Raw genomic sequence first — 72,089 nt, forward strand, 5'->3', positions numbered from 1 at the left:
GGCAGCGTGGGAAATATCTCCTTGCGTGTCGACACCACCCTTGACAGGATTCCGCAGAGATATCCCGACAGCCAGCATTCATTGCGTCCAAAAGGGGCATTCTGTCATGAGGATGATGGTCATAAACCTTCCATCTCCAGGCAGAGAAGAATTCCTCAATGGGGTTTAGAAATGGGGAGTATGGAGGGAGGAACTCCATGGCCATGTGTGGATGAGCCTCAAACCATGCCCTCACGTCACGAGAGTGGTGGAATGCCACATTGTCCCATATGACCACGTGAACCGACCTCACTTGATCCCTCTCTTCTGGTGGCACAAGTCGGTCATACAGGACATCCAGGGAGGCAAGGACACGTTGCGTGTTATATGCTCCCATTACAGGGATGTGAGCATCATTACTGTAAGGTATAGAGTAGATTCCATGCAGTTACCTTTTTCAATGGGGTGATTGATTGATAACAAGTGTTAATATTTTGCACATCAAGTGTCAATTAGTGTAGCTATGGTCTAAGTTTATGAGGAGTAAGTGTTATCCACTGTGAGAAGATTATTTTGTTTTGTAGACATGAGTTACACAAAAGATTTTTGATGTTTGTGTAGAGAATTGTAACTTCAGTTAGAGAATTGTGTGATCTGTTTTGCAAAACACTGCTTAGCATCTGCATTTTGTGTGATATCAATGATAAATGGTATACTGTTGTAGAGAATTGGTTTTCTGTTTCGATGGCTGTGCTGTTGGTTTGATGAAAGGAATTTTGATTCTAAATAGTGGGTTTAGCGATTGAGAAAAACTGTAATATTCTGTGATTCCACAGGCGTTGATAGCAGAGCTGAGGATGGTCGACTCGAAGATGAATGAGTACAAAAGTGAGAATCAAAGATTAGCTAATGAGATGGCAAACATCAAGAAGAAGTACCTCAGTCAGAAAATGCTCCACAGGTGAGGTTTCTTTTTTTCTTTTACATTTTAGCAATCCAAGCCAGGCATACTATAGTTTCCTGATTTTTTTTAATTCACGATTTATTTTATGCAACAAACATGTATGGTTTGTGACTCTGATGTACTAGAGCTGTGTGTATCCTCAGTGAGCAGAGGGGCCGCTCTAAGGTGGAGCAGCCGGAGCCCCTCCCCCAGCTCAGCACCAAGGCTCACTTCACAGGAGGAGGCTTCAGGATCGACGTACCTGTGAGAAGATAAGAACCTTAAAGAGCCATCTGACATATTTTACTTCATTTAAAGAAAGACATCTATACAGTGGTGCAGTGATACACGTTAGTTAGCATCACAACAGGTCTCTTAACAAAAGCCAATTGCATTTCACTGGATTTGGAGAAATACAGAAAATAAGATCTGTGGCTAACACACATTGTGATAAATGTTTTGAAAAAGACAAGTTTGATTTGACATGATTTGAGACAAGATAACTCAAAGGGCTAAAATTAGACCCTCCAGAAAAACGCGATTCTGCGATCTCAGAATTTACCGCATAATCAGCAAAATGGCGCAGATTTTTAAAAGGCCGCATATTTATCAAAAGGCCGCGTAATCCCGCATTTTTCCACACAAAGTTGAGAAGGAAAAAAAAGTTAACTCGTCTTGACGTTACGTCATAAGCTCGCGCATCACAGAATGTAAACAACACTGTATAGAGTGAACGTGTGGAGCTCACACGATAGAGAAAACACCAAGATGAAAAAATCTAATCCATCTCATTTACCGACGAACATTTCTACTAAAGACCGGGCAAAAAGTGGGGGGAAAATATTCTGCACCCTGTGCAACTGTGTGTTGGAGCATAAGAGAAAATCGACGGTGACGACCCACTTTGATTCATTCAAACATTCGAAAATGCTTTCTGCTGCTGCGGACAAGAAAGCCAAACAACCCACGTTCACCGAGGCATCAACCTCCAAAACCATTTCGAGGGCTACAAGAAACGAAGCTTTTACAATAAATAAACATTGAATGTGTTTAATTGAATAGTAAAGGGGTTTAACGTTAGTGGCAGGTTGTGTGTGAGAGAGAATAAATAAGACAGCCCAATATTTAAAAAATGTGTTATTATTTTTTCCCGCATATTTAGCATATTTCGCAACTTCCCGCAATTTCACCGCATAAAAATACCTAAAAACCCTGCATGTTTAATCGCATAATCAAGGAATTTAGCCCGCGTTTTTCTGGAGGGTCTATAAAATGCTAACTCTTTTCCGGGTTTAGGACTCATTCCTGTACCACTGTATTAACTCATAATCAAGCATTGTCAAGTCAAAACCAACCCGTATTTTCCCATTATTTGTCCGCTTTGAATATTTATTTCAACAATGTAGATAGACAGTATTTAATCATGCTGTTATACTGATCATTTATAAGAAACAATTCAATTAAGCCTTGGTTTTTATCAGGGTTCGAGTTATAATCTGAGCTTTATGGGGGTCTTTAAAACGCGTGTGCGCGCATGCAAGCACGTGCACACACAGCAGCAGCCCTCTACTAGCTACAAACTTAAATATGAAAAGGTTCAACTACGCACACACCACATAACACATCATCTTGGCTTGCGCAGCAAGCTCACAGGCATAGATTGCGCAATAATGTATTGCGCTCCTTGGAAGTGCAGTGCAGGCATATTGTCATTCAAGAGAGAATACGATGCGTAGTTCTTTTGGAAAATATGTTTTTCTTTTAGCCGATTTCCCTCGTTAACGTAAATAATACTCATTACATTGACACATGCATTATTTGTGATTAAGATAATGGTTGTTGGTAATGTATTATCGACCCCCACAGATGTATGATTTCACTGCTCAGCTCCCATTGGCTCCCACATAAATCAAACCCTGATTTTTTTTTCATACAAAATCATGTTCTAGGAGATATTTGTGGTCATATATTGTATATAACTAAGCTCATCAATTCTCTGTTATGTTCTTGTTATTTCCTGCATAAAAATAATCTAAATTGGAGTTTTTTGACTAATGTTTTTCTGTGATTATTATGCATGTCTTTCTCTCATCCTCAGTATTTATTAGGAACACTTCATGAGAGTGACACAAATAAGGACGCTGTAAACCATGTTTTCTTTCTGAGGAGTTGTCCCGGCCAAGGACGGCACTACACCGGGGCTAAAGCCCCGTCACAAATATGGGTACATAGTGTAGGCTAATGCAACAGCTATCAATGTGTCTTTTAAACTCTCTGAACAAATAAAAGAAAAAAGGGCGGAAAAAGTACCATCTATGTTGTTTCCACATTGGCCTACCTCTCAAAAGTGAATGAAAATTATAGTCGGAACAACTCCTCAATGCGTAATAAACAAATAACGTGTCGTTAGTCACATTATGTCGTACCACCGTTGTCAGATATGGATCTATGCCCATTGCCAGCATACAGCGCAAAGTTTGCACTGAACCACAACAACAGACGCATCGTCGTTTTTTAAAACAACACTGATGAGTCATTTATGTATTATAAATATTTCATGTAAAATTAAGTGGTTGGGCCATTTTCAATAGTGCGCCCGTCGAAGCCTCGTTACGAGTGTTCTACTGTGAATCAGGACACTGTCCCTCACTGTTACGTCCCCACTAAGGTCTAGGGCAGGGGTCACCAAACTTTTTTCTCTGGGGGCCACATTATTGTTCTTGACTGTGATGGGGGGCCGGGGCCGAGTCAGCTCATTGTGTAGAAGAGATTACTAGCCCGGCACAGCCATCCCCACTACTACTTCCACACTACTATATCAACACTTGATTCCTGTCACATATTTGTTTACCATCTTTATTAGTGCTTTACAAAAGTAGCAATTGAGTCTTCACACTTTGCTTTAATTTGAAATACCACAGATATTCCATTTATTTGTTTTCTAATAAAAATAACATCAAAGCTGTCAAGGTAAGAAACATCTGCCTAGTTGAGGTGATTGACACTGGCAAAGGTGAGTTCAAAATTATAAATTATAGGTAGGCCTGATGATGATGATAATAATAATAATAATAATAATAATAATAATTGTGTGCAGCACTTAATAAAGGTCAAATAAATAGGCCTATAAATAAATAAATAAAAAACATCAAAATTATAATAACATGAGTAGGCTAATAGAACTAGCCAACTCTTATGCCTATCCAGGTGAGCATGTTCAGTTAACATTTTTTTTAGGTCAAGGTGAAAAGGACATGAGCAGTGTAGGCTCAAAACTAAAGCACAACAATAATACAGAATAATGGCAATCAAAATCAGTAGCCTATATGTAGGTGAGCTGGATTTGTACTTGTTGATGAATTTTGCTGTCTTTGGGATGGGGTCAGCAACAGCAATCTCCTCTCCTCACTTCAGAGTGCCTTCTGGAGCCCTGGCATGGAGGGATGACGGATTGAACACAGGAAGCACCATATTCAGTAAATGGCAAGACATGCTGCTGTCTGCTTTTCTCTGTGACATAATTTTACAACATATGTAGCAAATTAAAAAGAGCCTTCACATTTCATATTTATAGCAATTAAAATCAGTAATTGTTAAAATCAGTGTGCTTACCGTATCAGTGTGAACTGTGTGTTTGCTTCTGGCTGATGAGAAGTTCAATGTCTGGTTGCAGTCTAGTGGTAGCCAGTCTCAAGGTCTGATGCAAGTGTTTATCTGTGAATCTGTTCCTTGTTGTATTCTTGGTTGGCTTCATGCGGGAAAAGGTTTGCTCACAGATGTAGGTGCTGCCAAAAACTGTGGACATCTTCAATGCATGCTGTTTGATGTTTGGGTAGGTTTCCTCTGGGAGCGAAGCATAGAACTCAATGAGACTGTCAGGCTTGAACGCGTCTTTAAGGATATCACAATTCTGCAACTCGGCTAGTTCAAACTGAAGAGAGGGATGGGCATCATTTATGCCGGCAGCAAAGGGGTTCTGGAACAAACGTATTGCTTTACCGTTGACATGAAGCTCACGGAACCGCACACTGAACTGCCCCTGCAGCATTTCCAGTGCATCCTTGCACTTTTCGACTGGGAACGGGACAGGTGGTTTCTCAGCGCAGTAGCTCTGGGTGGCAGGGAGATGCGTAAAGTCCAGCTTTTCGACCTGTCTCACAAGCAGCACTAGTTTGACCTTGAACGCTTTGATGTGGGAATACAGGTCACTGATTAGCTTCCCTTTGCCTTGGAGCTGCACGTTAAGGTGGTTCAACATTTCAGTCACATCTGTTAAAAATGCGAGGTCCCATTTCCATTCTGGCTCGGTCAGCTCTCGTACCGTTTCACCTTTAGACTGCAGGAAGGTGTTGATTTCGGGTAGCAGGTCGTAGAAAGGGCGCAACACTTTGCCTCGGCTTAACCACCGGATTTCTGTGTAGTACAGCACATCCTCGTAGGCAGACTCAAGCTCGGAGAGGAAGGCCTGGAACTGTCTGTGTTTCAGACCATTTTTTCGGATGTAGTTGACACAGTGCACAACCACCTTCATGACAGACGCCCACTTCAAAACTTTGCAGCATAGGGCTTGCTGGTGAATCAGACAGTGGACTTGTAGTGGGGGGGTGAGACCTTGTTCCTCTAATTCGCTGTTCAAGCGCCCTACTAGCCCCCTTGTCGTGCCAACCATACGAGGTGCGCGATCCGTAGTGATGCTGGCAAATTTACACCAGTCTAGACCCAACTCTTTCATTGTTTTGCACACTTGGACAAAAATATCCTCTCCTGTTGTAGTTCCTTTGAGGCTTTTTAGTGCTGCAAGCTCCTCAGACACTTCAAAGCTTTCACTAATCCCACGAATAAAAATGAGCAGTTGTGCTGTGTCCTGCACATCATTGCTCTCATCCATGGCCAAAGCAAAAAACTTGAATTGTGACGCTTTCTCGTTCAGCTCCTCATAAACGTTGTCCCCCAATTCTTCTACTCGCCTGGTCATAGTAGTCGCGGAGAGACTCACACCGTTGACTGCCTCTCTCTTGTCGGGACACACCTCCTCGGCCACAGCAAGGATGCATTGTTTAACAAAGTCCCCATCAGTGAAAGGCTTCCCATGGGTAGCTAGTATGTGAGCTACCTTGAAGCTAGCTCGAACAGCAGCCTGGTTTACCTGGGTTTGGCGAATGAATGTTTGTTGTTGTGCTGCCAGTCCGCCTTTCATTCTGCGAATTCTGTCTGCTCTTGCTTGCCCTCGCAAGCTAGCAAAGTCACTGTGGCGGGTTTCGTGGTGACGACGAAGATTATATTCCTTGAAAACCGCCACACTCTCTTTACAGATAATGCAAACGGCACGGTCCTTATACTGAACAAAAAAATAGTCGTTGGTCCACTGTTCTTTGAAAATTCTGCACTCTCTATCAACTTTTCGTTTAACGTTAACGTTAGCCATTTTTGCTGTCCTGAACACTGACAGTTCTCTACGCGTGCGTTGTCTGTCACTCACTTGATCTCCATCATGTCGGGTGACGACAATTCGGCAAATATAGTGCATTTTATTTTAACTAAATATAATTTTTTTAACTGAAACAAAATCAACAAAATACCAAACGCAGCCATGTTATTATTTTCCAAAAATCAATTTGAAAAAAATAAGCCATGACGACTTTTGGGGATTTGCCTCATAGGGCCGGTTTAAGTAGTGAGGGGCAGAGGGGGTGGGGGCCGGTCAAAGGGGGGTGGCGGGCCGGATCCGGCCCCCGGGCCGTAGTTTGGTGACCCCTGGTCTAGGGGAACTGGAGACAATAACACACAACACCCAATACAAATGAGGGAGTCAGCGTAAAGGTTGACAAAAGGTTTATTCCTTGTAAACCTAACTGAACAGAAATTAAACAGAAATACTCTTTGTGTAAGGAGGAGGAGGAGGAGGAGGAGGAGACAAAGGAGATTGTGCCAAACAAAAGAAATAAGCATAACAAAACCAGGCCTATCTCTACATCTATCCTCTGAAACCAAAACTCAAAGAAAAACCCTCACTAAACTACTCAGAATTTGACAAAACAGAATACAGGGGTGGCAACAATCCGCTAACCTAGTGTGTCTAAACATTAGTTACCTACGTGATGAGAAATGTACAGGTTACCCCAGACTTACCTAACTCCTCCACCTCTCAACACACACACATTCACAGAGGTCAGAACAAAGTAGAATGAGCTTCTAAACAAGGCAGTCAATTCAAGCTCCTCAGTCAGCAACAGGCCCAGGGTGAGAGGGTTAGTGCTAGATCGTATACCTCCTAGATTTTAGGCGGAACTGACATAACCTGCCGCCCAGGACAAGAGACGAGCATGAATACATAATTTCCCCACAGAGAAATCATAAATATAATATTTTGAGAATTCATAAAAAATGAATGGAGGACAGCAGGCTATTACTAATATTTAAAAAAAATGACATCTCAGAAGAAGAAAAGCACAGATGGGATTTAACACTCTGAAAGCCACTGAGTGCGTTTGATATCGGATTACAGTGACACACACAGTACGAGGTTTATTTTTTTTTAAAAAGGGGGGAGATTTTTTAGGAGTGTGCTCCTTCTCACTCCTGTTCACTGTCCTCCGGATTCCTGCAGGACTCCAGAGTCGCGAAGAGCCCATGCTAAGTGAAATTAAATGTGTCTACTTTTACTACCAGATGTGCAAAAGTTGCCGACTTCTCATCCACGATTACGTCACTTCCGCCGCCTAAAACCCAGGAGGTATACGATCTAGCACTAACCAGGGTGAGAGAGAGCAATAAGACTTCCTGGGTGCCTCCTTTATGGTCGGCCCTGGCTGCTGATAGGCCAGCTGAGGGTGAGAGGATCCAACCGGCCATCAGACTCAGGTGCAGAGGCAGATACCGATCAGCTGCTTATTAGCTGTGCAGAAGACAGGGGGCGTTTCTCAATCGCGAGGATACTGGCTTGGTAGTCGCATACTTCCAAGTCACTTCCTTCAGAAACGAAGCAAGTATACTTCCAAGCCACAGCTTCGGAAAACAAAGAAGAATGGAACAGGCTAACAAGTGTGCCACTCTCTCTAACGGTTTCAACATAAACTGTACCGAAAATAAATACCTCACGATGTCTATCTAATTATGAACTTGCTTTACTTTCACGGAACACATTTTTGGTGATAACAAATGCAACAAAGTAACATATTTACCAACACATGTTCTATGCCACTACATACTTACATTTAAATGTGTGCTGTGCTGCGTCGGTTCAGCCATTCTCCGCAAGGGTTTTTGAAATTGGTCCGTGCGCAAAGCATTGTGGAGATTTGAAGGACGCAAAGTCTACCCATGTGCAGCCTCGAAATTACCCCGACAATCTTTTAAATCAATGTTCAGTTGTGAGTGACCATTATAGACCTATAGTCTGCTCAACTCCATTTTACTAGACCATCAATAGTTGATGAGTTGTTATTTGGGGATGTCATTGTGTATTATGATGTTGAAAAAACTGTTAGTGTTTGTAAACTTTATTTCAGTCAGACAACTCACGTATTTCTCTTTGATTTGTTTATTAGAGGCAGCATAGAGTTCAGTTTGACGTCTATGCTCGGGCCTCATCACTCCACTGGCTTTGACACTGGAGCTGAAAGAAACATGGAGTAACGTATACATTTATTTACAGCACAAGTTGCACAAGTAAAGTCCAATTAAAACTATTTTAACTGTGAAGTCATTAGCTGTACCAATTCCTATTTGTATTGTTTAATATTTTTTTTAAAGAATACATGTTCTTTTCAATCTCAAAATGCTGTATGTAAAATGTAAACATAATTGCCTAAAACCCGATGGTGACAACACAATTGTATCTTTTGCAACTCTTGTTCACAATCCCTTTTTGCATAAGCAAATGTAGGCTAAAATTCAGTCATTACATTTCTTAAGTTAATTGTATTTGTATGTCAGTGTAGATGTGTTGTTGCCTGTAAAACGTTCAATGTCTAATAAAAAGCAAAATGGCACAACAATTACATGTTGAAGAAATATCTCTAACTTATATCTAACTAAAGTTGAGGATTTTTATAAGCAGGTACCTAGACCACACATATTAGTAAATCACAAGATAATTGAATAAGGTGTATCAAATGCAAATGTTAACGCATGTTAGCCAAGATCAAAAATATATTCCATAACTGGTGTAGATTTACCAAGTTATTTAACAATTGTCTCTTTCTAAAAAACATTCTAAACTTATTTTACCTACCTTGTATTTCTAGATGCACTTTCAACATTTTCAGTGAAGAACCATTAGATCCAAATTCTTCCAGCAGGTAATTTCCTAGTGTCTCTTTGTCGCGTTACCCAGTTTGACGGTTCCATTTGTGAAGAGTTCATACTGATTCACAAACTCTTCATGTTTATATAATTACTTATTTTTTTATATTTTTAAAACGATATATTAATTATCCTTTTTCAACCTAAGGCTTGTATTTGCTGTGTTTGGCAGATGGAAAATCAACACTTCTCCGACTGCTCCAACACACACCTGAGCTTCAGGATGCTCGGATAAATTGCACTCGATGGATCCTAAAAAGAAAGAGAAAAAATACTGTCGAAATGTCTTGTTTTTGTCAGGCATTTCATCTCAGTTTGGAAAGGGAATTATGCAAGACCATTTCAACGTTTTATATATTTTTGTATCATTACATTTTGCTCCAAAAGTCATACTTTTACTCTTTTTCTCTGCTAACCTTTACTTAAAGAAATACAGATACACCGGACCGTACCTTTTACCAGAACTGTGGTTGCCAGAGTGATGAGCATGATGCAGATGTAAATTATTGTTGCCCTGTTTTAGGACATACATAAAAAAAATTAATTGAGTGCCACATTGTATTTATATTTTAATTAATTTCTAAATGATCTTTTAGGTTATAACTAAATATGTTTTTAATAAAATATGGTCAGAACAATATGAATAGCGCATAAAAAATGCAACAAAAAAAACGCAAAAGAATGTATACCCTCTCAAATATTATACCTTCTATAAAAAACAGCAATACAATGATTCTACTCACTTTAGATTATTTCAGAACAAGATATGACAGTATATTCTAAATTGTCACTCACCGCCTTGACAATGCTATGTTTGCTTCCTTGCTGTTTGACCTTTGAATATGCTGCTGACAGAGGACTGGCGTATGCTCCTCATCTTTTTGTCGTCTTGTGTTTCATGAAGTATTAAGGCGGAGGTTTTGATCTTGCCAGTAAACAGTGATCGCCTATAACTGACAGTACCCAGATATAGACTGCTGACAAAACCTGTTGTTTCTTACACTTGAAAACATCCCCAAAGAGTACTCTTAATCTAAACATCTCTAAATGATCATATGCTGTGTGAGATGTCACAGTTTGAATTGTTAAAATGTCCAAAAACACTAAATGCTTTTCCTTCTTTTTGTAGAAATAACAATTTTGGAAATAACCTTTTGTTTTGGTGCATTTCTTCAGCGTCTTATCCAGGGGAAAGATTAAAAGGAAATCCCACATTATGGCCAATAACCTTTGCTTGTGGTACATTTGTACTGTATCCAAATACAGAGGACACGCTATAAAAAACATATTAGGGCCAATACATAAATATACATGTGTGTTTATGTATACATATAACAGTTTTTAACATGACTGTTTGTTAGTAGGAAAAGATACAAGCAACCATACAGTGTATGTCATTTAAGCGATTGCATGTGGTTTTGGTGACTGGCTTTATTTGAGCAGCTCTGTAACTATGCTTTAGTTTGTGCTGTAGGGCTCAGCAATGTATTTGCACAAGCAAATGCTGTATGTTCTGACAAGGGCAGAGGAGGACACACTTAACACAATTATGAAATGCATAGCAAATAAATTACTAGTTCATCCATCCTCAATATTCAAAATAACTTCACAGTAGTTTTCATAAAACTGTTTGCATTAAAACAACTGTATTTCTCTCCGAAATGTATACTGCAGTTTGAAGTGGTATGAAATGAAATGTTAGTTCAGTAAAGTGAAAGTACCTCTGAAGCAGTAAAGTACTTCACTTAATGCAGTACTCCACCTAGTGTTCATATGGCTCTGTGGTATTTACAACATGCTCTCTGCACTGTTGCTCAGGAGTTGAATTGTTGACACGCATCTTTTTGTTTGTTTCTTTATCTCTCTTGTTCATTCCATGTTGTGTCATGTCTTATTTGTTTCTACAGACTTTATTTCAAATGTGTTTAAAGTCACAACAATATGGTAGTCTAAGAGGGGATTATAATGCATTGACCAGAACTGTTAGATGACTTGACCGGATAAAAATTCAATTTGACTTTAAAGATATCTCCTCATTTTCTCCGCTTTCTTTCACCAGTTCTGTGGAAACTAGTCATCTTAAGTTTATCTGCATTTTTGATCTGATGGTTCGTGGTGAAGCGCAGACAGGAAACAAAACAACTAGAGTGAACAAATATATTTGTTGATTGGGTTCATAATAAAAACAACGTATTTGAAAAGTTACAAAGCATATATTTTATATATACTATATGTATGATTACGTTTTTTTTATAGAGTCTCTATAAAATAATAAAAACGGTCTCAGACTGTAGTATTATTGCTATAAACAAGTTTAGAATGACTTAAACATTTATTATTACAGCACTGAGCATTGTGTAATTTCAAATATTTTCAGTGAAGATATTTATCAAAATAACTGTATTTATCGATCGCTTTTTGACTTTGACAACTATTGCTTCTAAAGGTTGAAACAGTTGTTTACTTTATTGACAACTCTGGTAATGCAATATGTATCATAATACAGGGGTTTTAATTCATTATCTCGTGATATATTGCAAAACACTGGACATATTATTGCTTGAATGTCATTTTACAAAGGTGATCGTAGTCACTTGAAATGTTGATAGAAAAAGTATTTTCTGTATGCATCTGTACAGTGTGACGTGCATTTGTGGTTATCACTGTCTTTCTTAAGGGGAAAGAACGAACAAAATAATCAGGGCGTTCCTAGAAGGAGGAGCATATCACTCAGTGAACCTGCAATGAACAAACAATGGTTGACAGGACAAACAATGGTTGACAGGAACCTGAGGCTGTGTAAAAAATAAACCTTTCTGATAACACATTTTGTATCACTGTGACACAGTGATACATTTTGTATCACTGTGACTGTTAGGTGGTGAATGGGAAACGGGAGCAGAGCAGATGCAGCAGGTACAGGCTGGATGTGGTCAGAGACCTCTCTGCTCAGGGCTTCATTCCTGGCAGGGACGTAAACCTCACCGACCTGGAGCAGGAGGGCTGAGTGGACGGGTGGAGCTACAGCAAAGACATCTACCAGTCTACTCTGGTCTCTGAGGTGTGTGTGCGTGCCAAACCTTTTACTCGATCTTCGCAGTCAGTTTGTTTTATGTCTAGCATTTTTTATCCCCTAGTGATACTATACGTGCTTCAGTGCAAGCTTTTTTCATTTTCTCTTAATGTGTACTAAATCAGCTTAGTACTTTTTAAATGTTATATTTATATCAATTGGATGTATCTAAAACCTCTGTGCCTTAGCACACCTGGCACAGTGGAGCGAACACAGCTGCTGTCAGTCAGTAGACATGTTAATGCTTGCTTATTATTGTACCTATAAAATAATCCCTCCACAGAACAATGTAAGCATAGAATGTTAACAAGCTTAATGTTTAACAGTTTTCTTCTATTTTTTAATTTAATACAATATTGTTTACCTAACTTGGGCTAGGTACTGAGTATTAAATGTATTATGAATTTACATAAACATCTAAAATCCAATGTGCTAGATAGGGATCTACTCTCTTCACGAGACGTGCCCTTTGTTAAACTGCTGTGCAAATTGTCTTGTTTTTCTGCCTGCTAGTCAAGACTGGCAAGTTCAGAATGTTTGTCTCCAGATTAGAATATTCTCTCTCTTTCAGATAGATGCTTTCATTGTTGTGATTGTAAAGTGTCTTTGTTAATGTAAAAAAATTGAAAATACATATCTGTCAAGTTTTGTGACTGTATCTCTGCAAGATCACTGCGTCATTGTCACATAATGACTAAAAGTACTAAAAAAGTCCCCTGTGTCACTTGCCGCTACAGTAGTTATTTACAGGGGCACCTTTTACCACACAGACTTAGCATCATCGAAATATAATCAGACATCGAACAAGTGTCATAAAGAACCAGCTGCAGAGAGATCATAACATTACCGGGGAAATACCCCGAACAATGCATGTTATTGTTAAACATGGTATTGTTTGGATATTCCAGTTCGACCTGGTGTGCAGTGATGAGTGGAAGCAGCCGTTCACCGCCACAGTTTACTTCATTGGAGTTCTTTTTGGATCCTTTTTCTCAGGGCAGCTGTCAGACCGGTACTATAAAACACCAGAACCATGTGATGTTTACATTACTAGCATTGCTGTGGCCTAAGACGCATAAGACACTTGGAGCATGATTTTATACACAGCTACTAAAACCCATTATGTTGGATTTTGTGTTATTGTGCCTTACAGATTATAAAAAGCTTTTCCAGCATCAGATTACATGGTGCTCAATAATGCCGTGATATAGTATATAACGTAACCTTAAGTGGTGTTGTGTTTTTTTTCTTTTATGTCACAAAAACTTTAAACACACATGTTTGTGTGGAGCACATCTACATTCAAATCTTCGACAGAAAAACTATTATGTTCATATATGTGTACATACTAGGTTATGCATTTGTTTTTCTTATTATGTTCACTTGTGTCTCATAGGTTTGGAAGAAAACCTGTGCTCTTTGCAACCATGGCAGTTCAGACGTTATTTTCCTTCATTCAGGTCTTCTCTAGTTCTTGGACTATGTTTACTATCCTCCCCTTCTTCAATGGTTTGGGACAGATGTCCAACTTTGTGGCTGCTTTAGTGCTGGGTACATGTCACAGTCTATAATAGTGCCTCTGTCGTTTAACACAGTTGACAGATTAAATAAAACATAATGCAGGAATGTGTTAAAACTTCTCTCTCTTATCTCTGCACACAGGCGCTGAGATCTTGACTGGCAATGTGCGAGTCCTTTACTCATCGTTGGGCACGTGTTTAGGCTTTGCCATTGGTTACATGATTCTACCTCTTGCTGCTTACTTTTTGAGGGATTGGAAATCTCTCCTGTTGGCTTCGTCTTTACCCGGCCTGCTTTACCTCCCTCTCTGGACGTATGTTGCATTACATGAAAGCATACATGCAAATCAATGGCTGTGCCTGTTTTACATACATTCCCAATAGAGATATTCCCATAGTCACACTAAAGTATAAGATGAATACATGTCTTTGTAATTCTCCTGTCCCTCTCTCTCTTTCCTGTCTATATTCAGCTGTACTATCAATACAAAATGTTTTATACTTTGTCTTTAAAGTCTCTCTTATCCAGCCCGAGTCTTGCTTTCTGTCTATCTGAAACACTGACGCAGGTTCATCCCAGAGTCTCCTCGCTGGCTGCTCTCTCGGGGAAAAGTGGAGGAGGCCGAGGCCATAGTGAGAAAGGCTGCTAAGTGGAATAAAGTTAAGATTCCGAATATCATCTTTCAAGATTACAGTGTAAGTTTATCTGCTCTTCCTGTTGTTGGTACTCCGTTTTATAATACTTTTCTTATGTGTATCATTGTCAGGAATGTTGTAGGCCAGGGTATTAACACATCTAAAGTGATTTAGTCATTTCACAAGCAACATATACAGTAAGTGTTATATGTCTGTAAAAATGAATGGTCCAAAATATCTCGATTAGCCTTGAAATGAGTCCTAATTTTAAATAATACAAATACAGTACACAACCACACACTTTAAACAGAGAAGGGGTTCTAGCCAAAAACCCAGAGCAGGGAGAGACGCTAGCAGGACCATTCACAAAATGTACCCCAGAGCAAGGGGTTTAAATCATATAACCCACTGGCAGGTAGCGCTAGTACATCATCTCATTTCAAACAAACATTACGTTTTCTCATTAAAGCGCCATATGATATATCCATTTGTCATCTTCTGATCAGGATGGACACATTTGTATTTAAACTAGAAAAATGCATGTTTATTGTTGTTTTCATAGATATTAGGCCACAGAGGAAAGAAACCACAACACAGGGTTTCATTTTGTTTTCAATCCTGCAGGGTGAGGAGGAAAACGCACAGCCTAAAGAAAGAGCCAATGTCCTCGACCTGCTGAGGAAAAGCAGCATCAGAACCACAACTCTGATCTTCTGCTTTGTGTTGTAAGTATACAGATTGTTATTGCATTTACTTACAATGAGATCTTTCTGCATTATTAACAGTTACTATGATGTCTGAGAGGGCTCATACCATTCACATAAAAAAAACATTATAGTTATTATTATCCCTTATTAAACAACACATATTCAACACAGGAAAAATCTGTTTTCTCTAATCACTCAAATATACATTCATTCTATTTTCTTAACAGTTCTTTTTTTGATAAGAGTGAGGGCCTTTCTGTTCATTCATCTCCGATCCCAGCTTCTGTTCAACAACAGGATACTATGGCCTGTCCCTGAACACAGCTCAGCTTCATGCTAACCCCTACATCAGCTGCTTCATCTCAGCAGCTGTAGAGGTACCAGCCTACATTTCTAGCTGGCTGATTCTGCACTACCTTCCCCGCCGACCGTCTGTCATGTCCTCTTTGCTTTTTGGAGCAATGCCGCTTTACCTCATACTACTGCTGCCTCAAAGTAAGCCCAAAACAAATATGGGGGGACTCTCAGAACAAAGGTTTAATATAGAGAACGCTTTGTATCTTTAAGAGAATTCACAATTGTTATTTATTCAAGCTATTCACCAAACATACTTGATATGTACCTCTGTTGGGTTAAATAACTGCTACAATTAAATAGGATACTCACAAACTAAATTACTGGGTTTTGTATTTAATGGTGAGCAAGAGAAAGAGCTCTTGCATTGATTTGTGCATTTAATCATCATGAGTCAGGAATAAGTTATACTTTACTTTATATGATGTGGTTTGTAACCTTTGTTATTGTATTGAAGGAGAAAAGGGCTTCATGGTACAAACATGGGTCAAATCATGCACTACAGTTGTGTATCTTATTAACAAAAAACAACAGTTGACACACAATTTCTTTATTCTGTAGGTCTACCCAATCTCCGTATTGCACTGGAGATGTTCGGTAAATATGCTTTTACCACTATTTCCTCCCTGATGTTTACATACATGACAGAGCTTTACCCAACAGTGCTAAGGAACACAGCAACAGGGACGTGCACGACTGTCTCCAGAGTGGGATCAAGCTTAGCACCTTTCGTAATAAAGCTGAGTGAGTACATTTGCATTTGCTGCATTAATGCATGTCCAGTTTGTTATATCGTCAGCAAGTTTGAGAGCCTTACACACACTCTGACATAACTTAATCTAAAGCCCCTGGACTTTTCTCCAATCTAAACCTTACCTTTTCAATTTTTAGATACATACATATATCTTCCTTATATTATCCTGTCGACTCTGGCTGTCGTGGCTGCCATCGCTGCTTATTTCCTGCCGGAGAGTTTTGGAAAACCTCTACCTGAAACTATGACACAGATGCCTAAGAGAGAAAGGTGGGTACGTTAGGAAATAGTTATGAAGCTTCTTTAATGCCAAGCTCATTTTTAGATATAAAGTAATGAATGCTGGTTAACATATTTAATAACTATGGGGTACTTATTAAACAGAATTCACATTTTAAAACATTATTCATTTGACTTTCTGTTACACTCTTAAATATGTTCCTTTTTACTTGGCATACTATACTGACAAAAAGCGTTTTAATGCAAAAATGCCAAATAATTCTTGATTCCAGTAGGATTGAGATTATCCTAATACATGAACTAGTTGGAGCACTATTATCACACAACATGAATGTCCTGACTTGAAATCACAGTCCTTACCGTGCAGCCAGTAATGTTTTTCTTCCTTTTTATCGCTTTATAACAGGTGTAAGTGTCCATGCACTGGAAAAGAAACAATACGATTGGAACATCGTGAAAGTCCACTTTGACAATCAAACACTTCATCAATGAAAGTTATATGTGAATATTGCTTTTGAATTGTGTTAGTATTGTTAACATTTCTCATTGTTTAACACATTTTTAGCTATTTGGAAACATCACTCTTTCATTTTCCCAAACATCTATTTTGTAACTAAAATGGTTGAATGAAAACTTAAAACAGAAAAGATCCTTACAATAATATTTAATAACACAAGTTTTGTTAAATGTCAAATAACTGTTGCAACTTTTTTTTCATTACTGTACATACATTAATTTCATGATAGAATGCAACATGTCTGTTACCTTTTTGAATGCAGAAAACCCCCACACATTTAATAAACGCTGTGTATTGTAGACATGCAAGTGACCAGTCAACAAGCTTTTGCATTCCCAACATATTTTTAGCCATAGTAATAAATTAATTTCTGGCATTTGTCTAGACAGAGACAGGTTTCCGTTATTACTGTTATAAGGGTGACCTGTTAAATGTGAATTCATGTTTTGCCGTAAAAGATGAACCTAACATCAGAGAAGAGCACAACATGTTCACTAGACAAAAGTTGCACAGTTCACATGTTTGTTGTAATAGCCATTTGCTTTGTCAGCAACAAATTGCATCCATAAACTAATACCGTTTTCGACCTTTGTAATATATAACCTGATAAGGATAATAAAAAACAGATTCAAGGCTTTTTTTGTCATTTATACATAGTGTAGATATGTCAAAATCTTAGGTCACAGGCTCCTCCAACAGTGCAACGCAATAAAACAGATAAAAATGGTGCAAGTAAATACAAGTACAATAGAATATACATACTGCAAGGAGAGTCTATATACAAGTAATTTTAATATGTGTAGTAATGTGGTTTATACATGCTTGATTCCTGTCAGCTATGGCTAGGAAAATGATTAGTGTTGCAGCAAAGGAATGTTTAAGATGAAAGGCAAAATAACTTTGACTGTACTGGTCAGTAATAAAAGCAAGTTATAACAACATTAAATAGATATTAAACAGCAGACCTAAGAGGAAATTATTGCTTGAGAAATGCTTTAAAATTCTTCCTTTTTTATTTCTTTGTTGGCATGCATGGTTATCTAGTAAAGGGTGTGGCTATCTCACAGTTTAAGAGACTGGAAACTGTATGTCTTCATTCTGTTGAGTTGGAAAAGGAAATGTTCTGCAAGCTTGGGAGGAAACAGTTAATACTCAGACTATGAAGGATTACGATGAGTCCACTGCTTTTCTGGGTCAGTGGGGACGTTTCGAGCAGGTTGTCTTCTTCCTGCTCAGTGCCAGCATCGTGCCAAATGGATTGGGCGCTTTCTCTGTTGTCTTTCTGACAGACATTCCCAGACACCACTGCCTGATTCCATAGAGGTGATACAAAATGAAGAATGTAGCAGTTTTATTCCCTCATTATGAATTCTTACACTAGCCAAACCAGAAACAAAATGTTAATTTGTTTTCACAATATTTTTGTTCAGATGTGAAGCATGTTTTTAGTTTTTTTTACGAGTCTGCTGTAAAAAGTTAAAGGAATCAAGTGATGTTAGTCTCTATACTTTGGATTGTGCTGGAAAAGGTCATGTAAGGACACGGTTGTCAATGCCATAATGTTGAATCCAGGGGTGGAAAAATAAATCGGATGATTTACTGAAGTAAAATACAATACTCTGCAGGGCTGCATTTCAAATTCAATCTTTATTTCAGACTCAAGGTCCATATTACATACAAAAAGACAAGACACACATCAATAAATAAGATAAAAATCTAAACACAAAACAGATAAAAACATCAAATCAGTCCAATCACAGCTAGCCACACATGCTCAGTGTCTGTATAGGCTATTGCGCGAACTGAGTAGAACTCTTCACAGGGTTAATTAAAATCGAGATAACATGATTGTCCGAGTCTTCTCTAGGCGACACATTAATTTGTACATTAACTTTCTTAAAAGGGCTTGACAAGTAGGTACCCCCAAGTTAACAAACAGCTGGCTGGCACTGTGCCATCTTGGTACCCTCAGCAGCAACCGTAAAGCATCATTGTATGCAACTTTTAGTTTTTGTATGCTTCTAGCCTTGTAGTTACTCCACAGGTGAGCCGTGTACAATGGTGTACAGAAAGCTTTAAAAAGTGATACCTTAACATCTACAGAGCACTTGTGAAATTTCCGCATTAATATGTTTGCCTGGGCATACAGTTTCAGTGAAGCTACAGAAGTATTAGCATCAAAAAATACTCTTAGTACCAAAAGTAAAAGTACTCCTCCATACAGAATGACACAAATAAGCACCATATAGTTTATATCATTGTATTATCATTATTCATGTATTGATATGTTCATAACCTCAATGTTGGACTTGGTAAAGGTGGGGTTTATTTGAATTGTCTTATACACACATTGGCTAACTTAACCTATAATAACATATATTAATTTAAAACTAAATCTGCAAAGTGACCAGTAACTAATTCTGTAAAATAAATGTAGTGAGTAAAAAGTATAAAATATACTACTCTTTTATTACACGGTATGGCACCACACTTGACATGGGTGGGTTTGTTTTGATTACATGTTTGCTTATAACAGTAATAACGTTAATGTGACTGTTAGGTGGTGAATGGGAAACGGGAGCAGAGCAGATGCAGCAGGTACAGGCTGGATGTGGTCAGAAACCTCTCTGCTCAGGGCTTCATTCCTGGCAGGGACGTCAACCTCACCGACCTGGAGCAGGAGGGCTGTGTGGACGGGTGGAGCTACAGCAAAGACATCTACCAGTCTACTCTGGTCTCTGAGGTGTGTGTCCCTATAGTTTAAGCTGTAGAGAGCAGACTCTATTCTTAACATTTCTAGAATTTTAGATCTATGGAATAAATAGGTGACAAGTTACAAGGTGATCTCTGTACACATATGAAGGGCTAGTCCAACCCAGTCTCATAAAAAAACGTGTAATAACTACGTTGGTCCACAACTTGGGACGTAGTATTTCTACAAAAACGCCTCTGAAATTGTAAGATCCCTACATTTTTTTTCATCATTCATTCCAATGGCTGGCGTCTATGTCACGTGATCTTCACAGAAAAAAAAAATATGGCCGAACTTCGTTTTATTCTCGATGGAAAATGCCTACTTTAAAGTTAGTTTGGCCATTAAAATGCGTTTTGATGTCATTTGATGCGAGAAATATGAGTTGTTATTTCAGATTATGTGTGCAGTGGATGTACATGATCTTTACTTTGCTAGTTATTACGAAGATTACTTCAGGAAATTGTGTCCATACAACGTTTTCATTGTTACCAAGGTGGTTGCTAGGAACGCTGCTATCGATATTATTTATGTTATGTTGTGGAACTGTTTAATGGTGTTATCTTTATTGCTACCCCCTTCCCCGTCAATGTATAGTGTTGGTCCACAGCGCAAACATATTAGTTTAACAAAATCTGCATCTAAAATTGTGGCATAGATAAGTTATTTTCCCCTGTGCAATTCTCCATTTACTCAACAATAACGCATAATTATCCTTGTGTTTATTTATTTGTTTGATTATAAACACAAGTTGGAATCCGTCAGGACCGAGGGTCGGGGCAGCTAATTTGCTTTAGAGAATATTACACCCAGAAGTAAGTATTCTCTCCGCTTTGCTTGACAAACCCCGTGATAGTCCTCAAGCTCTGTGATTGGAGAGTGTGCTCCGAGGGTTAAGGCCCAGATACACCTGCCAGTCACCTGAGAAGTCGCCGACGCCGACTACGACTGTTGTGTCGCCGGACTCTCCTGCGTATTTGCCGACTTCGCGCACTGGAACACACCGCAAATCAGAGCTGAGCACGTATGAACTGCGCATGCGTGAGTGGCAATAACTCTCCTTACCAGCAGGCGGCGGTAGTGTGTATCAGTGTCGTGCGGTGAGCTTCATGGCTGGTGAGACACTGACTCTTTCAGAGTCAGATTTACAAATATTATATTTTGACCTGAATCAAAATATTCGGTTATTTTCAAAAGCTTTTTTAGTCTGATGCTTCGATTCATTTTAAACAGACCGTTCAACAAAAGGATACCCAAAATCTAAATATTGGATAATGTTCTTTCTTAGTAAGATCCCATTTTCATTACAATTGTGGTCTTACCTTGACTTGAAGATTAAGTCCATGCTCTCCTTCTGGACAACAATCTCTATTCGTTTTTTGTAAAAGTCCTCCTTATCTTCCTGTAGTTTCAAAAGTCTAGTTTGTTGTTTGTGTCTACCGTCTCTGAATAACAGTAGCAACAAGAACCTGTGGGCTCATGTGCGCCCCCTTCAGTGCGGCAGAGGTTATGGCTGCCTCTCCTGCTGCTTTTTTCATTGCCGTTATATGATGAGACCAGCGAGCCTAAATATCATATATACGTTAAATAAGTTATTTAGAGACTATGGATGGCGAGGATACATTTAATATAAGGGATCTACAAACATTACATTGGTGACCTACAGTGAGATGGTAACAGGCATGCGCTTAGGGCCCGCTTTCCAGCCAGTTTCTGTGGGGTGACACATTCTGAGGTGAGGCAGAGCTCATCTGTGCCTCACCTCACCCCACAGTAACTGGCTTGAGCGCGCTCACAAAATAAGTGCCCGCGTTAAATTAGTGCCCGCGCTCCAGCAAGTTACTGTGGGCTTACGAGAAGCAGAGCTTGTCCCTGCCTCACTTCTCATCGCTACCCGTAGTTGTAGCGGAGCTCGGCCAATTTGCTGATTTTGACTTTAAAAAGCGATTGGAATCATACATTAATCACATTTACAACATAGATCAGTGGACACATTTTATTATTATTATTACTATTTAGTTTTTCTTTAGTTGTTTTTGCGTTACATTGGAGTATGACAGGTGAGGCTCTGCCTCCCCTGCCTCCCCTGGCTGCACGTCGCTGGTGTGTATTCATCATTGAAAGAGGCAACAACCGGAAGACAGAGAAGAAGAACAGACTCCTTGATATAAACAAAAAACAAATGGCGTTTTTCTTTCCATTTTCACTCTCGTCCATCGAAAACATGAACGAACAGGAGCTCTATAAACCGATGAGGTGAAATAGCCGTCCATGTGTTCCATCTTCCATTTTAAATCATTTGTTTACCTCCCTCACTTCCGTTAACGCTTCTCATGCCCTGATTCGCTAGCTGAACAGCCAATCAGTGTTATCCCTTTGTCCGACTTCCGGTGGTGTTCCCGACGCCGATTCAACATGCTGAATCGGCAAGAAAAGGCGTCAGGTCGGCAGAAAAGACCCGACGGTGCGGCGCACACCACTCCAGATAGGGCGTGCCCACGCTCATTTACTGCCGATTTCGGGCCGGTGTATCTGGGCCTTTACGCCGAGCGTCGAACAGCACTTGAAATGGGATGGAACCACGGCAGACTGTCCAAAACTGGATTTGAACGGGTCCACCCCGTCCCCCCCTCCCCCACCCCGTCCCCAGAACTACACATGCTGGTTTTTGTGTTTCGCAACATGTTCTCTATCTATGGCACGTCTCTACTGGGAGTTTTAGTTTTAAAAGACGTTTTCGTATTTCCCATAATAAGAAGTTGCCAGTATTAAACTGTGTAGGCCTACATCCCTGGAAATTTTGGGGGTAGGAAACACTCAAATTTAAAACATATAATTAATAAATGGTGAAAATTGCTTGTGCCCATAATGGGCAGTATTAATATATACCCACATGAAAGCTAAGGTCAGAAGAGCTTTATTTAACAGCTGGTTCTATGTCTGTGACCCCTCCTGTTGTTCATTGATAAGCCTGAAACATGCACTTCTCAAGGTTCAGAGGCAAATTTTGCAAATATGGCAGTAGCCATCGATCATCTTAAGATAAGATATACTTTATTGATCCCAAGTTGGAAACATTTGCGTTACATCAGCATGTGTAACTGTTGTAAATATGCAGTGGTGTTTATTTGTAAATCATTTAGTATAATCACACAAATTCTGTGTTTTATATTTAATAATTCTGTGTTCTTTATTTATTGATTGTTCAATACCTGACAAGGCCGGAGATGAAATATCTACATACATCTTATAAGAGTATAATACATATATAATATCACTTAAAATAAGTGCTTTAACATTAACATTGCTGGAGGTATGCACAAATATTGATAGATGTCTTGTAATGCACTGTTGAGGAACCTGCGACCCAAGTTTTTAATTCATTGCATAACTAGACCGTTTGTGAATATGTTATGTCAATAAACCTTAAAAATCTTGAAATCTTGAAAGGGATGTGCAAAATAGTCATTATATACAGTCTTTAAGTAACTATTAGTAGAGAATAACGAGTAATGAATATACTTTATAGGGATCCTATTAATATCAAATAATAAAAATAATGAAATTCAACAACATGCTTTAACCACTAGGTGTCCCTTTATATCAGCTGTGCACCTTTATGGTGTAAATACAGCCTATCTACCAATTGGATCAAATATAAAAGTCAGCCGAATTAGTGTTGATACTGCGAGGAGACGTATTGTGTGAAAAGAAATGTAAGATGTTGTTTCATTGCTGATATATTTATGATCCACGTCACGTTTTCAGTGTTGGCGGCAGTTCCTCAGGGCTCTATAAATAGAGAACTACGGCAGATATGTAATATTTAATGCGGCCCAACCGTGTATTACAATGCCGTTATGTGATGACTTTCAAAGAGAAAAGCAAGCACACTCGGAATAAAGTATTATTTCATTTTTAAAAAATGTTTTCGGTCTGTTTCCGGTATTTGTTTATGACGATGTGATGTGAGATGTGAGACTGGGTTGGAGAATTGCACAGGGGAAAATAACGTATCTATGCCACAATTTTAGATGCGGGTTTTGTTATAAACTAATATGTTTGCGCTGTGGACCAACACTATACATTGACGGGGAAGGGGGTAGCAATAAAGATAACACCATTAAACAGTTACACAACATAACATAAATAATATCGATAGCAGCGTCCCTAGCAACCACCTTGGTAACAATGAAAACGTTGTATAGACACATTTTCCTGAAGTAATCTTCGTAATAACTAGCAAACTAAAGATCATGTACATCCACTACACACATAATCTGAAATAACAACTCATATTTCTCGCATCAAATGACATCAAAACGCATTTTAATGGCCAAACTAACTTTAAAATAGGCATTTTCGAACGAGAATAAAACAAAGTTCGGCCATGTTTTTTTTTTCTGCAGGGAGAAAAGTGAAGATCACGTGACATAGACATTGGAATGAATGGTGAAAAAAAACATAGGGATCCTACAATTTCAAAGGCGTTTTTGTAGAAATACTACGTCCCAAGTTGTGGACCAACGTAGTTATTACACGTTTTTTTGTGAGACTGGGTTGGCTAGTCTCATAAGTTCTCATAAGACTATTTGTTCTCATAAGACTATTTTCTAATTTAAAAAAAGATGTGCTGAACTCACCAAGAGAAGCTGAAAAGGCCATTCAAAATGTAAAATAATAACCTGTTTAAACTGATTAATGGGTGATGAGAACAACATTTTCCCAGTTAACCCTGTTTAAAGGATGTTTGAGCTGTTGTTTTTCTTCATTTCCTATGCTATGATAGAGAATTCCTTTGATAAAAGGATACAATTCTACAAATACCATGTGTTGGGGAAATAACTGTTGGGGAAATATTTTCCAAGGCCCATAACTTTGACCCAGTTTATCAGTTCATACTGTCCTGACTGAGCACACGCACCTGTAACCTTGGCTGCTGTGCTCTCAGGGTTTTGCCTCCCTGTTCCTGCCTGTTGGTGTCAGCTGATAGAGGTGTTATGATTCTATCTTGTTATGCACAATGTTGATTATTCTCTTTGAACTAGCTAAATACATGGGTCTGGGGTAGTCCTGGTGAGTTCTTCAGAATTGACATGGCAACTCTACCGTGAAGTCAGAACCTCTGGCTCTTGGAATTGTTTTGTGAATCCTCCGGCCGAAGCTCCTAAATAAACCCATCAGTGTTTGACATCAAAGTTCCAGCTCTCCCAGTGTCTCCTTTTGAGTCGGTGACTCATCCTGCATTGCTACACAGCAGTTTCCCCCACACCATGCACATTCACATACTACCATTTGCAGCTTTGACAAAATGGTTATACATTCAAACAGATAAACCATTATATCACAGAGCTGTTAAGTATAGCATCCAGGCTAGTCAGCTACTGACTTTTGTACTTATTCATCAGGTTGTTTTTGACATGGATTCCTTTGGTCATTGTATTCATTGATACATTTTTCATGTATGGTTTTTCCAGTTTGACCTGGTGTGCAGTGATCAGTGGAAGCAACCGTTCACCTCCACAGCTTGCTTCCTGGGATATCTTGTTGGATCCTTCATCTCAGGACAGCTCTCAGACAGGTACAGAAATCACTGAAAATATTTAAGTCTACAAATCCAACAGGCGTTTTCCTCAGTATTACGTCACTTATTGTAAAGTTTTATGTTGGTACATAATGCTGGATGATCTCTGATCCATACAGTTGATGAAACATTTCTTGTTTATATTTAGTATGTTATTTTGTATAATTTGTATTCTATCATCTGTATTTCCTGGATTTCTCACTCTAGGTTTGGAAGAAAGCCTGTTTTCTTCGCCACCATGGCAGTTCAGACAACTTTTTCCTTCTGTCAAGCTTTTTCACAATCTTGGACGGTTTTCACCATCCTCATTTTCTTCAATGGTTTGGGACAGATATCCAACTATGTATCTGGTTTTGTTTTGGGTAAATGCTCTTGTAACAAAGAAAAGTACTATTTAAAGACATGTCTGATTCTGAATGATATGCATATATTTGCCATGTACATCTTGCTTCTATCATACATTTCTCTTTGTCTACAGGCACTGAGATCTTGACTGGCGATGTTCGGGTCATATTCTCATCTATGGGTGTGTGTCTGGGCTTTGCTATTGGCTACATGATTCTGCCTCTCGTAGCTTTTTTTTTAAGGGACTGGAAATCTCTCTTGTTAGCTATCTCTCTACCTGGCGTGCTCTACATCCCTCTCTGGTGGTTAGTTGTACTTATAACAGCAAAATGTCAGGAGAGGGTAACAACTATTTGGCTATTTCCCTGAAATATTCAAACTTGCATTCATCTTCTTTTTTGTTTTAAATGTTAAACCCACTGGTTAACTTTTTTTTCTGTCTTTAATGCTGAGGAAGGTTCATCCCAGAGTCTCCTCGCTGGCTGCTCTCTCAGGGAAGAGTGGAGGAGGCCGAAGCCATAGTGAGAAAGGCAGCTAAGACAAACAGAGTTGAGGCTCCAACGGTCATCTTTAAAGATTACAGTGCACATGTGAGTCGGACTTGAATAGGATTGTGAAGGCACAGGAGCCAGTTGATATGCTTAAGGCCAACTGTAATAGTACTATTTATTCTGTAAAGAGCATTCCTTTTTCAAATTTCATAGCTATTTTTCCTACAGTTTGACATTTTTACTTCTTCACCAAAGTGGTAGGTTACAGACTAGCTAAAACACAACTAGCTGCTGGTAAAACTGATATTATTATATTTTTGTATTATCTTGCAGGATGATGACATGCAGACTCAGGAACACCTCAATGTTATCAGCCTGGTGAAGACACAAAGCGTTAGAAGCACGACTGTCATTCTCTGCCTGGTGTGGTGGGTATCCACTCTGAACAGGGTTCATTCATGTCCTTTTTACTGAACTTGTAACTCCTATTAGTTGGTCCCAAACCTCCAAGTGAAACTCCTTGGTAAAGAGAAGCAATTGGGGAAAGACAGCAGAATGTACTCAATAGGTAATGCATTAGCAGAAAAAGTTATCACATTACTGTGATGAGTAGTGTTCTTTATTACAACTCCCCAGCCATCATATTGAATTTTAGATCACACCCGCATACCTATTAAAGTAATAGCAGATGAGTCTTACAGATTTATGTCTGATTAAGAAAGATAATGAGATTTAAATTCATACCCACAGTTGGAATGCAGGTACAACTCCTCGGCTCCTCCAAAGCACTTGGCCCTTAAACGGTCCTGATGAGTAGGTTGGCATCTGGCATTTCAGCTCTTGCCATTAGTTTTTGTGTTTTATTGTGTGTGCAAATGGAAGAATGATGCTATGTGGGGTTAAGTCCTTTTTAGTGGTTGGTAGACTAGAAAATCACAACATAAACTCATAACATTAGCTGCAACATCTATATTTGTAGCGATGTCTACTGTCATGGCTAAAACGTCCTACAATGGTGTTCTTTTTCCACAACCTGCTCATTGGTTTTGATCACATTGAGCTTTAATGATTGAAGTTGCCCCATTTGACAAAGCTCTCTATAAACATATTGGATCATACATTTTCAATATATTCATAACTTAATAACAAACATCTCTTTGGTCTGTGTATGTCCAGGTTCTCTTTGAGTATTGGGTACTATGGCCTGTCCCTGAACACATCCCGGCTTCATGCTAACCCCTACATCAGCTGCTTCCTCTCAGCAGCTGCAGAGGTCCCAGCCTACACGTCCTGCTGGCTGGCACTGAAATACTTCCCACGCCGACTCTCTGTCATCTTTATCTTACTCCTTGGTGGAGTGTCACTGTTTCTCATTCAACTGGTGCCTGAAAGTAAGCAGTCACTACACGTTCAATCAATCAATCAGAATGCTTCATTTATTCCGGGGGGAAATTATGTTTTATTACAGGTGCCCATATTGGACTAAGGTCAATAACTATTTATACAAACATAGGAAGTAAGAGTAAAAATGTGCAATGAGAGTAGCCACTGGGACGCGGCGTCTTAAGCACATGAACAAGGTAGAGCGTCCTCCACAGCACAGAGACCCTCTGATCCCCAGGGACGTGCACAGCAGGTACGGGCCGTACGGGCTAACGTTGCCTGGGCAACGGCCTGTTTGGCCTTTTTGGCTGACCTGCCCCTCTGGAGTGAGCGAAAGTTTGTTTTTCTTTTTCCTGTTGTGGCCGAATCAACATGATAAGCCCACAATTAGTATTGTAGAGTCTCGTTGCGGGAAACACACTTTGTCAGCGCTGTCATCTGACGGTGCGTTAAGACCACCTCAGTGTCGGATTTTGGAAACTTGCTTTTGAATTGTCTCATGGCAGTTAGGGTATAGGGGACAAACCAGGGGACTTTACTTCCTCTTGATACCGTTGGTTATTTACAAAAAAAACACCTAAATATAGCCTACTTGTTGTTATTGTGCTTCTGTGTTTCTGTGTCTTTTCATCTGTAAGCTCCCTCAACGGGGCCGCTTGCTCTCTTTTCTTGATTGCCCTCTCACGGGTGAACAGTTCAATGTCTGTTTATCATTGTAGGATTTCTGGCATGTCTCTACCACTTTAGTTTGACCATCTCTGTTATTAAGTTATGGAATACTAAATAAATAAATAAGTAATTAGATACCTTACCGTTACTGCGCTCATGATAAGAATACGAATAATGCATATTGAACTGGTTTCATTAATTTGAGGTTATTTAAGGTAATTAGTTAGAGGCCCTATTTTATCAGTATGTCTGGACTGCACAGCAGTTACAATGGTCATACTACATTAGAACAGAATTGTCCCCATGTTGTCCTTAATAGTTACTAACATTAAATATTTTAATGAGATATGGACCGCAAAACAAAAAATGTCCCTGGTTTTCATTTTTAAAAAGTCACCGAATGCAAGTAGTCGCCTTAGCTTATTTTGTTATGAGATGTGAATTACTGTTCAATTTAGTTGATGTAATAATAGTTTGGTTTCTTTTACATTAAAAAGAAGTTACACATTTCGAAAGACGTCTTATGTTTTTTTCCGGGGGGAGGCCCTTTTTCCAGTTTAGAGCAATAGCCCCTCCAAATGTCTGTGCACGTCCCTGCTCTGATCACTCAGGCTCATGGTGAAGATGTAATGAAGCTCGATGGAAATGTTGTCATTAGATATATCCTTGTACAGCCATGTTCTCATTATCAAAGTAAACTGCACTCCAAATATTCCATCTGACTCCAGGTTAACGCTGTTAGCTCGTCGATTTTACATTACATGATGAGAGGGGGAGACATACATCTGGACCCGGCTGTCCTTCTTTTTCCTCATTGAGAGATTTTCTTGGGATCAAACCAGCAATGATGCCAAATTAAGAAAGGTACTTAGGGGTCACTTCCCTCCCACTTACTTCTCGTGCCATCACTTAGAACTTAAAACCATAATTGTTGATATTACGAGCACATGTGTACATTTTGGTTTGGTGCTAATTTGATATATATATATATATATATATATATATATATATAGAGAGAGAGAGCGTTCCTTTTTAAGAAGGCTTTGTAAGTGGAATAATTGTTAAGAGAAAGAGGAGGACTTGAATAAAGCTTTGGAGTCACTCAAGCAAAGGAGAACATTTGATACAAAAATACTCACATTCAGTTGTTAAAGTTAAAGTTAAAGCCTTTTATTGTCATTATACACAGAGTATATAACGAGATTCAGAGTGCAACTCTGTCCCGGTGTGCAAAAAATACAAACAAATACATAACACTAAAAAACACGGCAATAGGACAGACAACATACGGGGGAATAAATAGTTTAAAATATGTATATAAAAATAGTATATAAAGTGCATTAAAGTGTGTGTATGTGTGAGAGTGGTTACGGTTATTGCATTATGTGTGGTGGTTAAGCAGCCTGACGGCCCAGGGGTAGAAACTGTTTTTGAGTCTGTTTGTCCGTGACTTGAAGCTCCTGTATCTCAGAAGGCAGGAGAGAGAACAGTCTGTGACCTGGATGAGAGCTGTCCTTTATTATTTTGTTAGCTCTGCTGAGGCAGCGGGAGGTGGAGATGTGTTCCAGAGAGGGCAGGGGGCAGCCGATGGTTTTCTCTACCATCCTGATCACTCTCTGCAGGGCTTTCTTGTCCGCAGCTGAGCATCCTGCATACCACCCCGAGATGGAGTATGGCAGCACGCTCTCGATTGTCGCCCGGTAGAAGGACACCAGCAGCTTCTTGTTCAGTCGGTTTCTCCGAAGCACCCTCAGGAAGTGTAGTCGCTGCTGGGCCTTCTTAACTGCTGCAGTGGTGTGTGCTGTCCAGCTGAGGCTCTCCGAAATGTGAACCCCCAGGAACTTAAAGGTGGAGACCCTCTCCACTCTCTCTCCATTGAGGTGAAGGGGGGCTTGTTCTGGACGGTGCTTTCTGAAGTCTATGATGATTTATTTTGTTTTGCTTGTGTTCAGATGTAGGTTGTTTGCTGAACACCACGCAGACAGCTTCAGGATCTCGTCTCTGTATGCCGACTTGTCGTCTCCCTTATATATTTGGCCGACCACGGTGTCATCTGCAAATTTGATTATGGAGTTGGAGGGGTGAATGGGAGAGCAGTCGTGTGTAGAGAGTGTAGAGGGCTCAGCACGCAGCCCTGCGGGGAGCCAGTGCTGAGGGTGCGGGTGGAGGAGCAATAAGGGCCTATTTTCACTGTCTGAGGACGGTCTGTAAGGAAATGATTAATTCAGGCGCATACGATGGAGGGGAAACCTAGGCTTGACAGTTTTTCCACTAGTATGTCAGGTATGATGTTGTTAAAAGCTGAGCTAAAATCGACAAACAGCATCCTTATATAGTTGCCTGGGCCTTCTAGGTGGCTCACAGCTGTGTGAGGGACCGTGGCGATGGCATCATCCGTGGATCTGTTGGCTCTATAGGCAAACTGATGAGGGTCGAGGGAGGGTGGGAGGCTGGCTTTGATGTAGTCGGCTATCAGTCTTTCAAAACATTTCATCACCACCGATGTTAGGGGCTATGGGCCTGTAGTCATTGAGCTCTCTGACTGGTGTCTTTTTGGGGACAGGAATGATGGTAGCCGTTTTCAGACAGGATGGAATGCAAGCTAGTGACAGGGACAGGTTGAATATCCTGGTCAGGACCCCTGAAAGCTGGTCAGCACAAGCTTTGAGTACTTTTCCGAGTACTCCATCGGCTCCTGCGGCTTTTCCAGGATTCACAGACGTCAGCGTCTGCTTCACCTGATGTTCTTTGAGAGTGGGAGGTGGTATGGAGCTGGTAGTTAGCAGGGACAGGGTAGAAAAGTGGGGGGGTCTGCTAGCCTCAAAGCGGGCAAAGAAATGGTTTAGTTCCTCTGCAAGGTGGGCGTCAGCTCTAGTAGTGCCAGATGTTTTGCCCTTATAGTTAGTTAGCTGGTGAAGGCCCTGCCAAACGCACTGTGTGTTGTTATGAGCGAGATTCTCCTCCACTTTTCCCTTGTAGTCCTCCTTTGCAGCCTTGATGCCTCTCCTCAGATTTGCCCTTGCCAAGCTGTACTGGGCTGCGTCCCCCGACGTGAAGGCTGTGTCACGGGAAGGAGAGACCGCACCGCTCTTGTCATCCATGGTTTTTGGTTTGGGTAGACCTGAATGCGTTTTTCCACAGTTACAGTGTCTGTGCAGAACTTGATGTAGAGTAAGACAGCCTCTGTGTGTTCCTCCAAGTCTGTCTTTTCTAATATGTCCCATGCTGTGTGTTCGAAGCAGTATTGCAGTTGTGAGAGTGCTCCCTCGGGCCAGGTTCTGATATATTTGACCACCGGCTTGGTGTTACTTCTGAGGGGGGTGTAAGCTGGGATGAGAAGCAGTGTTAATCCATTTCTTGCGTTTCAGCTCTATCAGAGCTGGCTGTCGCTCTGGAGATGCTGGGTAAACTTGTTATCACCATCGGTTCATCCCTTATGTACGCCTACACTGCAGAGCTTTACCCAACAGTGCTCAGGAACACAGCGGAAGGCGTTTGCATTACTGTTTCCAGAATAGGAAGCTGCCTTGCTCCTTTTTTGTTACAGCTGAGTGAGTCAATTTGTCTTCAATAGTAGATATTTGTTTGATCCAAACTTAACGTATTGAATTTGTGAAGATAAGCTGCCATTTTAATAGTTTGGATGCTCTGATTTCACATCCTGTAAATGTTTATAGTGCACATGTGTAGGACCCCAGATCTTCCTCTTCCTGATTTTGCCTTCTCCTTATACAGGGGAATCTTTTGAGTACCTGCCTTATATCATACTGGGGACTCTGGCTGTTGTTTCTGCCTTTGCAGCTCTTTTCCTGCCGGAAAGTTTTGGAAAACCTCTACCTCAAACTATTCAGCAAATACAAAAGAGAGAAAGGTGGGTATCTAGCATTAACTATTTCTTCATCAACATTATAAAACACAGAAATTACACTGAGTATTAGACACACTTACTGTAGCTGAAAAATAATTCATTAGATTTAAAGAAACGTGCAAAACACTCTCAATACTTAACTCTCTCCTTGTTGACACATTCATACCAAGAAAGCAGTGTTTGAATATATGTATTCACTTATAGCAATGAATTAGAACAAAGAAAACTTCAACAAAAAATCTCATGGTACCTTTAATATAACCACCAAAACCCAGCGTCTCTCATTGTAATTATCCATGTCAATCTGAGAGAATGTTATGATGGTGTCATCAGTCTATTTTTATTTATTTTTTCCTTTTGAAAATCTAATTATTGTTTTATTTTTGTTGTCTTTCATCACTACAGCATGAAGTGCCCATGTATCACAAGAAAAGAACATTTGAAACCTGTGGTGCATTTGGAAAGTAGACTCTGATTGTCAAACATAAATATTATACTGCTGTATACGGTTCTGATAACACTGTTGTTTGCACTTACTGTATGTCTATAATGCCTTACGAACATAATTTTAATAGTTTGAAGCCTTTTATCACATTTACAAGCGCTCACAAATATTCAGATTACTTTATCTCAAAATCATAGAAGGCTATGAAGCCTTTTATCATGATGTATAAGGCCAAGTATCATAATACTTCATATGGCTGGTCAGCACAGACCTTTTTTTACAATGATAATTAGCATTATGGAGCAGTATGATGCAAATATGGCCTTAATAATTTTGGAACAAAGTAAATTGTGCGTGCGCTCTTTGCAAGCTAAGAAAATTACAAATATCAAAACAGAGCTTTAATATTAAAACACTGCACTATTTTCTTTTTGAACAACATTGAAAAGCGCAACATTTTCACTAGACAAATGTCGCACAGTTGGCATGTTTGTTGTGACACCATACTGCTTTGTCAAAAAGCTATTGGATCTGGTATTAATATCTTTGTTTAACCTTTGGAATATATAACCTGTAAATGCAATAAAAAAATAAAAAAATAATAACAATGTTGCTGGGAGAACTTCCTGACTTGATTGACTTGATCTACATTGCAATCTTTTCATCACAAGTACTACAAGGGTTGTTTATAGTTATAATTGTTTCCCTGACAGATACCGTATGTCTAGGGTATTGAACATTGTTTGTTCCTCAGCAGGAAATATGTTGTTACAACAGCAAAGGGATGGTGCATGGAAGGCAAGAAAATAAATAAGTGGGCAACATTAAATATAAGAGGCTAAAACACGTCAAATAAAAACCAATGACTCAACAGCCAAATAAGTAGCTGTAAAAAAAAAAGTTAACTAGCACAGGTAAAAAAAAACTATAAATAAATGATGGTAGTAACAAAAGTCCTAAGAGGAAATGATAGCAATAATATAACAGAAATATTGTAAAACTCTCTTTTTTAATCTTAGCATTGGCCTAGTACAGGAGCGTGGCTAGCTCACAGCTTTGGAGAGGGAAAACCGGTCTTTTTTGCAAAACATTGGAGGGGACAGTTAGGATAATGATATGAAGGATTACGATGAGACAATTGCTTTTCTGGGTCAGTGGGGACGTTTCCAGCAGGTTGTCTTCTTCCTGCTCTCTGCCAGCATCGTGCCCAATGGATTGGCATTTTCTCTGTTGTCTTCCTGACAGACATTCCCAGACACCACTGCCTGATTCCTGAGGAAAACCTGACTCAAGATTGGTGCAATGCAATCATCCTGATAGAGGTGATTTAAAAAATGAAGAATCTACTATTTTACAGTTTTAACGATCAAATGAATATCTACGATTTTCTTTTTTCTCTGCTGAAAAAAGCTCATAAAGTCATGAGTTAGTCTAGGGTAGTCCAGCCACTATTATCTTCACCTGAACTTCTCTAATATATTTCTCTCTCTTCCTGTCCACTGAGATCTTGACTGGTGATGTACGGGTCTTGTTCCCATCACTAGGTGTTTCTCTTTGTTTTGCAGTTGGCTACATGATGCTGCCTCTCTTTGCTTACTTTTTACCTGATTGCTATCTCTCTGCCTGGCCTCCTCTACATACCTCTCTGGTGGTGGGTTGTACTCAAAACAAGCAACGTTTATCTCACCATGCATCTATCCATTTCTCTCCACCCATGTCAGGCTGGATCATGCTGGCAGCAGGCTAGGGAGGTATAGGCCTCCTTACCTATGTCTTCCCAGAGCATATTCTGAGTGTCTTGGTAGGCTGAAGTGCCTGGAAAACCTCCAGCTTACATGTCCTGCTGGCCGGCACTGAAATACTTCCCACGTTGACTCTGTCATTTGTATCTTATTCAACTGCTGCCTCAAAGTAAGCAGTGTCATGATGTGGTGCATCATGGTACTGCAATGCTTCCAAGCAAATGCTTTCAGTCTTAGAGTACTCCACAGATTCAGCAATGTACTAATATAACATTGTCAGACTTGCGCTGGATACAGAGATATAATATTTTTGATTCAATACATTATTCTACCTTGTAAAAACCTGGCCAATGCAGTTAGTAATTCACAGAGTAGATAATTTAGGGTCAGGTATTGTTTTCATTCTATTCTGTTGCTAATCCATTTCTTGCGTTTCAGCTCTATCAGAGCTGGCTGTCGCTCTGGAGATGCTGGGTAAACTTGTTATCACCAACGGTTCATCCCTGATGTACGCCTACACTGCAGAGCTTTACACAACAGTGCTCAGGAACACAGCGGAAGGCGTTTGCATTACTGTTTCCAGAATAGGAAGCTGCCTTGCTCCTTTTTTGTTACAGCTGAGTGAGTCAATTTGTCTTCAATATCAGGTACTATCTAGTTTAACCTGAATTTGTGTAAGCACATCGACACATTTCTGTGGATAATCAGCACCTATTTGTTGTTTGGGTGCTCTGTACACACTTTTATTTCCCCTTCTCCTTGTACAGGTGAATATTTTGAGTACCTGCCTTATATCACACTGGGGACTCTGGCTGTTGTTTCTGCCTTTTCTGTTATTTTCCTGGCAGAGAGTTTTGGACAACATCAAACTATTCAACAGATGCAAAAAAGAGAAAGGTGGGTAGCTTATGGGGTAACACATACAGTCACCGTAGCTGAAAAAAACAACAAGGTATTGTACCCAAACAACCACAGAACTTCCTGATACTGGATGTTTAGACAAGATAATGGCAACAAAAACTGCAACAAAACATCTCATATCATTCTTTAATATAGCCACCAAAACCAACCCCTCCTTATCCTCATCATCTACTTGACTCTTGAGAGGATATGATGATGGTGGCATCACTTCTTAGAGTTTATAGAAGCCTCTGAAGCCCTCGCTCGTCCTGCAGGGTTGTCTGCTAGAGCCCACCAAGCAGAAAGGTGCAGAGAAGAACCCCATCTTAAAGAGCATCTTGCAGGTTTTTATTTTTTCTACATTTATGCTTAAACTTGCTTGAAAATTACAATTAAAAAAAGTGAATGCAGGATTTGATATGTTTTACGAGACATAAGGGCAGGAATTCAGAGGGAAAGGTGCAATTTTGAGCTCTGCTTTTAAAAACGGCTTTTTTTTAAGGTCATACGTCAAACGCATCATATTACATCACACAGGGGACACATCTCCGCTCTCTGGCCGCGGGTATAGTAGAGTTGCGTTGAGTAGAGCGGTTGTGTTTTAAGGAGCTGGTATTTTTCGGTAGTTTTACATTGTATTTCACCATTTGTAATCATGGTGCAGTATTGTGTTTGCGCAGGTTGCACAAATACCAGCCTGTCAGGACATCAAGTCCACAGTAAAAAGGACCGGAGCTAGCGTTCGTTCCTGGGTGCGTTGTGCATCCACCTCCCTGCAGCACATACTCTCCACGGCTTTATCAAGAAACCGTATTACTTCTCTCTCTCCCCTCCGGTACACGGCACCGTAAGACATTGCATTAGGTAACGCTGTGGTGGCTGTACTGCTCCAGCCGTCTCCTTTGTGTTTGTTTGTTTCCCCCTGTCTGTGTTGTTTGTGTGTGCGTGGTGGCTGCTCCTGGTCTCTTGGACGCCTAGCAGGCTCATAATAAGGTTGTGGTCCGTCATATGCATTCGAATATTCATGTTCAACTTCTTCTGTGTCGAAACTAGCATTGGGATCCATGTTTATTAATACGTTACACCGGCCGCTCTCTCCCTTGTGTCCCCCGTGTTACGTCACACGCGGGAGGTCACGTGCCGAGGCTTTTTTATGCGGAAGTGAACATTTCTTACAAAAACGACCCCAGATGTCACTGTAGTGTATATTTCTGTATATTTTTTTGAAAATCTAGTGTTTTCATCATTTTCCTACACATTTATTCACAGGTGTCTTTAACCTGGAAGTTGCTCTTTAACAGAATGTTGAAGAGTAGAATCCTCTCATCTCGAACGACATCGTGCTTCCTTGCATGTGGCTGGGGGTGCTCTCTGCAGCCGGAGAGTGTGACCCTCTCTCTCTGACCGTTGGCCTTCAGAGCTAGTGTTAAATATATTCTTTATTCTCGCGTCCAGGAGAGAAGCTTTAAAATGAGACTAAATGGAGTCTCTGAAAAGATTCAAATGGGATACGTTAATTAAAAAAGGCGCGGTAGTGTTACAGACAGAATATTGTTCCGGCAGAAAACAGCTGTGATCTGGCTCTCCTGAGCAAGAAGAGAAGGCCTATCCCCCGTTCGGTGCCGTTATATATCCTCTGCTGGCTCCTCCCCGCCAGCCGGCTCGCCTCGCCTCTAATGTCCGTTGTTGCATTTAAACAGAGGATTGGTACTTTTCACATTCAACATATGCTTAACACGCCTTTTCTGCTCATATTCTCTTTCATCACTTTTCATGTAACACATTCTAAACGCTGTAATCAATACTCTAAAACATACAATTATGATGAATTGGAAATGGGGGACCCTGATGTAAACAAGACGAAAGTCTTTCTCTGGTCTGCATCCCCTTAACAATTGTATGTTTTGAGCTGTACTGTACTGTACCCAATATACAAGCTGTTAATAAACTTTTCAATCAATCAATCAATCACAGAAAATACTTCACGGCTGGTTTGGTTTCCGGATGTGGTCACATGCTACTCTCGTCTGTAAACAATAATGTATTCAAATAAACTGTACTTTCATTTAATATTCAGCATGGTAGTATCTCGACATCTATAGTTGTAGTGTTAAATCAGTAGGTTTCGGTTTGCACCACTCCATGTCATTTCGCTACTCAATTCACCTCTTTAGGAAATCGTATATTAGCCACATGCTAAATGCTAACCGTAGATGAAGGATTTTCAGAATAAAAGCTTAACTGCTTGTGCACAAGAATTTCTGGTTTTTCAGTATAAAAGAGCGTTTAAACTGACGGTATGTTTAAGCTACATTATACCATCAAAACATTGATTTTAATTTCTAACAGTCCCTCCTTACACACCTAAAAGGTGTGTATAATACTGAAATCAATGAGTTCTTCATCTGAACTTCGCATAGTACATATCTCATATTACAAACATACAATCTAAATGGAATGGTTCAATAGGCTTAATTTTCTAAAAATACAAAATAAATTATTTGCCTGGTTCAAACCTAAAAGTTGTCCCTTGTGTATAACTTCTAGTGTTTGCATTCAATATCATTCTTCAAAATAGCAGCAATGGCTTGGTATCAGAACATTTCTTCCTCCCTCCTTTCACAGAAACCGTTCTCATACCACGCTCAGTGTTAAGGCACTTGTTTTTACAAAGTGAAAAGAAACAAACCATTTTAGAATAGCAATGATTTATACAACATGAAATCTACCATATTAGAATATTATAAAATAATAAAGTCAAATAAAATGGACTATCTTAGAATAGTGTAACATTAATTGGAATAATAAAAATATACTATCTTGGAATAGTATGAAGTAAATTGAAATGGATTCACTCCATTTTAATTTTGCTCACTTCTTCACATGATATCATTTAAAGAATCACATCGGCTGGACATTCATTGATCAATCAATCAATTCCACCTTAATCTTCCCTCCTGAGGTAATAACCATGCTACAATGGAGAAATCAATACTCTAGATTGGAATACTATCTTTGGCTTGGTACTAGCTCTACCTTTAACATTTTCCATACAAATAAAGATGTGTCTGCTTTTATAGAGTGGTTACTAAAACCATCCCTTTAAACTGTAGGTCTATACTGTAACAAATTAAATCTTCCCCAAATTAACACATGAATAAAAATCTCTTAAAGAATAATTTGTTCATATGATGAAAAGATTGAATAATATGTTCTACCCTCAGTGTGTTTTTAGGGTTATTTAATAGTTTCCTCTTTCTTTCTTTATAAATTCACCAATTGATTAATTCATGGCTAATAAATATTTTTCTTTACGTATTTCTCGTTGGTGAATAAGTGTGTTTATGTGTAAACTCACTCACTCCCGTTTTCCTTCTCTCCCCCTCTGGTTGTCAAGCCACGACCCCCTCACGTTCTGCCGTACCATGCCAACTCCTCCGTCCTTTCCTCTCCTCCGTCCACCTTCTCCTCAGTCCATCTGCTCTTGGATCCTTCCGCTGTAACTCTTTTGAGTGGCCCAACTGCTTTGCTTTTCATCTCCTCCTTTACAGTCTCTACTGGTTGCATGGAGGGCGTATTCCGCTCTCATGTCCCACACTCTGCTCTTGTGCCCAAATCTTGTGGCTCAGCTTGGAACTTCATGTCATGTGGGGGACCGATGAGAGTGTGCCTTTTTATGTCACCTGTAGTTCTGGATTCCTCAGGTGGAGATGGTTCAGCTCTGCTTCTCTGTCTGTTCGATGGAGAAGGAGGAGTCTTCCGTGGTGAGGTCTTTTGTCTGCTTGGAAGTTGGGGTCGTAGCGTTCTGACAGGCGGAGAGATAGAGAGAGAGAGAGAGATCTCGGGACGCATTATCTATAGTTAATTCTAACACACTTGAGGTAAAATAAATCCAACCTTTTCCACTCTATTTTCCTAATCATACTATCTATCTTAGTTGTTAAATGTCATCTAAACACAATTCATGTCTACTAATAATTTTACCATATCCCTAAACATTGCTTTCACCCGCTGTAACATGTTTACTCCAATTAACTCTTTCAGGAAACCATTTTCTTCTATAAATTTAAATACCTACATATTTCAAGCACCACATATTTCACACACTATAAAAGAACATCTCCATATTTTCTCCATCACTTTAAATCTCACTGTTATCTAGAACCGTAATAACTTTTGTGACTGGACATATCTGCAATGTCGCCACTATCTGCTGGGGAATCTTGTTCATAGAGTTTGTACATACAAAGCTGTACTTGTGGGTTAGTAGACTGTGTCTAACAATCATTTTCAATAATTGTGCTCAGGTCACCGATCGGTTGTTCATAGCTTAACAGGGGGTGTTTCTGGTACAGACTAAAACATTGATCCAGTGTATTTAGAGATTCCCCTAATCTGTAAATCCCCATCACTTACATATCCCGATCCCTTAAACCCATCTCATCATTTGATACAAGAACTGCATATAGGGGGGAGAATCATCTTGATTATAACCGCCTCTTGTTTGGGACCGAGTATTTCTAACTCCTCCTCTTGTTGCTCAGCTGATCTTTTGGCTCTGGGGATAAGTGAAAGTCTGTGAAACACAGCTGGAGTCTTGTTAGTGATGTGGGCATTCTCTATGAGTGAACTAATGGTTCCATGTTTTACTTGATATTGTACTCCCCTTCCAACCAGAAAGGTGCCAAGTGTAATGAGCACAATCAACAATGCTATTCTGACTCTTATCCCTAGGGGACCCTACAATTGGTTTGGCTTTGTTCTTGTCATCATCTCTATTTTATCCCTGGTTGTGTCCGTTACAGAATTTAAATAATGAGTCCAAAAATAACATACAAAAAATTGGACTCTTTTTCAGATGTAAAACAAAAAAATAGGTTTTCACATTAATGTACAATCTATAAAAATCTATAGACAATTTGTCTTTTGAGCTGTTTCTATCTTTATCTTATTTCTATTTATTGTTTTGTTCCAGCTCTGCCAAATCAGTCCTAACTCCCAATAATGTTCTGGAAGTTGCCAGTGAAGGGTGACAATGCGTGAGGTGGTGTCAATTTGCTCCTTTTTCTTTACCTTTAAACCGGAGCGCGTGTGAAGTTTGTTACAACTTTTCACGCTTCCGTCCACCGGGGATGAGCCCACTGTCTTTTGTGAACTTTCACCCTCACCCAATCACCTGGCCGAACAGGAGTCTCTTCTGGTGTCTCTGTAGTTTTCCTAGCCTGTGTAGACAAAACTTGCATAATATTACTCAGAGTTCTGACATATTCATCCACTTCTATTTGTCTAATATCTAAAACTGGACCACTCCCTCCTTGCAGAAGGCCCAAGCTTCGGCATACCTCTTGTTGTTATGAGACCTATTGTTGACTACATGTTATTATTTATTAACTACAATGTCACTGAAATCAACATATCTGTATAATCATGACACTCCCTCCTTTGAGCATAAAATGCTCAATTAATATTGCAATGATTACCCTATTCTGAACAGGACATGTAAAACCCATAACGTTGCATTAAATAAATATAACTTCTCCGTGTACCCACAAGGGGTACAAAAATATCGTATGATTTATGGTTTTCTGATGGTATAAATGCATATTCACAACAAAAAAAAATCAGCAATTAGCACTTCTAATAGTTTACTTGTTTCAATAATGGCTTTTGTAATGGTATTATGCATCATCGTTGCTGCGAAAAACAATACCCCTGGTGTCGCTAATGCGTCTCAATAATTCTAGGATTAGAGGATTGGTTGACACTGCTGAACTAACATATGATAAAATAATATTTCTCCAAACTGGAGGGAAAATATGAACTATTCTCACAGAGAGTGACCTGCATGAAGGGCTGGTGCCCCTCACTCAAATTAGATATTGCCTTACACACTACACTATAAATCAGTAAAGTTACTCAAGAATAACTAAATAAAGACTGATTCTTGAAACTGTTGTAAAAACCCTACAACTTCTTCATCCAAGCTCTCAATCAGTGTTATGTTATTTAATCTGCAGCTCACGCCTTAAAACAGATACTTCAGACCGATTATAAAATTGTGTTTATGAGAAAAATGTAATCTGACTCCATAAATCACATAATTGTTTGATTAAAAACTGCACTTCTGGCTAACAATAAATGAAGTTCCCCTTTAAACACAGCCCCGGTCTTCTGACGGGGTCTATCTATGTACTGGCTGGAAAATGTTGGGCCAGTCTCTGTCGCTCCGTCACTGTTCTCCCGCTAACAGTCACTCTCTAGTTCAGCTGGGTTCTTGTTGACTTCTTCACTGGTTTGAGACAAGCGACCCTATCGGACACCTCCCTTTGTAGCCAGACTTCACCACCACAGAATCGAGTTTCTGTTTTCAGGTCTGGACAGCTTCACATCAGGTGTATCGCCGCCCCTTGCATATTGGGTGGAAGCCCGTCTTCTTGACCTCACTAGTTGTGTGGACACAATAGTTTTCTGTGTGGGGGAACAACATCACTCGTAATGTATTTTCCTTCTCATAATTACAAAAATAGTCTGCTAAATGTTCTACTCTGCTACTTCTAATCTGTGGATGTTCTGTGTAAATGCAATATTCTACTCATTATCTTTTAAATAACATTCAACCTCTCCCTCCTGTGGTGACATATGTGGCTCTATGTAGCTGGATTTCAAAATACTCTAGTGCTGAAGATGCATCACCTGATGGTCTGGTCCTCTAAGCTTCCTCATTGTTGTGGTTGATACCAGGCTGTCTGTGGCATTTGGTTCATGTTTGGAAATCCTGTACGTCTTTGACATCTCTGGGTTGCTTGGTATTTCATATCGTGGTAAATGAGATGTTGTCTCCATTCTTCAATGGGTATAGCGTCTAATGCCACCACATCTCCCAGGCTTGCCTGCACTGATTGGGGAAGGGCGTTAATGACCGCGTTCTTCCACAGCATTACGACAGACGGTGAAACGTCATGTCGTTCTTTAGTGCAGTCTTCCCACACTCCTTCACATCTCTTCAGGAAGGCATACATGTCTTCCCCCGGTTCTTTTCTCAGGCTGTTGAGGGCATGTAAACTCCGTGTTGTTGGGTAGATGTGACGAATAGCAGCCCAATACCTCGACCTGACTTTGTTGAAGAAAATGTAATCTGGAGAGTTGGTGCATTTGGCCTTGGAATCCACTGCTCTTGCCTCTAGTCTTCCTTCTATCCGTCCAAGCAGTGCCCTCATGTCTCCCAAGCACAGGTGGTCTTGGACTGTGTATTTCTCCAGATCATTCACCCACTTCTGACCTCCTTGTTTAAGTGGAGGTAGTTTTGCCGCTAATGCTTCCATGTCTCTGTGAGTCCATGATTGGTATTTCAATCCTCCTTCTCCAGCCGCTATCACCGGTAGCGTGAGTGTTGAGCAGTTCTTGAGTCTTCCAGCTTCAGTTACGGTTGTGGTGTCTGGAGAACCTTCGCCTTCTCTTCTCTTGAGTTGTGCTTCCATACGTTTGCTGAGTTCTTCCATCTTTCTGTTGAGCTCCTCTTCCATTCTTATGCCTAGTTCTTCCAATCTTCTGTTGAGCTCACCAGATAGGAGTCTTACCTCATACTCCAAGTCTTTGACACGTGTAGCTGTGGGGAGACCGTCCAACTCCAATACTCCTCCTAAAACACCTAGAGTTGGAGCTTGTATTGGGGGTTGAAAGAAACTGTATTCTTCTGTCATGTAGGGAGGAGGCGCATCTGTCAGGCTTGGAAGGAGCTTTGAAGGTTGGATTACTGGAGCTTCTTCTGTCTTTTCTTTCTTATCTTCCTTTGCTGTGAGCACTGCTCCTTGAGCCACATACATGCCGTTCGTTGATTCTTGGCTGACATATTTTAGATGGAGTACCAGACTTGTAACTCTAGATTTTCTTTTTTCAGCTCTGTTTATAGCGCTTTTAGCAGGTCCATACCAAGGGGGTTGTCCGGCTTTGATCCATGCTTGTTGTTCTCGCAGGTATTTTCAATTTTCATGGTCAATTACTGCTTTTCTATGGGCTTTCGTTGGTGTTGGTTGATCATCAGCTGGATACAGTCCTCTCGTTTGACATTGTTCCAACAGTTTCTTCATGTGGTTCCATGTCTTTTGTCTAAGATTTGGAACTGTTAAGCATCTGATCTGATTTGTATCCTTCCCTTGATATCTGCTGTTGAGCCTGGCCCTGCGTCTAGTCTCAACTTAGTTTGTTTTGGTGACATGTTCTCTAATTATTTATGAACTTATCAAAGATGAAGCACTAATCTTCTGACTAGCACCTTCGTTGCTGTTCGTCCGAACTTTAAATCTTTTTTTTTTTGCTCAAGGTTTTATAAAAAAATTGTTATTAGGCCTATAGATCTTTTTTTTTTTAAGTTTAAATTAAAATATTAATAAAGTTAATTAATATATAAAAAATATGCAAAATTAAAATATGAAATGTTAAAATAAAGTTGTACCGTGTATGGTTTTGACTTTGAAATATGAATTTGGTTCAAATCCAAATCTCCTGTGTACAGTGCATACCGAAATTTATGAAATTATGCTAATGTCACCACTTGTGTTAGCTTCAATAAATTGGTGTTTGAAAAAGTATTATGTAAATTTTCTTCTCTTATAATTAGAAACCACTTGCAATTCTGTCTTGGCGATCAAGCATGTGTTTATTTATAACACTTAAAATTATACTTCACAATGTTATGGTGTTTCTTCTATTTGGGTAATAATTCTGTACTACCACCAGAGTGCGCTATTTTAATTTCCAGCTTAATCCACTAGGAAATAGCTGTTGCAAAACTGACTCGTTTTTAACAAGGAGAAACTTAGTTTCCTTAAAAATATCTTTAAAATAGGAAGAACATTACACTATGGTTAAACAACACAGCACATAACCGCCAAAACACATTTGCAAACAAGAATATTCACAAAACCGCCAATACACATTTACCAGCAGAAGTACTTCCAATAGTTCTAACTCTAACAAGAAGTATAATGTTCTTTAGAAGATGGAATGCCTAGCCTCAGTGTGTTAAAGCAAACAGAGTACTTCAATTAGCATTTCATGAAATGGCGACTGCCGTGTGGCTCACTGTGAACATGAGGTCAAGACAAGATGGCAACTGGTTTTCCAACCTTTGACCTGAAGAACAAAGGGATTTGAGAAAACACCTGGAGTTCAAATAATGGTGAGGTGATATTTTGTCTAGTAAAGTCAACACACAACACTGTAGTTTAAAACAACATTTCTATTTAGTTTACAATTATAAATGGGCCTTATACCCTTACGTCATAGCCCTCTACCCATGTACGTAAATGTTTTGACTTTAAGAGCCAGTATGGTCATCTCTTCTATTTAAACACGCTATTTATGGGACAAAATGGGACGCTATCCAAACACAATCAGAAGAATATCGTCTATCTAACGCACGAATGTCGCACTTCCTGCCGTAATCCACAACGCAATGTCTTTTTGAAAACAGAAATAAAGTAACCACTGAAAGCTTCAAACTCCTCAGGCCTTTTCCTTGAAAAAGGACTTTTTTAAAACAGCCTCACACTGTTGTTAACACAAAACACTCACTCCAATAACCTTAGCTTCAAACTTTGGCTGTGTCTTTGCCTCAAGCAGTCCCGACTGCTTAATGGCCTAAAACCATTCACGTAAAACGTAAAACGCAACAAAAGACACCTATATAAGTGATTGGCCTCTAGCCGACATGTAATAACAGACAAACAAATAGCATGCAGGGTTAAATAGAAAAAAAGAAATTGAACTCACCCTGCCTGTAACAAAGCAACGCCACGTGGTAGGATACCAATGTTTATCAATTTAGGCTTGTTTTAACTTAAATTTAGGCAGTCTTTCTCAGGTGTCCAACTTACCAGACAGACACACACTCCTATTGTTCACTATGTAATCTATTGAAGATTTTGAATAAACAGGTACTTATTTTAGGGTGACCATATTTTGATTTCCAAAAAAGAGGACATGCTGCCCCCAGCCTCGAGATACTTAATGATACTCAACGTTTACTCAAAGATGCCTTATTGTTTTAAAGTATGCCTCCTCTGTATGGATATACAATTATTATTTATATTATTTTACTGTATATAACACAATAATATCTCTCTATAACCAAAGACACACCAAACCAAGGTTACTCAACAATCAACATGCTTTATTATGCCTAGAATTATCTCTGACAAATCTCAAATGCACAAGAATAACTTAAACATCATCCTGTAACAAAATAATAGCTCTCTTTTCAAGTCTTACTAGACAAAAAATAAATAACAAAATATATGAAATAGTAGAAAATAGAAAATCCAGCTTTAACAAATAATCTCTTTGTATCTTGTCAATGTAAACAATAAAACAGTAACCTCACAAAGATACTAATCTAATTATTTTAAAAGTGCACTATGCAGTTTTGGATTTCACATTTGCATAATTGCCATTAGTGAACATAACATAACATTTGATTACCTAAATCAAACCAAACACATTTTAAGGCACCATGAACCAAATATAAGCCTACTTTAAATGTTTGTAAACACAATTCCAGGCCCTGTCATTGTAAACAACCACAGTGAAACGACAACTTTTCACATATTTCTAGCTTCAAACTGTTTTCTAGGGTCCCAATTTAAAATTAAAAGTTAAAAGTTTCTCTCCCACAGCTACATAGCTTTCTCTCTCTGCATAGCTGCATACTTCAATCTTCTTCATCCTGCTTTTCTTCTTCATCCTCCTTGTCTGCCCATCGATATTTAGCTGTGGAGCTGATCTTTCCCAGCAGGTTTCGGTTGCTCAACAAATAAGCATGAAAGTCTTTGCAAGACATGTCTTTCAAATTGTATTGCACAAATAGAATCCCCTTCAGTGACTCAACAGACAGCTGGTTCCTCTCCTTGGTCCACTGGCTCTGCATCAGTGAGAAAACCCTCTCAACATTTGCATTGTGAGAGGAAAGTGCAAAGACAAACTGTGCAATCTTCAGTAGTTCTGAGTAACATGCAATGCTTTTGGCCTTCTCAAAATATTTGGTCCACTTCTGGTGCACCTGCAGGCCACTGAACTCCTCATCACGGTTGAACCTTTCTGTGAATCTCTTCAGATTGGTGACCTGGTCAAAACACTTGACATCACCAATTACCACCCCCTTCTCTACTAGGAACTTGATGCAGGCCTCCACATCATTCCACTCTGGTGGCTCACTCAGATCCATCCACGTGAATGTGGAGAACTCTTCCATGGGAGTCATCCACTTCTCCAGATACTCCAGACATGTACTGTACAGGCCTTGCACATCAGCACAGAACTGGTCATATTCCTTACCAAGTCCATCACTACGCTTTTGTGCCAGTAGTCCCTTAACTTTAAGGGACATGCAGTTGTTGCTCTTGCGTTCAAGAAGAATGGTGTGGATGCTGTTCATTATTTTCTTTACCTCCATAATGGAGTTCTTCTCCTTTTCCATGTCTTGAATGTGGGTGTGGAACGCAGACATGAGTGAGTGCATGTGCCAGAGGTAGATATCACTGAATTCGTTTACAAAAAACTTCTTGATCACTATGGGTGGTTTTTGCTGAGACAGAAAGAATGCCTTTAAGGCTGGAAACATCTGTATCATCCTCTCAATGCCTGGGAACAATGACAGCCACCTTGTCTTGCTGTGAGAAAGCATCCTTCTGTATTCAATGTCAACAAAATCACAGTACTCCTTCAGGCTCTCAGTGCGCAGAGTGTAAATGTGGAAGAACTGGTAGATTTTGAACATGATATTCTCAAGGTCAATATCTATCTTGTCTGCCTCATGATGAACAAAATTATTCAATATGTGTGCTGGGCAACCCACACCGATCAGAGTGTTCTTCTGCAGCAACCTCTTCAAATTTGCAAATACATTCTTTCCCCCTTCATCACGTCGGATTCCTCCAAAGTTTGTGTTGCAATTGTCGCCAGTAAATGCAATGCATTTTTCAGACAAATTGTTTTTTGCCAATGTTTCAATGAGATATTGTGCAATGGTTTCTGCTGTCTCATTTGGTGTGTCTTTAACCTCGATTAATTTTGTTTGCATGCCACCCCTCTTCCAGTCAAAGTACTGGATTATGATTGGGAATATTTTCACTGCTCCGTGGTTACTCCCGTCTGTAGAAACACCACAGTACTGGATTTCTTTGAGTGCTTCATGTGCGACATCTATCGAGTGGGGCGCTATAACACCATTGACAATGGCTTCGGTTTTAGTGCGTGCACTACTGAATTTTTTGGCAGTGTCAGAGTCTGGAAATGCTTTTTTTAGCAAGGCACTTGTGCAATCCATAGATCTGTAGCTGTTGTGATGTTTCACAGTGTGAAATGCAAACGCACCCTCCGCTGCATTTACAGCATCCTCTGTTTTGCCTGGTCTAACAAAGAAGTCTGTCAACTTTGCCGACAAACTCTCACCTTGCACAGCTTTCCAATGTTTGTCTGTGTCCATGTGCGCTTTAAGATCGCCTGCACCTTTATTGGACACACACACGTATGTGCAAGCTTTGCACACGGTGCACTCCGCCTCCCATTTGTTCCGACCGGGTCGGTACATTTGGAATTTCTTCTGCAATTCATCTGTAAAAGTATATTTGCGCTTTGGCATTGTGAATCTGAGCTGCGGTCCGCTCTGTCCCCTTCCTCTGTTTGTGTGTCAGCGTAGTTGTAGAGCCGCCCACAAAGCTTCACACTCAGGGATTACGTCACACACGCAACAGAGTACCGTAGTATTCTGTGCAATGCGCCAGTCAATTTAAGTACATGCAAACGGTCCGCGAAACCCGGACATTTTCATGAATTTATAAACCCCCCCCGGACGACCCGGACAGGGCGTGAAAAGAGGACATGTCCGGGCAAAAGAGGACGTTTGGTCACCCTAACTTATTTACCTTTCTGTATGGGCCCGAGTGTATGTCTGCCAGCATTGTTCAAGCTCCTTTGAAAACTGCAACTGTTCTCCCGCTGATTCGAGATCACGTCCGGGTCCCCAATTGTTAAATATGTTCTTTATTCTCGCGTCCAGGAGAGAAGCTTTAAAATGAGACTAAATGGAGTCTCTGAAAAAATTCAAATGGGATACTTTAATTAAAAAAGGCGCGGTAGTGTTACAGACAGAATATTGTTCCGGCAGAAAACAGCTGTGATCTGGCTCTCCTGAGCAAGAAGAGAAGGCCCATCCCCCGTTCGGTGCAGTTATATATCCTCTGCTGGCTCCTCCCCGCCAGCCGGCTCGCCTCGCCTCTAATGTCCGTCGTTGCATTTAAACAGAGGATTGGTACTTTTCACCTTCAACATATGCTTAACACGCCTTTTCTCCTCATATTCTCTTTCATCACTTTTCATGTAACACATTCTAAACGCTGTAATCAATACTCTAAAACATACAGAAAATACTTCACGGCTGGTTTGGTTTCTGGATGTTGTCACATGCTACTCTCGTTCAAATAAACTGTACTTTCATTTAATATTCAGCATGGTAGTATCTCGACATCTATAGTTGTAGTGTTAAATCAGTAGGTTTCGGTTTGCACCACTCCATGTCATTTTGCTACTCAATTCACCTCTTTAGGAAATCGTATATTAGCCACATGCTAAATGCTAACCGTAGATGAAGGATTTTCAGAATAAAAGCTTAACTGCTTGTGCACAAGAATCTCTGGTTTTTCAGTATAAAAGAGCGTTTAAACTGACGGTATGTTTAAGCTACATTATACCATCAATACATTGATTTTAATTTCTAACACTAGCCTAGTTATTGGGTTAACACCTGATAGGGATGTTTGACTGAGTGAAAACAACTCAAAGTAATGGATTAGCACATTATCATTAAATTACTAAAATAGGATAGGCCCCTCCGAATTATTTGGGAGCCTTCCTGACACATGCATAAATGTAAGGTTTGTGTTAGTCATTTAACATGCAAGAATCATATACTAATCAGTCCAAAGCAGAGAAATTTTATTTAAAGGTGAGCTAGTCCCTGTGGATATAACCCCTTCTCAATGATTCTAAATGTTATATTAATTCACCATTCACCGTTTGATAAAATATTAGTTTATCAGAAATACATTGTCTCTTCCATAAAAGATTGGTTTGAGAAATAAATTACCCAATATAAAATAAATTACTCAATATAATTGACTGTTCCCTCCCTTTCCTTACATACTGTATGATACATATGAAATAATAACTTAGGAGTCTATTTAAGCAAGGTATAGTTTATAATCTATTACTCGAGAAGACTTAGTATCACCTGTGTGCAGCTTTCAAAAAACAATTGTGAGAAACATATATTATGCAGGAAATGTATACATTTGTCGAAAAACAAAGCATATCTGATTTGGGAGGAAAAGCTTCATCCCCTTAACATCTGAGTTATTACTGAAGGCATAGCATGAATGGAATTGGGTGTCTGAGGGTGTCATTACTGAGAAACGTCAAACAAAATCAAAACCTTACATTTGAAAACAGGTTTGCATTCCTCCACTTAAGGTGACGTTATCATTGGAAACAATAAAAGCTAATTGTTTTGATGTAGAATCTATCAATTGAATTGTTAGAGCAGAACAGAATGGTTGTATTGTAGCCTGAGTTTCATGCAGCCTTTAGTTCTACCAGGTGGAAACATTGTCTATATAATGTGAATACATGCAGAATTAGACAGTCCCGTCCGCGTCTATCGTTTTTACAACCCAGTTTAGATTTAACCACGCCCACTTACGCATTACGCAAGGATCGACGTAGCTCTACGCGATAGCGTCATAGACTTCATCTTCGGCAGTTATAGCGGTCGCGTTAAAGCAGGATATTGAATAGTTGTTTTTTGTCTTTCCAAAGGATTTGTTGACTGAAAGTAAATGATCCTGTAATCAAAGCCATATCGAAGAGTCCTGAGATTGTATTACTGGTGTTTTATCATCTATAAATAGCCTGTGTACCCTCAAATGTCGTTTTCAGGACAAACAAAATAAGTTTTAAATATCTATATCGATATAGTGCAGAATATTGAATAACCTTGACTATTACTGTGTACTTCATTTATCTGACAGAATTATGCAGCGTTTAAAAGGACGGTATTTCGCTTGTCAGATTCAGATTTCGCGGGTGTGCCGCGTGAGGCAGTGATGTAACCATAGGGATGTAACACCAGGTTGATGCTGTCACGTAACGCCGCGTCGATGCTTGCGTAATGCGGAAGTGGGATCTAAACTGGGTTGGAAAAACAATAGACGCGTCCCGTCCACACAGCAGCGTTAAAAAAATCTTCCAACGCTTCTGCCCATTGACTTTGAATGGGGTCACGTCACTTTGCCTCACTTTTCGCCGAACTGCATTGTAGGGAAGCAAAGCGGAGATTTCCAGGCATCTCAGGATTCAAAAGTTGAGCAATGTTCAACTTTTGAAGCTGAGGTGGAAGCGTCAGCCAATCAAATCCCGTTTATGCAAATCTGACAGTACAAGCGCTAGCCAATCAAACTGCGTGCAAGCTTGGAGAGACATACCGCAGTTAATTTTCTATATTCCTAAAAATGGAGGAGAAATTAGTTATTGCGGTAGCAAATCACCCGGTTCTTTATGACCAGTCCCTATTTACTTACCAGGATACAAACCGGAGGAACCAGGCATGGAGGGAGGTGGCAGAGACAGTGGGTGAAACTGGTAGGTTTTCGCCTGTTTGGGGATTTTATATCCAGTTTACTTCGTTTTAACATTGCTATTGCTTTGTATGTCAGGGGCGGGAGATTCATGTGATTGGTTGTTGGTCGCATTGCTCGCAAATAAATCCCCAAGCTTCAGATACGCCCACCTCCAAGATTTTTTAAACGCTGCTGTGTGGACGTACCGACTGGAGAATTTAAAATAAATCAAAACACTTGTACATTAATTAAATACATTTGACTTTCAGCTTGAGCTGGGTTCAATACTTTCTTTATGGTATTTAAATTGGGCTCAAGTAGAACCCCTACATGGATTTGGCTTGCAACACAAAGTGATACTGATGTCTGTTAGGATTTGAAAGTGTTAGGAAAATATCACTCGACACCAGGTTGAGAATCAATAATCAGGTACTAACAGTGTTGGGCAAGTTACTTTTAAAAAGTAACTAGTAATAGTTATAGTTACTGCTCTCAAAAAAGTAACTAGTTACTTTATTAGTTACTCAATTGTGAAAGTAACTAGTAATACGTTACTTTACTTTAAAAATAATAACAATAAAAATACAAGTTTTTGTGTTGTTTTTTGCTGACTAGTTCTCTGAAGGCAACAGACTCGACCGTTGCGATGGGCAGCATGTCCTCAACAACCTGGCAATCAATCTATTTAGTTGACGTTTTTTGGCTGTTTTTTGGCTGTTTTTTGGAGCAACACCATCAAGGTGTTGCTCCATCTGGGTCACTGCCGGTGGTTGAGACGGTGGGGTCTTTGGCAACTAGTTTTATAGCCCCATGTACATTACTTAGGAGCTTCAGGAGATTGGCTTTGCTGTTTTTCGATGTAGACAATGCTTTCTGTCCTGCACACAGTTTACATTTTACCGTAATATTTTTTGCGTCCTTTATCCCCACAAATTGAAAATAGTGGTTATATTTCCAAGTTGCAAATGCGCTGCTGCTCTCGCTGATACTGATCTGCCATTGTGTGCGCGTGTGCTGGTGGTGAGCGTTGCCGTATGTGTGTGTGTTACGGACCCTACACACGGCGGCGAGCGTTGCCGCTTCAACGCTTCTGCCCATTCACTTTGAATGGGGTGACGTCACGATTCACCAAACTACATTGTGGAAGCAAAGCGTAGCTTCTCTCGCTGCAAAAGTAGAGCAATGTTCTACTTTTGCTGCCTCGACGGAGGCGTCAGCCAATCGAATTATATGCCAGTACAAGCTCTAGCCAATCAAACCGCGTGCTTGTGTGTCTGGGGCGGGAGATTCATGTGATTGGTTGTTGGTCGAGTTTCAGCCCCCCCCCCCGCCGGCAAGCGACAACGCACGCCGCCGTGTGTAGGGGCTGTTAGCATTAGCAAGTGTTCGTGTGTGTGTATTTTCCCCATAAGGCAAGACCCGTCCAACTCTGTCTCTGATTGGCTTACCCTTAAATGTTACCCTGCGTTAACCAATCATCACTCCTCTCTGGTTAATTTCACTTTTCCATGGTGCTGTGAGAGGACATCGCTGTATTCGCCTTTAGAGTTACATCCCCAGGGAGATTCGGTTCAGTCCCATCACATAATGTAACACAGTAACGCACTCATTTAAATCACAGTAACTATAACGGCGTTACTTAATGGGAATAGGTAACTAGTAACGCTATTAGTTACCACCAGAAGTAGTTACATTACAGTAGCGCGTTACTTTGTGACTAACGGACTAACGCGTTACTTTGTAACAGTGGGTACTCATTTATTCTTGCAAGAAGGAGCAGAGTGAAGTATTATTTGAGTTATTTGAAGTATTAAAGTAACGTGTTAGGGCAGGAAAGTTCAATCTGGTATATTCATTTTAATGTCACCTTATATAGAATATGTGTTAAACTTGTCATTTCTGCATTGAGTGACTTCTGCCTAGCAGATACCAAGAAGAGGCCCCTAGGGTCTCTCTGTTAATTATCAATAGTGCTTGCAATTAACAGGGGAAGTCCCAGATACATTTTCAGATAATGTAGTTAAAGTCTTGTAGAATTAATGTTTATCTCCTACACATCCTGCAGGCCTGGAGACTTGGGTCACCCAGCAGTAACCAAGATAAACGTCCTTTTGAGCTTATCAATAAAATGTATTCATTCCTAGTAAGCTGACTTTGGGGTGAAGGGAAGTTCAGGGAAGCCATTAAGCCACAAGAACAATTAAACTTCTGTTAATCAACCAAAACTCATGAGTTTCAGGGGACAGGACATTCGGACCTATAACAAGGGTCACTTCATAGAGAATATGTGTGTGTATTTCTTACTGTGATCAGATGTCCTGTATAATCATTTATCAACTATTCCTGTATTGGTGTTTTATTTGATTCCTCGGCTTTTATTCTTTCATATGTGGGTACTGGAGGGCTACAAACAGTGTGGAGAAATTAGCTTAAACATGTTTTATTACTCTATGGGAAATGGAAGCAGCATGTCAAATGATCAGGGAAATCTACTTGTTTGAAATAGATGTGTGTGGTTGATTACTTTGTATTAATAATAACAGTATGTGTAAAGGAAGCTGGAAATATGCAATGTGAAACCTTTTATTTGAAATAAAGATTCTGCAGGGAATATTCTTAAAGAACAATAGCTCAAGTGTCTGGAAGAGCTGCAGGCTAAATGAGTGTGCGGTACTTTTTACTGCTTGAGATCAGAGCTGATGTTTTCCTCTTGTTATTATTGTTTGAGGTTAAGGTAACTCACATGTGTTATTTGTATAATCCAACTATAAAAAACTATATCTTAAAACTATCTTTATAAAATGCCAAAAGTATGTGAAACTTGCAAGGAGGGGTTTGTTATCTCGAATGTAAGGGTCGCCTCTGGCTCGCGCTGATTGGCTGTCTTTTCTAAGTGGAGGACCCCTCGGGGGGGGGGGGGGGCAGCCGCATAGCTCCTCCTGGGGTTTTGGATATAAGCCGATGCTTTCTTTAGACGAGCCTCTTCTTTTCTTCAAACTGACCAGATCCGTGAGATTGGAGGAAGAGCAGGAAGTACTTCCTTTGTATTTGTCTTTTTATTTGTATCTGTATTTTGTACTGTTGCTGTTTATCATTAAAGCAAGATTATTGTGTAGCTTGTATTCTGGTGTTTCTTAATCCCTTCCTTTTCACGAATTTACCCAGCTTATCAAACGACACGCGGAGACGAGGTTGGTTTTCAACATCCTCCAAATCTCCAACAAGAGTTAAATCACATACAAAGGATATGGGTTAACTCACACGCATTGTGTATGTTGCTCAACGGAGCAGCAAAAAACATCAGGCTCGTAAATCGAGGTGGCACTAATATCATCCGCGGGTGTCGGAAAGGTGTCAGGGTCATCTGTGACGTCTTCTGGAAAGCGTCACGTACTTCCTTCACGCCTCATAGAAATTAGATATTTAGAAGACAACAAGTATGTGTCTTCTCATAAATATCAACAACCTGAAATGCCCTGCCTCCTCCTATCACAAGAAGAGGCAGCTGCAAGGTCATACACAGTGCAGAGTATCAGTGCATTAAAACAACACATAAAGGGGAGACAACAGTATTTCTCCAACAGAAAGTCTCATGATTGAAAGTGTAGGCCTGTGAAGGAGAGGCCCTTGGAAAACAACATCTATTTTTTTTATAACCGTAATTAGTTATTTTAAAGAGATTGCAACATTATACTTTTTAAAGAATTGCTCAATTAATTTAACACATTTATTATGTACACAATAAAAACTTCTACAAATATATTGATCCTGGCTTAACCAGCGACCTTTACTCCGTTGTTCATAAGCTTGGTTTCAGAAAACTTGTCAGTAGTTTAACAACTATTAGAATTGTATTATTGTCTATGGAGACTAATTGGTTGATACGAGAAATAATTTGAAGCAGTTTAATAAAGAGTGTTAAACTATATTTAAAACTGTAATTGAACTTCAACTTATATTAATTATCTGAATCGAGTTGGAGCCAGTTGGAATAGATAATCAACAAAGTTACCATTTTGCGGCAACAGCGCAAAATGTTTCTACAATAATTCGTATTATGTCTGAGTCTAGTTCTCTCTTATCAGCTTTGTTTAGGAATGTGTTCAATACATTACGTTTTTTTCATGATTACCATACAATTCATAGATTTAAGAATAAATGAAACAAATAATACAACATTGACGTAATTGAGCAGACAGATTTTGCAACCCTGACCTCTTCAGGCAGGTTGTTTACAACCAGCAGCGATGCCTCTGAGGGTCTCAGGGTGCAGGACGGGGCATAGGGTTTATACAAAGTCACAAACATATCTTTACACACCAGCAATACAATTTAAGAATGTATTCTTAAAACAACATAATCTTCTTTTCTTCTTACACCTACAGCACACACACTGAACAGTGTGCTTCTTGTTTACATTTTCCTCTGCACACTCAGATGCAGGACAAAAAACACTCTTTTGCTCTTTATTTTCCTTTTGCAGCACATTTATAATACCAGAATTTAGCTTTAAGTCTTGAAGTAACGTGTTATAGCAGAAAGGTTTAATACAGCGTATTTCTGGTATGTTCATTTTAATGTCACCTGATATATAAGAAGTGTGTTGAATTATGTTATCACGAATATATGTGTGTTTTTATATATTCATGTGTGTTAAACTTGAATGGACAAGTCCATTTTTCTCCTCTTAAAATATAGAGAGGTTTTTTTATATATTCCTAAAATAATGTCCCATTTTTAGTAGAAGTAGATTAGCGCAATAGTCTTTTCTTCCACTTTTATGTATAATCAAAAGGGTGTTTTTTTGGCTATTTGTGAGTAGGTAAGGTACAGTATAACCTGTGATTTCTGCCTTGAATAAAATGATTACCCATTGAGAAGTATTTTTCAGAAAGTCATTTTGGGCTTTAAAGGGTGGAACTCAGAAGGCTATCTGTAAGAGTTTTATCTGTAAGTTTTTTACATGATCTGGAAACTTAAATTAATAAAGGAGGAAATGTGTGTAGATGTTAGTTAGTGGTTCATATCCTGCAGACTCATAAAGAGGCCTGGAGACGATTGGGTCACACAGTCAACGAGACAATGGTCCTTCTGAGTTATCAATAGATGTATTCATGATTATTGTGAGCGGACTTCCGGGTGGAAGGAAGTTCAGAGATGGCCTTAGGCTATAAGAACAGTTAACCTTTCTTAGTTAACTAATCCTATGGAGAACATATACAAGTATGGCTTTCATAAAGAAAGACATGTGACATTTGTGTGGTGAGCTGCATGATAAGATATGTGTGTGTTCATTGCAATGGGCATATGTGCTGTGTGATTACTGCTCAACTATTCCTGTGTTTGTGTTTTATTGATTTCTCTGTTTTATTCTTTCATGTTGTGAGTACTAAATTGCCACAACATTGTGAAGTAGTTGGCTTAAACATGCTTAATTACTCTGTATGATGTAGGAGCAGTTTGCATAACAGGAGACTAGAAGGTGTGGGAGAGGAGACATCCTTATTTAGACACAGCATGTCGAATATTTGGAAGGCTACATGTCTAAAATATGTGTGTGATCTAAAGTAACTTATATGTATTACTTATATTGGCCAACTATAAACAACTATGTCGTAAACATATCTTTAAGATACCAAAAGTATGTGAAACTGTATGTGTATTAAACTAAGGGGGGAGGGGGCCGGAGAGAAGGAAGTCTATGCAGAATATGTGTGTGTGCAGGCTCGCGCTGATTCGCTGCTGCAAGCCATCGTTTTGCATCTCCCAATAAGATGACCGTAGGGAGGAGCAACCGACACAACTCCTTCCCACCTGTGTATAAATATCACGATATTCTGATGCTCGGCGCCCCATCTGACTGACCGTCTCGGTAAAGAGTATCGCGCGGTATTGGAATTGAGCCCAGAGTACTCTGTATTTTGTATTGTTGTGTTTTACCATTAAAACAGATTGTTGTTTAACATTTATTCTGGTGCTTTAAATTCCTTCTTTTATGATTTAACCAGCTCATCAAAGAACAGGCGGAGCCGAGGTGGGTTTCAGACCACTCAGCGCCCCAACAGTCTTTATATTATTTATTTGTCTCAAGTCATTTACTTTTGGTGAGTTAACTAAAGTTTAGTTTATTTTATCCTGGCTATGGACTAGAGTTGCAAAGGGGCGGAAAGTTTCCGGAAAGTTTCCATGGGAAGTTAAGCTGGGGGATTTTGGTAATATTTGATGCAAAATTAAACAAAAAAACATGACATTTCAACAGATTATTTAAACAAAAAAAGATTGTTTTAAGTAGAACAGAACAAGTTTAAATTATTTTATTGAACAATTATTTGTTTAATTGAAGAACGAAAACAGGAATGTTGAGTTAAATATTACTCATCCCCCCAACCCCAATCATTAAAAAATGAACAAAAATGCACCCCCCATCCACAAATCCCCACAAAGTCCCATTCAAAATGTTAAATGAAAAGAGCCCTTCTCCCTCCAAAAAGTCCCATTAAACATGCACATCTTCCTTCAAGCAATCCTCTGCATTTTTGCTAAACCCTCTCAGTTAACGGGCTCTTCCTGGGCCTCATCAACATCCAACTCTGAGTCTTCCTCTTCAGTGTCACTGTCCAGCCTTGTTGAGGATGGCTCTGTGTCAGGCTCAAAGAGCCTTAGGTTTACCCGAATGCCAACCAGTTTTTCCACTCTCACATTTGTGAGCCTGTTGCGAACCTTTGTGTGGTCTCAATAGCCATGCAGTAAGCAGTGTGCTATGGCATGGATATTCGAGTGTACTTGAATGGCATCGGTATGTTTTATTCAAGATTATGCTAACATATACTTTCCCCAACTATATTTAAGTTCCCTATGAAGAGCCAACCTTCAATTTTGAAAATTCCCAGTTTATTCCCATTAATTCCCATGGAAAGTTTCCATCTTTGAAAATTCCCAGAATTTTGCAACCCTACTATGGACTGATTCATTATTAGTTGTTACAAAACATACACAAGACGGCGGTTAGACAAACCAATATAGTCCCCGATACAAACAATCAGACGAACAAACATGAACTCATAATAAACGCCAGCATACCAGCAAAGTTCATCCAGCTCAATTTAGTCCGAATTAAGAGGTTTCAGAGGGGGCAGTGGTGTAGTGTGCGTTGGACGCGGGAGTACGCCGTACCCCCACTTATTTGAAGCATGATTTCTTTTTTTAATAGTCTAATACATCTAAAATCATTGCCAGTGTTATCAGTTGCAAGTGTGTATTTGTTGTAATAATGACGAAAACATCATAGGCAGATTTCACAGTAATTATAATAAAAACGTAGCTCAAGTATTTATTAACTTGATTTGAAGCGTGTGTGTGTGAGGGGTAGCACCGTGTGTGTGTGTAGGGTGACCAGGTGTCCCACACTGTGTGGGACTGCCAGGGGCGCCGCCAGGTATTTTGGGCCCCATGAAAATATATCACATTGGGCCCCACCACCAGGCACGGGCCACTTTGTTTATAAATTACCTCGAGGGCCGTACCAAATGGTCTAGCGGTCCGTATACGGCCCGGGGGCCGGAGGTTCCCCACCCCTGCTTTAATATAATAACATTAGTATTAATATCATAACCAAAATGTTGGTGATTAACATTTTGTTTACCTAATACAGACTGATCACTCAACGCTTCAAACTGTCCATCATCCTAAATAGACTAAAAGCAGTTTTTTGTTTTGTATAGATCATTGGCTATGTGGGAAAATACTGTGTTTGAAATGTATAATTTAAATTAGAAGTTTTTGTTTGATATATATATATATATATATATATATATATATATATATATATATATATATATTGTATTCCAGTCTCCCTTCATTCAACACAATGCTGCTCACCTCCTTCAGTTGGGAGAAAAGCTGGTTCAGGTTCAGCATTATTATTACAGGGCTGCTGAGCCTAAAGATGGATCTGTTGGTCCTGGCACCAGGAAGAGGGACAACTGATTTAGTATGAATAGGCGCTAAAAATGTGCCTGCATTTATTAAAAGGTAGGGTAGGTAAGAATGGAGAAACCAGCTCGAGTGCGCTAGAATTTGAAAGTACACAACCGAAAAAAATCTGCCCCATCCTTCAGACTTCCTTACAGAGCCCCTCCTCCAACACACACGAACGCGCACATGACCAATGAGGGCACAAGATAAGTTTGTGCACGGATGGAAGGCTGACAGGCAGGTAGGCCATCCAGTTATTTTAGCCGGGCCGGCTAAAATGATTGGTCGTGCTTTTTACAGTACTACGGCTTCCACAGATGCCATTTTTGTATGGATCTTTTGTCAGAGCAATTAAGATATTCATTGCTATCGGAATGTTAAGAGCATTCCATGGAATATAACAAAAAGTGTATCTCGAGCCGGTTTCTCAAACTTACCTACCCCACCTTTAATGTCAGCTCAGTAAAAAAAAAAAACATTAGCAAACAGACTCATTTCCACCACTCATGGGCCACACCCACCTTTTCTTGTGAAAAACTTTAGTCCCTCTCGCTTGTCTTTCTCTCCTTTTTCTTCTTTTCTTGGAGCCTAACTTTTTGAGTCGTTGAGACATGGTACAACCATAGGGTACAACCAACACACGCTTTCACTCTCTGACTGCAAGTGCAGCTGCCGCACGTTTGGAGGCAGGACCAAACCATTACATGTAAATAGAAGGGGGTGTACAGAGGCTTTGGATAATTAACTTTTGGAAGAAAATAAGTTAAATGAATCGTAAGTTTAGTGAGTACTTTATCAATATAACGTTCTATTAATGTTAATTATTGAGGATGGATGAAAGGTTACTTACATAATGTTTTCGTAATGTTCTAAACATTTTGGGGCCCCTGTCAGTCACGGGCCCTTAGAATCGTCCTAACTTTTCACCCCCTTACGGCGCCCCTGGGGACTGCACACACAGCATTTGTATTATTTGTCACGCGTCCCACAAATTGAGACTATGTCCCGCATTTGAGTGACAGTCGCGCAGAAAGGCCGGATCGGTTCGCTGACAGCCGGCACCGCCCTTTATTATTATATTGTCTAAACTGCATAATGTAAGTTGCGATGACAGGCGACAAAGAGGTCCACACACAGTGTACCCCCCCCCCCCCCCCCGTTGACAGTTCACGAGCGCGTCCATAGTGTCTCCCGTCCACCCACCGGCCCCCCACCCAGTAAAAAAATCCCCATTACACCACTGAGAGGGGGTAGGGAATTATCTCTAGTGGGGCCGCCTTGACTCACGCTTCCACTCTTGTATACAAGTCCTAGATTGTTGCCTGATGACCGTGTCCAAGAGCGATAACTAGCTTATCCTCTTGTGACACCACTACTCTATTCTAGTGGCGCTATGCACCCCCGATCAGGAGCGCATAGACTTTTTTCCGCTACCCTTTCTCTCAACCTGATCTCACCAGAATGCAATCCACCACGACTCCTTAACACCACATTGCGTGGTGGAGTTACCGCTATGTAAAGTGAATGAGGCTCCTTTGTCGTGGTGCACACACGCATTTCTACAAGGTCCCGCAGTGGACTTTTATTCTATAAAACGTTTTTAATATATACTTTATAGCTTGTAGTAACTCACGGGAGGCTTCTTTTATTTTATTTGTACTCATAATCATTTTTATTTTCCGTCAGAATGTAAATATTACATTAGTTACAAATTTTTGTTCTCAAAAAACAGTGCATTGTGTGTAATACAACTGTGATTTTTATTACATTTGTTAGTTTTTAAGGAAGGCCAGAGCTTCAGCTGTGTCAAATAGATTGTTCCCTTTAGTTAACGTTCTTTAAAAGATAATGATCATGTCCCCTTTATTGTATTAAGAGCGTCCATTCCCATTGGATAAAGGAGAATTTTATACTCGGAAGTAAGTATGCTTATCCTTTCTGTTGATTGATTTTACAGTGATATCTGCACTACTCGTCAACAAAAAAAACAAAATTATCCTTGTTAATTACACAACATTGATTGGTTTGAATTGTGTACAATGCTTTTGTATTTTTCCCCTTCGATTCGGAGTAACAAATATTTTTTCGGAGTTTTTGGATGGCAGAAAACACTACACTACCCAGAATCCTCAGCTATCGTTTGGGACTACACCATGTGCTTAGCTTGACAAACCCCGTGATCAGTCCTCAAGCTCTGTAATTGGTTGACCTACAACTGCATTCCATATGAAAAAAAACGTTTCGTAAAAGAGAAAATCATACTTTATTCAGTATGGCACTTCCGTCCAGAGCAGCACACACAGAGAAAATCAGCCAGGACAGAGTCCCCAGACACTGATTCCCTGGGCGTTCCTAGCCTCAGATGTTCATTAACCAAAAAAGTAAACACAGCTGCTCAGCTTCACAGGTAACTTTCGGATACCGTCAATCACAGATTCTGGTAAGGCAATGTCCAAATGTAGATTTGAAATTACTCTTACCAGTTCTGAAGATTTGTTGGTATCCTGCTGACAACGCATAGTTGTGGGGGAAACTTCTGTGTAGCAATGAAGGAGGAGTCACCAACTCAAAGGAGACACAGGGAGAGCTGGAGCTTTGTTGTCAAACACTGATGGTTTATTTGGAGCTTCGGCCGGAGAATTCACAAAACGAGTCAAAGAGTCAGAGATTCTGACTTCACGGTAGAGTTGCCACGTCAATTCTAAAGAGCCTCTCTCTCGATAGACCTTTTAGCTGGTTCACAGAGAGTAATCAACATATTTAGGGAGGTAGACTAAACAGCTGGGAACACTGAATCACTTGCTTCCGACGCCTATGGCCTCGAAGATTTCACACCTTGGAGTCACAAACCCCAAGAAGGAAGCGTTCCAGTGTACCCACAACAATAAACCATTTGTGACCGAGAGTTGCGCGGTCATAAACTGGTAACAATAACATATGGACTCTCAGACTTGCTCCGAAATATGGGGACTGTGTTACACTGCTCACTGGACACTTTGCTGCTCCACAAAATGTTATGCTCCGGCGGATTGTTTTTCGGCAACGCCGGCAGCAGGCGGGTGAGTCCGTCCACCATTACGTGGCTGATCTGAGAGGACTAGCCAGCCTCTGTAAATTCGGGGCGCTGGAGGATGAACTAATACGGGATCAGCTGGCTGAGCACACTTGACACTCAGAGAAAAGTTGCTAATGATGACAGACAAGCTCACTTTAACAAGAGCAGTGGAGGTAGCTTTCAAGCTTGAGTCAGCAGCAGCCTTAGTATCCCAGCTAGCTCCCTCCTCCAGTTCTTTTCCCCACAGACCCATGCTACTAACTCAAACGGTGGCTCTACCCATGGAGCCTCCTGGGCCGCACGCACAAACGACCATTCACTCAGTGAGCGCCATCTCCCGACTGCTAAAGTGCTGCACGGTGGAGCTGGATGGGGTCTGCCTCCCGCTGCTGCTGGATACGGGGGCCTCCAAGTAGTTCCTGAATGTTTCCACGGTCCGGCGTCTCTTTCCGCTCCGAACACTCACCGCCGACGCTGAGGATCTGTACGGGTATGGACACTCTAAAATTGGAATGGCGGGCACAATCACCTTTGCTGTTCGTTACGGGACTAAGGTTCTCCCCGCATTCAACTTTCAAGTGTCTCACCAGGGGGCCAACCTCATGGGTTTTGATTTGTTTTGTGAGTTGGGTTTCACCCTTGTGGGCAATTCTGGGGCCACCATCTTGTCTGTTGGCTCGCCAGGGCATCAGTGCGGCATCGGCTCTATTCAGTGGTTTGGGCTGCCTCACCGCCTTTGACCACCAGCCCCTCAAGCTTGAGGTACACCCCGTGATTCAGCCCATACGCCGCCTGCCTCTCGCCCTGCGCGACAACGTCACCGCAGAGCTGCAAAAACTCTTGGACGCGGGCATCATCGAACGCATTGATGCTTCCCGTGGATTTCAAACCTGGTTGTGGTGAAGAAGAAGTCAGGGGGCCTGCGCCCGTGCATCGACCTCAGGCCGGTGAACAAGGCCGTGATACCTGACAGGTATCCGCTGCCCACAGTGGAGGAGCTAGTCGCACAATTCTATGGCTCTTCCGTGTTCACGAAACTTGACCTTTGCCAAGGCTACCTGCTGGTTCCGCTACACCCTGACAGCCGCAGCCTTACAGCTTTCGTGACTCATGTCGGAGTGTTTCGCCACACCCGCATGCCCTTCGGTCTCAGCTCGGCCCCCAGCTGTTTTAAAAAAATCATGACCACCATCTTCGCCACCTATCGGACGTCCTTCACCCACATGCCCCACCCCGGAACCTGCGGTCTTCAGACTCTGGCCTGCTTACCACCCCCGCACCAAACTGCGAACCTTTGGGGACAGAGCCTTCAGCGTGGCAGCCCCCACCCTCTGGAACGCTCTCCCTGCAGAGATCCACAACATCCCCACGCTTGACGCCTTCAAAAGGGCCCTCAATAACCATCTGTTCACCAAGGCCTTTGGCCCCTAATCTATTTGTTGTTTTTGTCTGTCTGACTGGTTGTATGATTGCCTTTTGTTTTGTTATGTTTGTTTTGCCCTGTTCTTCCTTGTAAAGCGACCTTGGGTCCCATGAAAGGCGCTATATAAATCTAAGCTATTATTATTATTATTATAAGCAGCGGTTCGACAAGAGACGGAGGGTGAGAGCGCCTCCTTTCACAGCTGGGGACTGGGTCAGGATTCACCGTCCTAACCGGGACAACAAGCTGCTATCCTTCTGGACCGCGCCGATGAAGGTCACCGCTCAACTGGAGTCAGCCACCTTTTGTCTGGCCGACGGATCACGGTGGCATGCAAGCCGGCTTCGGAAGGTGGCACCGCCTCTCATCGTGGACCCAGGGCCCAGGGAGGACGGGGACTTTGCTTTTCCTGATGAGCAGTTGCAGGGTCCAGCCGAGTTCCCACCTGAGCCGGTTGAGCCAGTGGTTCGTCCTGAAGCTCATCCAGCCCGTGTCTGGGTCAGACCAAGATACTTGGAAGACTATATTGTGAGCTTGTGAATCTCAGGGGTAATGTTCAGAGCATAGTCTGTTGCGTGGCAGAATAATCCACATGGCTATGCTGGTGACTGGCAGTCTACCCAGTTCATCTAGACTAGAGTATATAGCTAAAGTTCATTGGGTTCCTTGTGGGGGAGGGGGTAAATGTTATGTATGTGTCACATCTGATGTGACTGTGCCTTTAAGATGGCACTGGGAGTTCGGGGATGGGTGAACCGGATAGAGTTTGTTGTTGTCATGGGAGCGTGTGGAATAACGTGTACAATCAACGGTCAACCTAAATGTCGTAATCCATAGTCCAATATATACAACAGATGTGCTTTGCAACATGATTTTTTGGTGCTAATTCAAAAACAAAAAACACAATTGTGTTGTTTGAATAAATGTCAAGCTCCATGATGCAGTTGAAGTCAAATGCTTTCACAAATCTAGTGACATAAATTATTATTATTCTCAGGTATTATAAGTGGAAGGAGATAAGATGGTTATCCAGTTTTTGCTTCAGGCAGATAACAGTGAGGCTCCTTGTTCAAGGGGAAACTGGAAACTTCCCTTCTGCAACGTTTCCTTTTCTTCTGTGTTTGTGAGTTTATAGGGTGTCTTCTTACAACATCTAGGGTTAATAAAGAAAACATTGATTCAGATGCTGTAATGGTTCACAGATACTGAACAGTGCTGTTGAGGCCTGAATGCACTGTGAGTGAATTACCATACACGTTTAATCAGGGACGTGCACAGGTACGGGCTAATGTTGCTCGGGCAACGGCCTGTTTTGCCTTTTTGGCTGACCTGCCCCTCTGGAAAGAGCGAGAGTTTGTTTTTATTTTTTCTGTTGCGGCCGAATCAACATGATAAGCCCACAATTAGTGTAGTAGCGTCTCGCTGCGGGAAACACACTTTGTCAGCGCTGTCATCTGCCGGTGCGCTAAGACCACCTCAGTGTCGGATTTTGGAAACTTGATTTTGAGTTGTCTCATGGCAGTTAGGGTATAAGGGACAAACCAGGGGACTTTACTTCCTCTTGATACCGTCGGTTATTTACAAAAAAACACCTACATATAGCCTACTTGTTGTTATTGTGCTTCTGTCTTTCTGTGTCTTTTCATCTGTAAACTCCCTCAACGGGGCCGCTCGCTCTCTTTTCTTGATCGCCCTCTCACGGGTGAACAGTTCAATGTCTGTTTATCATTGTAGGATTTCTGGCATGTCTCTACCACTTTAGTTTGACCATCTCTGTTATTAAGTTATGGAATACTAAATAAATAAATAATTAGATAGCTTACCGTTACTGCGCTCATGATAAGAATAAGAATAATGCGTATTGAACTGGTTTCATTAATTAGTGAGTTTATTTAAGGTAATTGGTTAGAGGCCCTATTTTAGCAGTATGTCTGGACTGCACAGTGGTTACAATGGTCAAACTACACTAGAACAGAATCGTCCCCATTTTGTCTTTAATAGTTACTAACATTAGATATTTTAATGAGATAGGGACCGCAAAACTAAAAATGTCCCTGGTTTTCATTTTTAAAATCAAGTCACCGAATGCAAGTAGTCGCCTTAGCTTATTTTGTTATGAGATGTGAATTACTGTTCAATTTAGTTGATGTAATAATAGTTTGGTTTCTTTTACATTAAAAACAAGTTACAAATTTCGAAAGACGTCTTATGTTTTTTCCTGGGGGAGGCCCTTTTTCCAGTTTAGAGCAATAGCCCCTCCAAATGTCTGTGCACGTCACTGCGTTTAATGTAATGTGTTGAGTCAGTGTGACTGGCTTACTTATGACCTACCAGAGATGCAGTTTAGTTTCTAATTAAACTGGATAAGTGCAGTTAAGTCAAGCACTGTTAAGCACTGACAGACACTTAATGACTATGTGACACAAAGTTAAAATATCATTTAAAAAAAACACAATCACTGCCAAGATTTTTGTTTATTTAACCCTTTTGTTGTGTTTGGGTCTCCTGTGACCCGTTTCAAGTTAAAATTATATAATAACTACGCTCTAGTTTTTCTAGGCTTCATGATATCCTCCACAACAGCTGCAATTTTAGCCAAGTCGGAAGGTCTCTAAAAGAAAAAGTGTATAATTTGGTGTTCGGGTCTGGGGGTCAAATTTGGCCCAATCAAGATTCATCTTTTACTTTAGACACCCCTCCCCCACCCCCTTCATCCACTGCAACATTATTCTTTTGCAACATGCACCTGGTCTGCCATCCCTCTGCCCCCCTCCCCCCACGGGAACTCGACCTTTCTCAAAGAATATGTACATTAACACTTGAACCTGAACTCACACATGCACGTGTGGCGTAATATGTTTTGGGGCCATACAATTAAATTACAACATGATTGTACGGTTATGAATGCATAATAAGTTAGTTATGGTGTAGTTAAAACAATATTGGATGATAGTCATTATTTTTGAGTGTTTTGGACTGAAATAAATCATGGGTCTAAATTCACCCGCGAACACCATGGTAACAGCTTTCGAACACAACACAAGGGTTAAATCAATCTGTATGTCCACTTTAGTGAGTTAGTAATTTGCTAAGTCTATAATTATAACTATAATATCTATATTATTTGGAAATACATATATTTGCCTTCTGGTATTGATCTTCTCATCAGACTGTCAGAAAATAAAGAACCCTATAGAGAGGCGAAGTCCCTCCCCTTCCGGGAGCCTCCATGGGACCCCGGAAGCGGAAAATTATACATTGAAGTCAATGGAGAGAGAAAAGTTATCTTTGATCCCGTTTGAATTGTGCCACGAATTACACATATGATGTTTGTCAATCTTAAAAAATCTTTTCCATGTAAAAAAAAGTCACAGTTTGTCGTAAAACTGTTGAAATATAAGACTGTGAAAAATACGCAACTAGAAAGACTACAAATCCCAAATACATTCTGGGTCGCGTAAGTGATGTCATAATGCTAATACTGCTACTGTAATGCTCCAAGACTGGTTGCGACTCGCAAAGCAAAGAAGAAGACTGATTTATTCCCTCCAATAAATATAAGAGATTGCTCCAATAAATTCACTTTTACAAGATGCCTGTGTGCTTTGTACCAGGTTGTAATCACAAAAGTGATCATACCACTTGCTCGTTCTATCGCTTCCCGTCTGGTGAAAGGACCAGGACCAAACATATCAGGTAATATACATGTTTTGCATGGAACATAGTCAAGTTAGCTACCTAGCTAGTAGCGAGCATGTTAGTTAGCATTACATTACATTACTTAGCCTTGCCATTTGTATTAGCCTTAACATGAAGTAAACCAAAATGTTAAACAGTAAGAGTAGTTATGATGGTAAGTATTTTGGGAAACATTTGAAGAGTAGCCTATCGCCACCTCCACCAGGTGCTAAGGGGGCGGGAGGTAGGCTAACGCCACATTAGCATATTTTCTACTTAATGCTATCTGCACAAATGGTTAACATTAAAAGATCAGGGAAGGCAGGCAGCTTTGCATGACATTCTTCTGGACGTGTTTCATTGTGATGATAGTGAGAGTGAGTCAATCTGTTTGTTGGAAAGACAGTAGTTGAGTGATTACTAAGAGAAAATTATTAAAAGAGATAATTATTCAGTGTTGTTACTTTAAAATGTTGTTACTGACCCTTTTCTCTTTTATTTTCTTTACCTCACCTGTAACTGCTGAGACCCTGAGGAACATGCACACTGGACTGACCTGCTCTGGCAACCTGATTTCCACTGTACGTAATAGTATTTTGTTATGGTATATTATTTATATACATCAAAGGCACAATGCACCCACCAGAGACACACATGTATTGAGTGTGATATTTTGCATTGGTCATGAGAAATCATCTTTACATACTAGAAAACTGTAGGAGCGGCAACTTGTTTTGAAATTGAATTTTTAATATCCGATAATAAAGTTGATCCGTTTTCTTTATTCTTCTCTCTTCCCAGCTCCATCCATCACCATTCTCTGTTCCTGCAGGTCCTGCTTGCTAATCAATATTCATATTTTTTTACACAATTACAAATAAAGTCAATGTATTGTATGACATGAAGTTGTGCTTCATTCTGAGTCAATAATACATTCTTTCTGCCTTCAACTGCAAAATTATTGTGGACTGCACCGACATCCATGTAGCTGCCCCCCAGTAAGATGAACCAAGCAAAGCTGACACTCAACATACAGCTGTGCTCTTAAGTTTAAATGAAGAATTTGTGAAATATTGGTAATAACAGGTTTAAATGATTATTAGTAATTAATTATATAATTGTCTCATTGTAGATGAGCAGACAGGGAGCCAGGCGAGAAAAGCAGAATATGCAGCTGCCATTTTCCACATGGAAAAGAGAAAGGGCCAAGTGTATTTGAGTGGACAAAAGAGAAATCCCAAATACGAAAAATAAAATTATACAATTTACAGATATGTATACATATATATATATATATATATATATATATATATATATATATATCCTATATACACCATGTATAATGATGGTGTATGATGTAGAAGGAAGTGTGGGAGATAACAAGTAAATATAGAGTTACATACAGATCCATGTTACAGCAAAAGATGAAATAACTAAGAAGCACGCAGTATAATAATAATTACACGCAACAATTAAATAACTGCTCAGCATCTCCACCACAATCCCAATCTGCTGTGTCCTGTTTTCCTCCCCTCTGCATAACACCCCATCACACATACGAAACACAACGCAGAGTCCGAGGGTGTTAAGAGTATGTTTATTTAAATGTCCTCCTCTCTACTGGCCAACACAGGGAGCATATGCTGGGTGTAGAATTGTTCCAGGAGGAGGAGATTTCCATGCCATGCAGGGTCTTTGGGGATGGGGATGATGATCCCCTCCTTCGTGGTCCACAGTAGCAGAGACTCCGGTCTGTGATGTGCAGCTGTTATATCATATACAATACATTTTTGAAAAACATTTGATCAACAAAAAAGGATTTGGTCAGGATCTAGAGTCAGTGTGTAGTTTATTAATTAATCAATACTCTCTACATTTGGAAATGGCATACCAGTGTACCAGAGGGAGTCACACACAGCTGTGCCTAGATAACCAAACAAATTGACAACAGGGATGCAAACTCATCAGGTATGAAAAAGGTGACAAGGATCCGAGCCCCCCGACCCCAAAGAATATCGGCTTTAAAATTAGGAATAACAGAGGATTTTAGCAGTCAGAACAACTAAAGCAGCAGTGTTAATATGAATAGAAACGCCAAAGAGTCACATCTAATAGAAATATATAAAAAGCATTTCTTTTAATTGTGTAGCAGTCAGTTTATAAATTTGGCAGCACTGTTGAGCATTTTGAAAATGTATTTTCATGCCTCTGTGCAAGGCTAAGTCTTTTTATCTTTATAGCCACTGTTGGGGCAGAATCTCTGCTCTGCGCCGTTCCTATATGAGCGGGTTCTCAAAAGAAGGAAAAATTCAAAGCAGCCAGGATAAGGGTTAAACAATAATCTGCTTTAATGGTGGAAACATACAAATACTTCACCTAATCACGAAGTACACGAAGAACCTGAGCACTCCGGGCTCAGGTTCTACCACCGTGTGAGACACGTCTCAGGAACGGCAAGTCAAAAACAAGAGCGCCGATCTTCAAAATGATCACAACATTTATACACAGGTGGGGAGGAGTTTATCGCTTGCTCCTTCCTAGCTATTTGTTTATTGGAGGGTTCACTTCTGAGCGAGCTAGCCAGTGAGTTGGTAGTGTTTCATTGGTCGGTTTCCCTTCTGGGCGGGATCCCAGGTAGTAAGTCAGTTTGTTGATTCCATCTGTTGCTTCACAGTGTATGTGTGTGTGTGTGTTTTTGTCCCTCTGCCCTCAGGCAGATCCCCCAATCAATGATTTGGAGTCATGACAGAGGACTCTTGACAGGACACATACTCATTCCCCCTAAACATCTTCAACACACACAAACATCGTATCATGTATCTTATCACACAACAGTCAGCTGTTTTTCTCTATGAAAGCCATATTTGTAAATATCCAAACGCCATCGTCCCATAACAGTCCCCGCATCAGTCAACCAACATAAGTTAATTGTTCTTGTGGCTTAATGGCTTCCCTGAACTTCCCTTCACCCCAAAGTCAGCTTACTAGGAATGAATACATTTTATTGATAAGCTCAAAAGAACGTTTATCTTGTTTACTGCTGGGTGACCCAAGTCTCAAGGCCTGCAGGATGTGTAGGAGATATATCATTAATTCTACAAGACTTTAACTACATTATCTGAAAATGTATCCGGGAATTCCCCTGTTGATTGCAAGGACTATTGATAATTAACATAGAGACCCTAGGGGCCTCTTCTTGGTATCTGCTAGGCAGAAGTCACTCAATGCAGAAATCACAAGTTTAACACACATTCTATATAAGGTGACATTAAAATGAATATACCAGATTGAACTTTCCTGCCATAACACGTTACTTTAATCCTTCAAATAATTCAAATAATACTTCACCACATGGTGTAAAGTAACTAAGTTCATAAACTCAATATTTTTGGAACACTTAAAGGAATTACTACAAAATGTAATCTTCATTATTACTAAAGCTGAAACCTAAATAAATCATCACGGAACATTTTTCTGTCCTTATCACTTAATTGTTTCAATAAAAACTAAAAAGCATTGTGAAAACTCCCATTTTTGAGAACATCTCAACACTTTTATTCCATCTAAGCACGAATGTTTATGACAAACTCGTCCTATTAATCCCAAACGGTCTTTAATGGTATCAATTGTGAACTTTCTTAATATTAATTATAAATGCAACGTATGTTCTCTTTAGAACAAAGATAGGATAGTTGCAGCTGAAACTGGTTAATAGCAATGTTCTGTTAATCTAGATAAGCATGTTGTTCTTATATCTAGTAAATATATTCTTATTTTATGTTACTCACAAAACAATATGACATTTTCCAGAATATTGGTTAACTTTATTTAACATTTATTCTCTCTCTCCTCTTTCAAACCATCCGACTTTTCCCCTCTCTTCCTCTCTGCACCCTGCAGCTGCCGGCCCAAGCTTCTCTCATCAAAACCTCTTTTGTTCTCCAACTGTGTGAGATGGCTTTTAGCCTCGTGCAGCACCTCTGTCATGCTTAAACATTAACAGATTCCCTCTGAGAAACTTACAAAAACCTTCTTTTTACTTTCTACTCCTTCATCATAAACTTAAAAACACCATTGTGGTGAATCGTTCACGTTTTCAGTTCCCTATCTACTTTAAACAACCATCAACTGAGAGTAACTGTATATGATAACAACTCCTAAATAACCTTACAATATATATTTCTTCCAGTGAGTTCGTTATTTCATGTCTAACAAATGTTCCTCTTTCCATGTCTTATTCTAGGTGGAAAAATCCACCTATTATATTTAATTTGAATAAAACCTTACCCTTAATGTACTTCATATACTCAGTAAATCTCTTTTTACTTTCCCCTAAGGTTACTGTATGTAATATAATTTTCCTTGAAGTATAATTAAGTACAATCCTTAGTTAATGACAAATACCATGAAATTCACAACGCAATGCAACGGTATCAATCAGTTCTCAAAGACTATGTTTAAATAGCAGCAAATCATTGTTTCTTATTTATTTTAATATATCTACCACTTCAAATCACACATTGATCTGTTAATTTTCAATGTATTTCCTTCCAACTTCAGGCATTAGAGAAAAAAGCAAGCAGAGACACTCCGGGCTGCTGCTGCTGCTCTCAGCCTCTTTAGGAGAAGGGGGGCTTCCTTCAACAATTAACACTTCTGCTATCCTTTTATTCAATTTTTCTGCTTGAACCCACTGTTCTCGTAAGCTCTTAACTCACGCTCCCCTCGTTCAAATTCTCCCTTCATTATGACTTCGTATCTATTCATCTGACTTACTTTCTTTGTTACCAGTAAATATTCACAGAAAAAATTCCCCGTACAGTCTATTCAGCTTTTATTGTCCGATGTTTATTCCAACAAGTTTAGCGAGCCTCTCAGCGCGCTTCAACACCGTCTTTCAACGATGTGACGCTGACATGGAGTCGTAACCCAGGCTTACAGAACTCTTTATCGTGACGTTTGGCTTTATAGATTGAACCCCCACAGAACAAAGGATTAATGAGGTCCGGTCACTTCAAAATTGCTTTTTGAAGGTTGCGTTACTCTCCTTTGGATTTACTTATAACTCAACTTCGATTCCTATGA

The 72,089-nt window shown here is 40.0% G+C and overlaps 2 protein-coding genes and 1 pseudogene across 3 annotated transcripts in view; 2 read left to right on the top strand and 1 right to left on the bottom strand.

The window, feature by feature from the left end:
• cfap58 (cilia and flagella associated protein 58) overlaps positions 1-2,964 on the top strand; it is a 19,477-nt gene extending 16,513 nt beyond the window's left edge. The window contains 2 exon segments of the mRNA XM_079651268.1: positions 816-940; positions 1,087-2,964. Coding sequence (XP_079507394.1) covers positions 816-940; positions 1,087-1,198 — 237 coding nt within the window. The 3' untranslated portion in view covers positions 1,199-2,964.
• Positions 2,965-4,538: 1,574 nt separating this feature from the next.
• LOC307019853 (general transcription factor II-I repeat domain-containing protein 2A-like) lies at positions 4,539-6,119 on the bottom strand (the record flags this gene model as incomplete). Its single annotated transcript, XM_079650956.1, has 2 exons — positions 4,539-5,397; positions 5,734-6,119. The coding sequence occupies 2 exons, from the start codon at positions 6,117-6,119 to the stop codon at positions 4,539-4,541; spliced, it is 1,245 nt and encodes a 414-aa protein (XP_079507082.1).
• A 294-nt stretch (positions 6,120-6,413) lies between these two features.
• Positions 6,414-35,211, top strand: LOC307019854 (solute carrier family 22 member 4-like; annotated as a pseudogene). The gene is made up of 23 exons (XR_013810567.1): positions 6,414-6,434; positions 12,105-12,287; positions 13,208-13,311; positions 13,696-13,850; positions 13,962-14,133; positions 14,389-14,515; positions 15,080-15,180; positions 15,443-15,657; positions 16,078-16,260; positions 16,408-16,544; positions 18,184-18,350; positions 19,588-19,770; positions 25,257-25,360; positions 25,571-25,725; positions 25,842-26,013; positions 26,166-26,298; positions 26,533-26,627; positions 27,376-27,590; positions 31,620-31,802; positions 31,987-32,122; positions 32,525-32,538; positions 34,745-34,869; positions 35,155-35,211. The product of XR_013810567.1 is annotated as a solute carrier family 22 member 4-like (transcript).
• The last annotated feature ends 36,878 nt before the right edge of the window (positions 35,212-72,089 follow it).

The sequence above is a fragment of the Notothenia rossii genome (genome assembly GCF_949606895.1).
Source record: "Notothenia rossii genome assembly, chromosome: 9".
NCBI classification, from domain to species: Eukaryota; Metazoa; Chordata; class Actinopteri; order Perciformes; family Nototheniidae; genus Notothenia; species Notothenia rossii.